This window comes from Oncorhynchus tshawytscha, linkage group LG09 (genome assembly GCF_018296145.1).
Source record: "Oncorhynchus tshawytscha isolate Ot180627B linkage group LG09, Otsh_v2.0, whole genome shotgun sequence".
Classification (NCBI taxonomy): Eukaryota; Metazoa; Chordata; class Actinopteri; order Salmoniformes; family Salmonidae; genus Oncorhynchus; species Oncorhynchus tshawytscha.
Window position 1 is genome coordinate 15,156,781 of NC_056437.1, and position 63,489 is coordinate 15,220,269.

Below are 63,489 nucleotides of genomic sequence, written 5' to 3' on the forward strand. Positions count from 1 at the left end.
AATTATCTGCCCAAATTGTTGCAACCCCTATTAATAGCCTGTTCAACCTTTCTTTCCTATCGTCTGAGATTCTCAAAGATTGGAAAGCTGCCACGGCCATCCCCCTCTTCAAAGGGGGTGACACTCCAGACCCAAACTGCTACAGACTATCTATCCTACTCTGTCTTTCTAAGGTCTTCGAAAGCCAAGTTAACAGATTACCAACCATTTCGAATCCCACCATACCTTCTCCGCTATGCAATCTGGTTTCAGAGCTGGTCATGGGTGTACCTCAGCCACGCTCAAGGTCCTAAACGACATATCCGCAATCGATAAGAGACATTACTGTGCAGCTGTCTTCATCGACCTAGCCAAGGCTTTCGACTCTGTCAATCAGCACATTCCCGTTTTGATGCCTGTGTAAATCTCACTAGGATAAGGTAACGTTTGTCAGCATATTTTCATAAATCCAAATGTTTGCTTATATTTAGCCAATATTGATCAGTTACCTTATCCTACGGATATCTACACAGTTATAAAATTGGCAAGGTCGTGTAAGCCTACACGAAACACAGACCTTATTTTAAGTGAATCTAAAAATATCCTATGGAATAAATGAATGAAGGAACAGCTTTTCAGATTTTGCTAGAAGGTGTCATGGGCATTATGACTCGTACTTTGGTAGTCAATTCTTACCATGCCCATTATTAAAATAGGATTTCCTGCATATAGAAATTACCGTTTTTGTTTTCAACATTCATCAGAGTTTAAATGAACCATTTTTATTCAAACAGTTGAGAGTATGTCTCCTAAGCAGACTCTTCAGTATCATTGACACTTCAGAGCTGTGTGTGTGTGTGTGTTTTACAGATGGCAGAGAAAAGCAGAGCACCAGTGTGGGACTATTACATGGAATTGGCACCAAGGAAAGCAAGGTGTCTTATTTGTGATAAAGATGTAAGCACGGGGTCAGCAACGGCTAAATCAAAAAATACCACCAACCTGTGTAATCACCTTAAGAACACCCATCCAAAAGCCCATAATATATAAAGTTAAAAGAAAAGTGTTCATTGTTCATTCAGTATTGTTGCAATTGTCATTATTACAAAAATGTGTGTGTGTGTGTATATATATATATATATTTATTAAAAATGAAATCGGTATCTGCTTTTTTTGTCCTTCAATAATCGGTATCGGTATCAGCGTTGAAAAATCATAAATTGGTCGACCTCTACTCTGGACGGCTCTGACAAAGAATGCGTGGACAACTACAAATACCTAGGTGTCTGGCTAGACTGTAAACTCTCCTTCCAGACTCACATTAAGCATCTCCAATCCAAAATTACATCTAAAATTGGCTTCCTATATCGCAACAAAGCATCCTTCACTCATGCTGCCAAACATACCCTTGTAAAAATGACCATCCTACCGATCCTCGACTTCGGTGAAGTCATCTATAAAATAGCCTCAAACTCTCTACTCAACAAACTGGATGCAGTCGATCACAGTGCCATCCGTTTTGTCACCAAAGCCCCATACACTACCCACCATTGCAACCTGTACACTCTCGTTGGTTGGCCATACTCTTCACCAAACCCACTGGCTACAGGTTATCTAAAAAGGTAAAGCCCCGCCTTATGCTAGGTAAAACCCTGCCTTATCTCAGCTCACTGGTCACCATAGCAGCACCCACTAATAGCACGCGCTCCAGCAGGTATATCTCATTGGTCACCCCCAAAGCCAATTCCTCCTTTGGTCATCTTTCCTTCCAGTTCTCTGCTGCCAATGAATGGAAAGAACTGCAAAAATCTCTGAAGCTGGAGACTCGTATCTCCCTCACTAGCTTTAAGCACCAGCTGTCAGAGCAGCTCACAGATCACTGCACCTGTACATAGCCCATCTATCTACCTACCTCATCCCCATACTGTATTTATTTATCTTGCTCCTTTGCACCCCAGTATCTCTACTTGCACATTCATCTTCTGCACAACTACCATTCCAGTGTTTAATTGCTATATTGAAGTTACTTCACCACCATGGCCTATTTATTGCCTTAACTCCCTTATCTTAACTCATTTGCACTCACTGTATATAGACTTTTTTTCTTATTTTTTTTCTACTGTATTATTGACTGTTTTGTTTATTCCATGTGTAACTGTGTTGTGTGTCGAATTGCTATGCTTTATCTTGGCCAGGTCGCAGTTGCAAATGAGAACTTGTTCTCAACTAACCTATCTGGTTAAATAAATGTGAAATAAACACAAAAAAACAACAGCAAAGGACCTTGTGAAGATGCTAGAGGAAACCTGTACAAAAGTATCTACATCCACAGTAAAACGAGCCCTATATCGACATAACCTGAAAGGCCGCTCAGCAAGGAAGAAGCCACTGCTCAAAAACCTCCATAAAAAAAGACGACGGTTTGCAACTGCACATGGGGACAAATATTGTACTTTTTGGAGAAATGTGCTCTGATCTGATGGAAAACAAAAATAGAACTGTTTGGCCATAATGACCATTGTCATGTTTGGAGGAAAAAGGGTGAGGCTTGCAAGCCAAAGAACACCACCACAACCATGAAGCATGGGGGTGGCAGCATCATGTTGTGGGGGTGCTTTGCTGCAGGAGGGACTGGTGCACTTCACAAAATAGATGACATCCTGAAGGAAAATTATGTGGATATATTGAAGCAACATCTCAAGACATCAGTCAGGAAGTTAAAGCTTGGTCATAAATGGGTCTTCCAAATGGACAATGACCCCGAGCATACTTCCAAAGTTGTGGCAAAATGACTTAAGGACAACATCATGGTATTAGAGTGGCCATTACAAAGCCCTGACCTCAATCCTATAGAAAATATGTGGGCAGAACTGAAAAAGTATGTGTGAGCAACCAGCTCTGTCAAGAGGAATGGGCCAAAATTCACATCTTATTGTGGGAAGCTTGTGGAAGGCTACCCAAAACATTTGACCCAAGTTTAAATTGTTTGTCACATGTATGACTTATACTCACAAACATTTCATGGGACAAGAAGAGACATGCATCTTATATTACCCACCTTTCTCTGATGGATTATCACTTAATGGAGACATCTTCTCAAAATGCACCTGGAGAAAACTACCTGTTTACCATGCGATTTAATTTGCTGATCTGTATGTAGTTCTGTGATTAGTCAGCCCACCGGAAGTTAGTTTATTCTTGCTGTAATTAGACAATTCCGTTTAAAGAGACAATGATGTATTTCAGATCTGGTAGTGGCCAAAGATTGCAATCTACAAAAATGACCAAACTAGTAATGCTTTTTCTAATAACAGGTTTGTATGACAATCCTGCTAAACATAAACATAACCGAGGTCTCAAAAAGGTGCTTCCTTCTAGGTGACACCTTTTGTGGGTGATGCAGTGTCCTTCATCACAAACTACACATCAATTCATAATTTCTGTAATTTTTGCAAGGAGAAACTTCCCAAGTTCTCCCATGTCACCCTGCTCCTCCGTACACTCTACTGGCTTTCAGTGGAAGCGCACATCTACTACAAGAGCATGGTAGCCTACAGAAAAGCAAGGGGAACTGCCCCTCCCTACCTTCCGGCTATGTTCAAACCCTACACCCTAAAATGAGCCTTCCGTTCAGCCACCTCTGGTCTCTTGGCCACCCTCAGCCCAGTCAAAGCTCCCCTCAAATGTGTTTGGTGAACACTCACTCAACTTTTCCTCCTTACTAGCTCAGACTTTGCTGATAGCTATTTTTAGGAAACTGCTACTTATGACTGAGATATGTAGTTGTCCCACCTAGCTACCTAAAACGTAATATGTAATGCCTGGAGAATATGTAAAAAGAATTAACACTGATGGAAAGTGCTATGACGGATGAGTTGATTTACTGGGGAGTCGCCAGTTTCTACATTTTATTCATGATATCCCATTGATTCTTGATGAATAGAACTTGTAAATGCCTCACCAGCTTAGTTCAACTGTCATACACCATCAAATCCCAAAACAAGCTTTTTCTTCAATTTTTGTAAACATACATGTAAATAAACTGTATAGTCTCAAAACATGGTCAAAACTATAAATGTTGATATCATGGATGGTCAGACCGTGCATCCATAGTTCTATTAATTTAAGTGGTTACATTTCTCCAGCCCCATTCCCCAGCTTTCTACCAAAACAGTGGTCAGGATACCACTTCATCATTTCAAATGCGGATTGCCCTTATGTTATTGCACTCGTACAACAGAAGAAATGTGTATGTAGTTGGGTAATGAATTCATGCCTATAGCTATATCTCCTTGGTTTGTATAGCAAAACATAGCTGCACTAAGGACACGAGTTAATCATTCACTTTAAGCAGATCTTAAGTTCTATTCACTACCAAAATATCTTCAAGACAGATAATTAAACACTTCCACTGTTCAGTAACACTGGACACCAGTTTTTCACCCCAACATTTTAACATGATTTATTATGCTGATTTACAATTTGGAATGTGACTTTTTTCCTTTGAATAGCCGACCACAAATGTATTGCATGAGAAAAAGAAAAAGTATTTCAGACAGTGTAATTTTTGGGTAGAACAAAATAGTACATAAACTCCTCTGATCATGTGCTTTAGCATTACAGTGATTACAGGGAAACTAAAACTACCTTTAAAAAAAAGATAAACCAACACCAAAACCCTATAGTAATATGTGTGTTCATTCAGTCCTTCAGAGTCTTAGTTAAAAAAGCAACCAACTAACCTGATAACAATTAAAACAACAAACAGCAGAGCCATGTATCAGTCTACTCTCACATAATCTATTTTTCAATGGAAATATTTCTCAGGTTAACTTGCGGTTAATTCCTTTACTTTCAGAGCACACATGAAATAGTGTAAAACTTTACACTACAGCTACCAACATGTCATGTGATCACAAATGTTCATCTTTACCATCTGGGTAGTTTACATGCAAGGATGGGTAGCTTATAATACATTTGCATTAGTAAAAATTAGAATTACTTTTCTTTCTGACCTAAACACAGGCATATCATTTTTTTCCAATCGAACGGAGTAGTATTAAAGTCGATCTTTAAGTGTTTTAACATCCCAAATATGCAACTTTAAGCGATTATCTTTGTCAAGTCGAACAAGATTCAGGCTCTTGACAGGGGTTTAAATTAAATACATAATTAAAATCTGTACAGTACAAATTCACATACATTATCCTTCAGAGGTCTCCCTCTCTCCCTCTGATAACCAGTGTCCCAGCCACATTCCTACCAGCAAAAAAACAGGGTCCATCAATTAGGTATCAACTACAATAAGTCTAGTGACTCACTATTTACATGTTTATTTTTTACACCAAAAATTGTGATGAATCTTTTCTTTGATTGGGTTTGTTGTAAATAATTATTTACAACAGATCACTAGGTATGTTCAAGACATTTCCCCTAGATCATCTGTGTGTAGTCTAGCCTCAAGTGACTTAAACTGAGGTTACAATGTAGGACCCACTTTCACCAGCACTTTCTCCTTTAGTCTCTCTCTTTTTTGCACTGTTGGTTACACTGACAGGCGTGGGTATCTGTGAGGGTCGTGGTAGTGTGGCACTGTCAGCACTGCTCTTCCTGGAACTAGGGGTGTAGTTGAAAGGGCTGACCCTGGCCGCCACAGCCCCACTCGGTGAGCTGTGTTTGCTAGAATTGGAGGAGCTAAAAGGGGTGCGTTCAGCAAGAGACAGTTCATGGGCCTCTGGGACAATGCTTTGGTTACTCTGAGCAGGCTTCAGGTCTGGCCCTTTCTTATCAATACTCTCACTGCTCCTAAACAAGTTTAAATTAGTCTCTGAACCTAGCCTAAGAGCATTTACACTTTCATTTGAGGAATGTTTTGGATGGGTTTCACTTGTCAAGAGATCAACAGAGGGCATTTTGAGTATAACACTGTCAATTACAGGAGGGATGTTTGCTGTTGGGGATTTTCCAGACCTCGGGTTGTTTATGGGACAGTCCTCAATCCTCACCCACACATCCTCAGTCTTGGAAACGGCAGGGCTCATTTGGTGCCCCATGGCCATGGTGTCCATGGACTCTATGGAGGAAGAATCACGGCCTTCTGACTGAGACATTTCACTATCCTTCATCTTCCTCCATGTTCCTTTTAAAGGGTTTCCATCTTTGCCGTGTGGGGACCTTTGGGCTGGACTCAGTGGCTGTCGTTCATCCTCACTCTTGCCCTTTTCACTTGACTCAGAGGAGGCAGAGAGGATGGAAGATGAGCTGCCGGTTCTCTTCCAGGTGCCAACCCTTGGGAGAGAGGAGGAGTGTTTGCTGTTCTCCCTCTTCCATGTACCTTTCCTGTTAAGATTAGGGAGCCTAGAGGGGCTTTCTGAATGGGACCTGGAGATGTCATGCTTCCCTCCTCTTTGAGGCTTCTCATCCCCATTTTCGGAGGAATTTGGATTCTGAGGAGACTTTTTCCAGTTGCTTCCTTGACAGGGCAAAGTTAACGACATATCTGGCAAAGACGGACTCGACACAGGCGTTTGAGACTGGCTGATAGAGGGGGACAGAGACTCAAAAGAAGCAGACTCTTCCAATTTCCTCTTCAGTGTTGGACTAGGGGCCTCTTTGATGAATGTTGACTGGCGAACTAGGGCAGGTTTCTCCGACCGGTCTGACTCACTTCCACTAGACTTTGTGGACGACATCCTGGACAAATCCTGCTTCTTAGAAGGGCCAGCAACTCCACACTGGTTCAGACTCTTTGAGGCAGATTCACTCCTAGGGATTCCGCTAGTGCTTCTCGTCAAGCCAGTCTGCTTGGGTGGAGTTTGCTGACCCATCGGTCTCCCAGGGGAAGTGTAGGCCATCCTGCCAGAACCAGAAGACTTAGTTGACAATGTGCTTGGAGAAGCAGTGCGAGGCACTTGGGATAATTTGTTTGAAGGGCCGAGACCATTTCTTCCAGGTGACACAGAGGAGCGACCGGGTGACTGCATGGGTCTGGTGGTCAAGGACTGTTGAGCTGGTCTGGATGGTGTGGAGTCTCTGGATCCAGATCGTGATGAAGCTTTACTTGATCCCGATTGAGAACCAGGCTGATCCTTGGATGGACTAGGATCAGATTTAGCAGGTGGTTTGATGCTTCTGGGTGAGTTACTGGAATTCTGCCCTTGAGTGGGAGGAGTTTTTGAGACAGAGGCTGGACCACGGGGTGGAGGCTTCTTTTGGACTGGGCTTGTGCTTGGAGAACTGCTTCTAACGCCAGGGACCTGGATCATTGTCCTCCCACGAGAAATCATGGGAACACTAGGGGCAGTCGGCCTCTGCTGTAATGAGGCTGGGGTCTCAGCGCTGGCACGTGGTTTTCCTGTTATGAGACTTTTGTAGACTTTCTTGCCCCCTTTAAGAGATTTTGCTGCCTCCTCTTCCTTTTCTTTTTTTTGGGCTTCTAAAGTGCTCTTTTCACCAGGCTTTAATATCCGTGGGCGTCCTTTGTCGGATGCAGATTTATTATCCTCTGAATTTAAGGGCAAGTGAAAAGGGGAGCCAAGGGATATTCCAGATTTGAGGGAGAGGATTGAGTCAGAGTCAGATGAGCCTTGTCTAGAGAGGCTAGCAGCTGCCTGGTGCAAACTGCTGACGATGGAATTGGCACCCTCTTGGATGGCCTTCCAATCAAAAGATTCAGAGTCTGGAGATAAGGCTTGTTCAGAAACTGGACTATGTGTATCAGTGAGATCCAATGTGATATCAGGCTCCTCAGCTAAAATTCTATCCATACTTTTCTCCTCAGTGGCATCTCCTTGGTCATTCCCCCCCTTATTTCTGGCTGTCTGTTTCTTTTTTTTTTTGGCATGGCTGAACTGATGCACTCTTGTAGAAGGTCATCTTCTGAATCAATGCTTAGTGAGCTGAGTGAACTGTTTCTTGAGAAACACACAGGGGTGTCTTCTACATGAAAGGCTTTTGGTGCGTAACCAGAGGCTTGGGGTTTAGAAGTAGCTTCTACCTGAGTTACATCCTCCACTTCTTTTGGCTGGAGGTCTTTGTTGTTGTTCTCTTGGTCAATGTCACTTAACGAGCTGAGAGAGGAGTTTCTAGAGAAACACATTGGTGTGTCCTCAATGGAAAACTTCTGCTTCTCATCTGGCACTGGCCCCACGTTTTCTTTGGATGGTTGTGGAAAGACTGCCTGCTTCTGCTGCAGAGGTGTTGTTGGAGCAGTCAGTGGTACATTTGCCCTGTTTGTTCTTGCGGATGGCTCTCCACGGTTTTTTGTTGACACTTTTCTCTGGTCTTTGTCTTTTCTAAGTTGTGCCTTTTCCTTTGAGAGATCAGGTTCATCATCCTCGAAATCCAAGGAACTCAGGGAGTCATTGCGTGAAAAGCAATAGGGTGTACCCTCTATTGGTGTGTAATTCTGTGGCGAGTCAAAAGCAAATCCTGGCCGTGGCCTCTCATCTGCATTTGGTGGTTTATCTGGGAAATTTCTGGAGGCCATTTTTGGCTCAAGCATTTTGGTTTCTTTGTTTTTATCAGGGTATGAAACAAAGTTGAAAGGTGGCTGGGGTTTTTTAATCATCCTAGCTCTGTACTCACTACTCTGTGGCATTGGTTTAACAGGGGATGTGGGCTTCTTCTTTTCAACCTCTTGTTTGACTAGACTAACAGGAGAAGCTGATGAAGGGTGCTGTAGTTGATCATTCATTTTCTGTACTCTAAAGGGCTTATGGATTTTACCTTTTGGCATGGCTGAACTGATACACTCTGCTAAGATGTCATCCCCTTCATTTTCTACAGCGGCAGCTTGTGTGAAGGATGAAGTAACACCTCCATCTTTTTCATCTGTACTTTCCCCTTCTGGAATAGTATCCCTTATTTGACTGGAGAATACTTCTGCACAAGGAGGAGCACACCGTTCAGTGTTGGCCAGCTCATTTGGGGGTGAATCAATGGTGAGGTCGCTGAGAGATGTGGCTGTTGAAAAATTTATAGGGGTTCCCTCTATGCAGTAAATCCTAGGCATGTCCTCTCCATGGGTGAAGCCAACAGTCTTCTGTTGTCCTCGGGTTTGTGAAGGGAGTAACTTGTACACAGGAAGTTGGCTTGGTTTATGGGCAGTAGGTGGTGGTATTCTAGAAGTAGTGTTGGAAGGCGATTGCTTTTTGGGTTTTCTCGATGACTTTGTTGGCATGGCTGAGTTTATGCAAGCCTCCAGTATTTCTATATCGTCATCATCTGAATCATCCAAAATATCTTTTTCCACCTCACCAGGTGAATGCTTCTCTTGGCTTGGGGATTCTGTAGTGTCATCATGCTCAGCCTCGTTTCCCTGGTTGTCTTCGTGAACAGGAGACATGATCTTGAGCTCATTATCTTTTTGAATGTAAGGTTCATCTAAGCTTAAAGCACTGAGGCTGGATGCACAAGAGAATCCATCTGGGGTACTCTCTGTCGCAAAGTGTAGGAGGGTGTCGTTATCCGGAAGCACCTGGACTCTCTGGACAGCAGAGTGTACAGCAGCATGCCTTGGAGCCAAATCCGCCCTCGGCGGCGGCGGCGGCGGCACCTTTTTGTGTTTCATTGGTGGTGGATGTTGAGGGGGTGGTGGCGTTTTGCTTCGGCTCGGAGGCATGGTCTGACCAGGGCTGTCGGGCAGATCACTTGGGCTGATGATTCCACTGGGCATCCCGCTGCACAATTCACTCTGTATAGAGCTAGCAATGGAGTTGCTCTCAAAGCTGTCCAGAGAGCTTACAGATGTGCATCTGCTGAACATGAGGGGCGTCTCCTGCACATAGTGTTCTGGGGGGCTTTTGGGAGTCTGTGCACCACTTTTAGATGGTGATTTAGCTCCTGATGAAAACTCAACGGCTTTGTGATGTCTGGATCCGTCTCCATGAACTTGACTAGTCCTTGGAGGCTTTATTCGGACATACTGCACAGACTGGCCCTCGGTTGTGCCTTGTTCTTGGGCGTGACTGCCAGTGGACTCTTTCTCAGAAATGGGAAGAGTTGGGTAGTTGCTAGCAGCATTCACATTCCTCTTGCAGCCTTCCATTTCATCCTCATCTGAGGACAAGGATGACAGAGAGCTACCCCTTGAGAAACAGATGGGTGTGTCCTCAACACAGTACGTCTGTAGGGTCTCTTGATTGACGGTAGGAGGTTTGCATGTTGTGTTCTTCTGGCCTGGTCGAGTTGGCCCTGACCTCGTTTGAGCCGAGGATGGATGTAGCTGCATTTGTCTCCCTACATTCTTTTTGGATGTCACGGATGATGTTGAACCATCTTGGCTTAGATGGTCTTTCACTGAGCTCTGAGTGGAAGATGACTTTGAATGACTAAACATGGATTTTTGGGAGGAGGTGTCGGAGTACTTCAGACTGTAATCAATTGGTTGTTCCGTATGAGGCCCCTTGTTGTATTTCATACTGTAGTTGGTCGGCTGGTCATCCTGTTGTTCTTCCTCTGAGTATCGCTCACTGTAATTGGTTGGTTTGTCATCACCGTAATCATCCACAGACTGGCACATGTTCATCTTTTTGTTCATTCCTTGAGTGGGACCAGTATTGCTTTGATCTTGTTGGTGTTGGTTGGTGTTCCTTGATCTGAATCCTTGTTGCATTTCTGTTTGCACAAACCTGGGCTTGTACTTCAATTTCTCCTCCCCCTCACTGTTGCCATCCGTGTACATGGGGTAGCCTGGGCTTTGAGATCGCACAGACCTCTGATCTGTCTGTTTCATCTCCTCCATGTGCTTAGGCCTCGCCCATCTCTCATTTTGGCTTGGACTTTGCCGACCAGAGTTCAGCTGCTCGTCAGAATACTTTAGGCTGTAGTTGATAGGTGTGTCAACTTCTCCGTCATCATCTTCCATGTGGTTGGCATTGTGGATCTTATGAGCAAGGTCTGCAGGATATTTTCTATAGACGCAACACTTCCCCTCATCATCCTCAGAGTATGAGTCCACAGATGGCTTCATCTGTCCTCTTTTGCCATAGCCGTCAGTGCTGTTTACGCTGTTGAGACTGTCGTTGGATGCCTTGTATTCCAACTTGGGCATTGGACATGGTCTGCCCGAGTGATCGGTTTTAGTGTAGGGATATACATTTGAATGACCATGTGCTGCAGTTGTACAGTGAGGGTCTTGATTTGGGGTCTCTGGTGACCGGTCATCCAGGCCAGTCAGTAAGTGAATGCTGTTCACTTCCTCCATCACCATGGCAATCTGAGCAGCTGTTGTGGCGGGCATTTGCATTCTCTTAGAGTCATGATCTGGGTGGAAACCACTGGGTGCACCCCTCTGTCTGTCTCTGTCCTGGCCCCGATCCCTCTCGGCCCTAACACTGTCTATGTTCCCCCTTGGGTTGTCTCTGGGTGACGGGCTCGACAGAACTGGTGTGTTCACGTAAGGGGAGCGCACAGGCACACTGTTGGGGCTAAACCCGTCTGATCTAGAGACACCATCGTAATCACTGTAGACATTCTGCTTGTGCCTGCTTGGTTTACCCCTGTGGGACGCCTTGGGGCTTAAATTGTCAATATTGTCGAACGTCTCCGAGAGGTGCTGAGAGTCCAGTTCCTCGATCAGGGCTTTCTGTTTCCTGACGTGAAGAGAGGGCAGGCTAGAGCCAGGTGACATGATGTTGGCATCCTTGTATTTGGCGGGCCTGTTGGCCATGAGGTTCCTCAGTGCTGCGGCACTGCCCATAGCGATCATCTTGTGCTTGGAGTGGATGAGGTTCTTCAGCATGCTCACAGCACCCATTTCCCACAAGGCCTCCTGGTCCTTTGCATTGCGGGCCGAGAGGTTCCACAGCGTGCCACACGCGTTGCTCACAATAGTCAGGCTGTGAGACTTCAGGTGCTGCAGGAGTGTCTGAAGACAGCTGTTCTCTCTCAGGATTTGTCTACAGAGAGAGAAAAAAGCAACACAGGGTCTTGTAAGCTTTCAAGTGTAAGAACATTAAACATTATTACAGGAGTCCGTATAATAATATCAAATATTTAACAGCACAACACTATAATGAATAGTGATGCGCCGATGCCATTTTTGGCCGATATTTTCCTTGCCAAAAAAACCCCGATACGGATAGCAATATTTAATTTTACAGGCCTTGTAAGCATTCTAGTACAGTTAAATAGTTAGCACACACATGGACATAGCGGTCTAAGGCACTGCATCTCAGTGCAAGAGGCATCACTACAGTCCCTGGTTCGAATACAGGCTGTATCAAATCCGGCCGTGATTGGGAGTCCCATAGGGCGGCGCACAATTAGCCCAGCAGCGTCCGGGCCGTCATTGTAAGTTAGAATTTGTTCTTAATTGACTTGCCTAGTTAAATAAAGGTCACACACAGACCAAAAAGTTATTTTGTTGGAATTTACGTATGTCCCCATTACCAGTAAAACAATCCAAAACCTATTTCTTTGACTAACTTGCTGTGCTGTTCAATTATTTCATTCTCAACCAGGATTACTATGGTAAGAATCCATGAATTCCATTATCTTGGCTTTAATGGATTTCGCCTTTGGAGTTGTCTCGCTGACATTTTCTTATTCTTTCAAATGCCTACTCAACTTGTTGACTGCTAGATCCACACAGCAGACATTGTGGGCTAGGTCAGGAATGCTGTGTTGCCCGTGTAGCGCAACATTTTACGTGTCGTCATTACGTCCTGTACATACATTATATAGGTATGCACAGCAGCTTTGACATCGGTTTTTAACATTGGCGTTAAACTAGACATCGGGCTGATAGTTGGCATTTTTAGCTAATATCGGCCGATTCCGACATATTCACCGATATATCGTGCCTCCCTAATAATGAATGATAAAAAAAAAAAATGAATAGACATACCTGTGATCTTCATTTGTAGCAATGAGACTAGACACATTGCGCAAGATGCCTCCTCCACTTTCAATGATGGCGAGGGTGTTAGTTTGGCTTCGGTACATCAAAGTGCTAACCAGGAAGGCCAAAGCCCCCTCTACAGCACAGATATCAGCTTTGTTTTCAGTGCAGTGAGCTGACAGGTTCCACAGGGCACTGAGGACACTCTTCAGAGTAGACTCCTGTGAAAAGAGGACAAATTTGATCAGCCAGTGAATACATATTTAGGCAAATCTTTATCGAATTCCTATTGTACATTTCATTCACATATTTATGCATGATGTACTCCTTATGTATTTGTATCAAAGTGAGAGTGGTGGATGTCTCACCTTCTGTACCTCCAAGGCACATTCCATCAGAGCCCTGACACTGCCCACCTCACGGAGGGTCTTCTTACTGTTCACATCTGCACGCCAGGACAGGTTCCTCAACACACTGGCAATCACCTGCTGTAGATCCTCACTCTCAGACTTCAGCTGAGCCACCATGGCCCTCATGCATCCCTTCATGGAACATAGAGTGGCCTGAGGATGGAAGATACAGAAAGATGCTTACTATTAATTTGAAGCCATACTTTATGAACAAGCACAGAGATTGATTGTCCTCAAAGACACTATTGCCTTTACTTTCAAGTGCGTTTACACATATTGGCTGGTTTCCCAGATCCAGCCTTCTCCTGGACTACAAAGCGTGCTTAATTGAGATTGAAAGAGCTTTTAAATACAGGAATAGGCTTAATTTGGGTCTGGGAAACCAACCCTAAGGCAGAACATTTGCAAGATATTAGGTCAGAATTGCACACACAACTACATCTAAGGTTAAATCGTCCGGAACCAGAAGCTCACCTTATTGGCCACGTCCCCGAAGGTGAGGTTGGTAAGGGCCATGCCAGCGTATCTCCTCAGAGTGACGCTGTAGTGGTCACTGGTGAGGCCGTATATTTCACAGTCCACTTGGAGGAGCTCCCCTATAGCCTGCAGCCCCCCTGGGAACACACAGCACAGCAGGAGAAATGTCAATCAATCATTGAATGAGTCTGCCCCATGAAAGTTCTACTATATGATGTCCCATGCCAGACATTGCATAAGAGCCTACATCTTTACAGGGATGAACACATGCATTAACCTACCTCTTTTCTGTTTTGGTTTCTTGGGTAATGAAACATTAAACCAATCAAATAAAGATTGTTTCATAATTTCTCTTTTTTTTAAGATAACTGCCTGGAAAGCAGTGGCAAGTGTCACCAAGTGGGCTATACTGGTTAAATAGCCAAAATAAAAAATTGCATTTGGTCAGAACAACAGTTTTGAAGTGGATGCTTACCGAGCTCATTCATAGCGTGCCTGTGCTCTTCATCAAAGGACAGCTTCATTAGAACACACACCGCTGGGCAGATCTGATGCTCCACGGGAGAGGGCACTGGGACAAACACAATCCATTCTAATAAAAACAGATGACCCATCCAAATATCCATACCCTAACTAAAACACAGTTCATCCATCTGAAATAAGTAGGCCTTACTCAAGCCTTACTTCCAATTATCAATTTAAAACATTAAACAAATCAAGTACAAGTGATCTGAGCAGGAGGTACTGGTGGTTTACGCTTCCAAATACACAATAAAAAACAAAACCAACACAATTCATTACAACCGTCGCTTTAGTCCTTACTGGGTTTTTGTCCTACATTACTCATCCAAATAACCATACCCTAACCAAAGCATGCAATACATCTGAGCAGGCCTTACTGGGGTTTTTATCCTGGTCCACTCCCCTCTCATGGTTCTCCTGCCACTCCCAGCAGGTCTCGCAGTAAACCCTGATCTGTTCCAGGAGGTGCAGCACTCTGATCTCTCTGCGCCCTCTCTTATCGTCAGGCTGGGAGTGGATAATGTTATGGAGGGCGGCGCTGGCTCTCGCCCGGGCCTCCTTGCTGCCTCGGGAGTTCCCCAGCAGCACTGAGTCCTTGTATGGAATAGAATTTTAAAAACTGTTTATCACTTGAAAGTAATCATAAAAACACTCCTTTCCAAAGTGGTCCTTAACGGAATAAATAACACCTAGCCTAATGATCAAATCAAAGTTTGTCACGTACTCCGAATACAGCAAGTGTAGACCTTACAGTGAAATGCTTACTCACGGGCCCAAACCAACAGTACGATTAAGTTTTAAAAAAAGAAGGTATTAGGTGAACAATAAATAAATAAAACCGTATAAAGAGTGAAAAATAACAGTAGCGAGGCTATATACAGGCACAGGTTAGTCAAGCTAATTGAGGTAGTATGCACATGTAGATATGGTTAAAGTGACAACGCATATGATAAACAGAGTAGCAGTAGCGTAAAAGAGGGGTTTGGAGGGTGGTGGGACACAATGAGAATGGGGTTGTGCTCGGTCCTCCTTTTCCTGTAGTCCACAATCATCTCCTTTGTCTTGATTATGTTGAGGGATAGAGGTTGTTACTCTGGCACCACCCGGCCAGGTCTCTGTCCTCCTCCCTATAGGTGGTCTCGTTGTTGTCGGTGATCAGGCACAGCTGTGTCATCTGCAAACTTAATGGTGTTGGAGTCGTGCCTGGCCACGCAGTCATGGGTGAACAGGGAGTACAGGAGGGGACTGAGCACGCACCCCTGAGGGGCTCAAGTGTTGAGGATCAGCGTGGCAGATGTGTTGCTACCTAACCTCACCACCTGTGGGCGGCCCATCAGGAAGTCCAGGATCCAGTTGCAGGGGGAGGTGTTTAGTCCCAGGATCCTTAGCGATGAGCTTTGAGGGTACTATGGTGTTGAACGCTGAGCTGTAGTCAATGAAAAGCATTCTCACGTAGGTGTTCCTTTTGTCCATGTGGGAAAGGGCAGTGTGGAGTGCAATAGAGATGGCATCATCTGTGGATCTGTTTGGGAGGTATTAAATGGGAGTGGGTCTAAGGTTTCTGGGATAATGGTGTTAATGTGAGCCATTACCAGCCTTTCAAAGCACTTCATGGCTACGGACGTGAGTGCTACGGGTCTGTAGTCATTTAGGCAGGTTACCTTAGGGCTCTTGGGTACAGGGACTATGGTGGTCTGCTTGAAACATGTTGGTATTACAGACTCAGACAGGGACAAATGTCATTGAAGACACCTGCAGGTTGGTCAGCACATGCCCGGAGCACACGTCCTGGTAATCAGTCTCGCCCCACGGCCTAGTGAATGTTGACCTGATTAAATTGTCTTACTCACATTGGCTACGGAGAGAGTTTTCACACAGTCGATTTAGCTCGTCTGGAAGGTTCAGTTCACTGGGCAGCTCGTGGCTGTGCATCCCTTTGTAGACTGTAATAGTTTGAAGCCCTGCCACATCTGACGAGCGTCGTAGCCTGTGTAATACGATTCGATCTTAGTCCTGTATTGACGCTTTGCCTATTTGATGGTTCGTCGAAGGGCATAGCAGGATTTCTTATAAGCTTCCGGCTTAGAGTCCCGCACCTTGAAAGCAACAGCTCCACCCTTTAGCTCAGTGCGAACGTTGCCTGTACTCCATGGCTTCTGGTTGGGGTATGTACTAGAGGGCGACCGATTAGTCGGCATTGCCAATTAATTGGGGCCGATTTCAAGTTTATAACAATCGGTAATTGGCATATTTGGGCGCAGATTTTTGCCGATTATACTGCATTCCATGAGGAAACTGCATGGCAGGCTGAACAGTGGTTACGCGAGTGCAGCAAGGCGCCAAGGTAAGTTGCTAGCTAGCATTAAAAAAACAATCAATCTTCACATAATCACTAGTTAACCTAGTAATATATCAACCATGTGTAGTTAACTAGCTTGTCCTGCATTGCAAATAATCAATGCCGTGCCTGTTAATGTGTCATCGAATCACAGCCTACTTTGCCAAATGTGGGTTTTAACAAAAGCGCATTCACGAAAAAAATCTCAATCGTTGCACGAATGTACCTAACCATAAACATCAATGCCTTTAACTTCTTGCGTCGAGCCTTCCCGGATCCGGGACCGTGAATACAGCCTCAAGCTCATTACCATAATGCAACGTTAACTATTCATGAAAATCGCAAATGAAATGAAATTAATATGCTAGCTCTCAAGCTTAGCCTTTTGTTAACAACACTGTCATCTTAGATTTTCAAAATATGCTTCTCAACCATAGCAAAACAAGCATTTGTGTAACAGCTAGCGCAGCTAGCGTAGCATTTAGCGTTAGCATCAGCAGGCAACATTTTCACAAAAAACAGAAAATCATTCAAATAAAATAATTTACCTTTGAAGAACTTCAGATGTTTTCAATGAGGAGACTCTCAGATAGCAAATGCTCAGTTTTTCCTGAAAGATTATTTGTTTAGGAGAAATTGCTCCGTTTGGTTTGGCTACCAAAAAACCCCGAAAATTCAGTCTTCAAAACGCCAAACTTTTTTCCAAATTAACTCCATAATATCGACTGAAACATGGTAAACATTGTTTAGAATCAATCCTCAAGGTGTTTTTCACATATCTCTTCATGATATATCGTATCGAAAGCCTCCTCTCTCCTCTCAATCACTGGATGACTGCGTGCAGCTTGTAGATTACGTACCAATTTAGACAAAGGACACCGGGCGGACCCCTGGTAAATGTAGTCTCTTATGGCCAATCTTCCAATGATATGCCTACAAATACGTCACAATGCTGAAGACACCTTGGAGAAACGATAGAAAGGGCATGCTCATTCCCGGCGCATTCACAGCCATATAAGAAGACAATGGAAAACAGAGCTTCAAAAATTCTGCCCATTTCCTGGTTGAAGTTGCATCTTGGTTTCACCTGTAGCATGAGTTCTGTGGCACTCACAGATAATATCTTTGCAGTTTTGGAAACGTTAGAGTGTTTTCTTTCCAAAGCTGCCAATTATATGCATAGTCGAGCATCTTTTCGTGACAAAATATTGCGCTTAAAACAGGCACGTTTTTTTTATCCATAAATTAAAAGAGCGCCCCCTATATCCAAGAAGTTAACCTATTTTTATGTTTGGAAAAATAACGTTACCAAAGTAAACGGCCTATTTCTCAGGACCAGATGCTAGAATATGCATATAATTGACAGATTAGAATAGAAAACACTAAAATTTCCAAAACTGTGAAAATAGTCTGAGTATAACAGAACTGATATTGCAAGCAAAACCCTGAGGAAAATCAAACCAGGAAGTGGCTTCTATTTTGAAAACGCCATGTTCCATAGCCTGCCTTTGCTCCATTTAAAGGGATATCAACCAGATTCCTTTTCCTATCGCTTCCTCAAGGTGTCAGTTTTTAGACATAGTTTCAGGCTTTTATTTTGAAAAATGAGCAAGAAAGACAACATTGCGTCATTGTATGGCCGGGTGCCAGCAGCGTTTTGCTTGACGCAACAGAGTTCGGGCAGCCATTGCCTTTCCCTCTCCTACTGATAAAGACAGGTGCAGTTGATATATTATCGATTATATTTTAAAAACAACCTGAGGATTGATTCTAAAAAACATTTGACATGTCTCTGTGGACATTACGGATACTATTGGAATTTGTCTGCATTGTCGTGACCGCTCTTTCCTGTGGATTTCTGAACATAACGCGCCAAACAAACAGGTATTTTGGATATAAAAATAATCTTTATGGAACAAAAGGAACATTTGTGTAACAGAGTCTCGTGAGTGAAAACATCCGAAGATCAAAGGTGAATGATTAATTTGATTGATTTTCTGATTTTCGTGACCAAGCTACTTGATGCTAGGTGTACATAATATTTTGTCGATTGATCGATAAACTTAAACCCTTGGATTGCTTTCGCTGTAAAGCATATTTTCAAAATCTGACGACAGGTGGATTAACAAAAGGCTAAACTGTGTTTTTCTATATTGCACTTGTGATATGAAAAAATATATTTTGTAATATTATTTGAATGTGGCGCTATGCAATTCAGCGGTTGTTGATGACAATTATCCCGCTACAGGGATGGGTAGCGTCAAGTTAAAATCAATACACCGAAGTATATTTTTTTAAACCTGCATGTTTAGTTAAAAGAAATTCATGTTAGCAGGCAATATTAACTAGGGAAATTGTGTCACTTCTCTTGCGTTCATTGCACGCATAGTCAGGGTATATGCAATAGTTTGGGCACCTGGCTAGTTTAACTAATTCGCCAGAATTTTACATAATTACGACAACATTGAAGATTATGCAAGATTATGCAAACAGCAAAATTTAGACTCAGGGTTGCCGCCCGTTCGATAAAATATGGAACGTTTCCGTATTTCACTGAAAGAATGAACGTTTCGTTTTCGAAATGACAGTTTCCGAATTTGACCATATTAATGGCCAATGGCTCGAATTTCTGTGTTTATTATAAGTCTATGATTTGATAGAGCAGTCTGACTGTGTGGTGGTAGGCGGCAGCAGGCTCGTAAGCATTCATAAAAACGTTACTGCATTTGCCAGCAGCTCTTAGCAATGCTTGCTTCACAGTGCTGTTTATGACTTCAAGCCTATCAACTCCTGAGATTAGGCTGGCAATACTAAAGTGCCTATTAGAACATCCAATAGTCAAAGGTATATGAAATACAAACGGTAAAGAGAGAAATAGTCGACGTGTCAAAATTCCTATAATAACTACAACCGAAAAAATTCTTAACTGGGAATATTGAACCACCAGCTTTCATATGTTCTTATGCTCAGAACAAGGAACATAAACGTTCGCTTTTTTACATGGTACATATTGCACTTTTACTTTCTTCTCCAACACTGGTTTAAATAATGCAAAAACAAATTGAACAGGTTTCATTATTTATTTGAGACTAAATAAATTAAATCTATGTATTAAGTTCAAATAAAGTGTTCATTGTCCATTCAGTATTGGTGTAATTGTCATTACAAAAAAAATATATATATTAAAATAAAATGTATAAAAATTAATTTAAAAACGGACGATTAATCGGTATCTGCTTTTTTTGGTCCTCCAATAATCGTATCGGCGTTGAAAAATCATAATCGATCGACCTCTAGTATGTACGTACAGTCAATGTTGGGACGATGTCCTAGAAGCACTTATAGATGAAGCCAGTGACGGATGTGCTGTACTCCTCAATGCCATTGGAAGGATCCCGGAACACGTTCCAGTCTGTGCTAGCTAAACAGTCCTGTAGTTTAGCATCTGCTTCTTCTGACCACTTTTTTTTAATAGACCGAGTCACTGCTGCTTCCTGCTTTAATTTTTGCTTGTAAGCAGGAATCAGGAGGATAGAATTGTGGTCAGATTTACCAAATGGAGGGCGAGCTTTGTATGTGTCTCTGTGTGGAGTACAGGTGATCTAGAATTTTTTCCCCCCTGGTTGCACATAACATGTTGATAGAAATTAGGTAAAACTGATTTATGTTTCCCTGCATTCAAATCCCCGGCCACTAGGAGCGCAGCCTCCGGGTGAGCAGTTTCCTGTTTGCTTACTTCCTAATACAGCTGACTGAGTGCAGTCTTAGGTGCCAGCATCCGTCTGTGGTGGTAACTAAACAGCCATGAAACAGCCATGAAAAGCACATAGTGAGTTCCACAGTTTATCATAAGATACTCTACTTCAGACGAGCAAAATCGAGAGACTTCCTTATATTTCGTGCACAAGCTGTTTACAAATATGCAGACCCCCTCGTCTTATCGAGGAGTGTGCTGTTCCATCTTGCCGGTGCAGCGTATATCCCGCTAGCTAAATATCCATGTCATCATTCAGCCACGATTCCAGGAAACATAAGCTGTTACAGTTTTTGATGTCCCATTGGTAGGATATTCGTGATTGTACCTCGCCTAAATTTATTGTCCAATGATTGCACATAGGCAAGTAATTTTGACGTAACGGCAGCTTTCCCACTCGCCGTCTATGGATCCTTACGAGGCACCCCGCGCTATGTCCTCTGTACCTGCGTATCTTTCTTGCCAATGACGGGGATGTTGGCCTTGTCGGGTGTTCAAAGTACATCCTGTGCGTCCTGCTTGTTGAAGAAAAAAATCTGTCTAATTCGAGGGGAGTGATCGCTGTCCTGATATCCAGAAGCTCTTTTTTGCAGTAAGATACAGTGGCAGAAACATTATGTAAAAACGAAGTTACAAATAACCCCAAAATTTGTCACTTGAAAGTATTAAAACACTCCTTTCCAAAGTCGTTCTCGACTAAATAAATAACACCTAGCCCAATGACAAAGAATAAGACAAAATTACCAAACAAAAACATTACAAACCTTGTCGTTGCCATGGAGGAGTTGGATGAGTAAGGGAAGACAGCCTGACTGGCGCATGGCGATGCAGCTGTCCTGGGAGCTGGACATGGCCAGCAGAGTGCGAGACATGTCATCTTTATCATGGGTCCCCAGCATGGAAAGAAGGGAGTAAACCATCTCCACCTATAGGGTTAGAGGGCCAACCGTGAGAACAACTACTTTGAAGACACGCCCTGATGATACATAGGTCAATTATTTATATCGAAATGTATCAAATTGTCCTACTTAGGATGCAATCTAATTTGTGAGCTACCTTCAGTTTAAAAAAGCAAATTTCTATTACATTTTTAAACTAGATAACATTTCACATTTTTGGTTTGGGCATACAGACAGAGCTCATGTGGTTTATTATTAAGGGGGGTCGTTTGATGAGAACAGCCATACTACATCAACCTGAGTGGTAGTAGAATCTCTGGATACCTTGGTGCCCAAGTGACTGGTCAGTCTGCGGGGCACAGAGTAACTACCCCCACCCAAACTCATTTCACTGGCAGAGTCCTGATCCAGGCGAGAGCTGGAACCCTAGATGAGAAACATTTATTTTGTTCAACTTTTTAAAAGCTTTTTAAAAATTAAAATGTATTCATATTGCTTGCTAGCAATTTCCTACAGTATAACATCTTCGCCTTTCTCATAAAAGCCATTAGTGTGTCACAGTGTGACAGTTTTCTTCCATAGAACAATCCCAGCAACCTCATTCATTCTGCTAAGAATCAAGGGAAGTCCGACTACATTACATTTTAAAAGTCATTAAAATACGAATCCAACGGTTTAATCGCACGTCTCAGGGATAAAACCTACTATGGAGTAAGACACGAATCATTAGCATTAAATGGAAAGTCAAGGCACTAAGCACGGCAAAAAAGGCAGCTCACGACAGCTCAGCGAAACTCTCCTAACCAACATTTCCAGTCAGTCCAATGGTGGAAGATATTTTCTGGAGCATTGTAGGACCAAAGGAAGGAAATTAATCTGTCAAATTTTAACTACGAATCTCTGGGGGTGCAAGCATTGTGTTAGTTCGAGATGGACTACATTGCAGTCAAACTATGCTATATCACAGTCTACAAATCACATTGCATTCCAATATCCGACTCAATGATTTAATAATGATCCCTTCAAACACGCCAATTGTCTTGGATCAGGTATGGAAGGCGAGTCGTACCTGAGAACACCCAGCGCTAGGCCCACCACTGTCCCCTGAAGCCTGGCCTGCCTCATCCTGGGCAGCCGGGTCATGCTTGCTCTGCATGAGGGAAAGAAAGAGGGAAAGAAGGGTCAGACCTCCAAAAAGGAGCGAAGCATTCATGTAGCAGGCTAAATGAGAGTAACGAGTCAGAGAACGCACAACCAGTCACCTGGAAGAGAAGAGGCAGCATCCGTTCAAAAAGAGGAAAGAGAAAACAGCAGGATGAGAGACTGATAGGAAGGAAAGGGAGTGAGAGAGTGCAAGACAGAATGAGGACGAGTGAGAGAGTGGGCGAGGGAGACAGGAGTGATGGCAATAGAGAGATCGAGAGTGGGCGTGAAAAACTCGAGCAATGGTGACTACGGTTGCAAAGGGTCGGAAGCTTTCCTGTACATTTTATTATACGTTTTTATTACAATACTGGGTGGGGTGAATAGATTTTATATGACACAAACAAAACATGTAAACTAGTAAATAGCCTACAGCAAAGTGTTTAATTTGTTAACCATTTCTGCTAATTAGTTTTTGCTACCATGTGGGTTTTCTATTGCATGAGCCTGCTAACTGAGTGTTAATTCACCTGTTTCCATACATGTTTCATTTTAAAACATGTATCTTACAAAGGATTGTTTAATCTAACTGCTTAACTATTTATCTGTACATGGATATGTATGAGATTTTTTTTCATCTTTACAGGAAAATGCCACGGGCACTATCTGATGTGTGGAGACATTTCACTGCAGCAAATGTAGAAGGAAAAACTGTGTACCTTTGCTAATACTGTACCAAATCATATGCGAAGAATGCAACAAAGATGCAGAATCTTCTGGCAAAGTGGATAAAGTTCCCTCAGCACTCACAACAAGCTACCTCTGACAAAAATCCCTCTACTTCCATTTGTGGTGAAAGTGATGATTCAGACAAAGCTCATGGTCCTCCTGGAATCAGAAGTTTTTTTGACTCAATGGAGGAACGTAGTCAGAACTGCTGATGAATGTCTTGCTCAAGCTCTGTATGCAGCTGCTTCACCTCTGATACTCACAGGCAATGTGTATTGGAAGAGATTTCTGAATGTTTTTCGCCCAGCATACACCCCTCCCAGCAGATATGCTTTATCTACTCATTTGCTGGCTGCATCACTACAGTGTCTCGCCACCTTGGCCTGGATGAGGGCAAGGTTCTAGGCAGTTCCAAGCAAGGGCTTTGAGATGAAGATGCAATATGGCAGTCGTGCCAACATCGCATCGGCCACCTGGTAGAAGGGACTTTGTGGATCTGAGGCTCTTTCCACTGTTGCCTTTAAAGCCCACCAACAATCAGTATCTCACTGATCATCCCTAAAGCAAACACCCCATTTGGCCGCCTTTCCTTCCAGTTCTCTGCTGCCTGTCACTGGAACGAATTGCAAAAATCGTTGAAGTTGGACTTTTATCTCCCTCACCAACTTTAAACATCTGCTCTGAGAAGCTAACCGATCGCTGCAGCTGTACATAGTCCATCGGTAAATAGCCCGCCCAATTTACCTACCTCATCCCCATACTGTTTTTATTTATGTACTTTTCTGCTCTTTTGCACACCAGTATCTCTAACTGCACATGACCATCTGATCATTTATCACTGCTAAATTGTAATTATTCCGCTACCTCCTCATGCCTTTTGCACACAATGTATATTGACTTCTCTTTTTTTCTACTGGTTATTAACTTGTTTATTGTTTACTCCATGTGTAACTCTGTGTTGCTGTCTGTTCACACTGCTATGCTTCATCTTGGCCAGGTCGCAGTTATAAATGAGAACTTGTTCTCAACTAGCCTACCTGGTTAAATAAAGGTTAAAAAAACAAACAAAAAAACTGGTCCTTGTTTGGGAACACACACACACACACACACACACACCAGGCTGACCAATATAAGGGTTGAAAAATTTGTGGCCATCTGGGCAAATGAGGCTTTTTGAGCCTGACAACTAGCCATCCTCAACAAGGTTGGAAAGTGACAGTGAAGATGAGGCCTCAGTGTTTGATGTTCAAGAGGTGGACATTGAGGAGATCAAGGGAGAAGACATGGAGGCCTGAGAGGAAGACAACCAAAGCTTTAGTTTAGACTTTCATTTATATATATATAATTTTGGGGAGATGCGATGATCATTGGGTAACATTCAATATTCTGTTTGTTGTTCATTGAAATCATCCCATGTGAAGAGTCAACTCATTTAATTAAAGTTCTATTCATAACTAAATTGTTTTTTGTTATATTAGGATTTAATCATTTGCTACTATGTCTACTTATGATAAGGTTAAAGGTTTTTGTTTGTCTCCATATGATATGGTAAATATATCCAATGCAAAAAAACATTTACATTTAAATGGAATTAATATTAATTTGCATACATTTCTGTTAATTCCCATGGAAAGTTTCCACCTCTGAATATTCCCCAAAATGTGAAACCCTGATGGATAGAGCATTCAGTCACTAGGCTAGCTAGGGCAGCTGCAGGAGCATCAGACTTCCTCATCCCTGACCTACATAAGCTGTAGCTCAGCCTGCAGGATGACAGTCGAACAGGGGGGAATTAAATGTGTCCAATGATTTATCCACTCATGTAGAGGGGGAAAAGCATGTAAGCCAGCACACATGCAGGGCACGAGACAAGTAGTGTACACACAATTACCAACAGACAAAAACACACGAGCACGTATACTGTATGGGCCACCAAACAAACATCTCACATGATGAAGGCATGAGTGCACTGGCTTGAATACAGTATTCATGCACACTGACGCATGAACACACATACCAAGGCCTTATGGCTTCTCGGCTGTGCATCCAACAGGAGCAGAAGGTAGGTCACTGGTTGACTGACTGCACACATGCTCAGTCATCAGGTCAGCTAATGTGTGTGCTGCAGTCGAACAGGTCCCCCTTCATTCAATTAAAATTGGATGGAAAATAAGACGAGTATATAGATTGTGTGCAGGTCTGTCTCACGCTGTCTCTTCTCTTTGTGCCAGACTGTGTTCAAATGCCTTCTGTACATGCATGTATGAATGCACAGTGCCATGCAAAAGTATTAATCCCCCTTGGCATTTTGCCTAATTTGTTGCATTACAACCTGTAATTTAAATAGATTTTTATTTGGATTTCATATAAAAATGGACAAAATAGTTCAAATTGGTGAAGTGAAATGAAAAAGTACTTGCGTCAAAAAACAGAAAAGTGGTGCGTGCCTATGTATTCACCCACTTTGCTATGGAGCCCCTAAATAAGATCTGGGGCACCCAATTACCTTCATAAGTCACAAAGTCCACCTGTGTGCAATCTAAGTTTCACATGATCTCAGTATACAGTTGAAGTCAGAAGTTCACATACACCTTAGCCAAAAACATGAACTCAAAGTTCAACAATTCCTGGCATTTAATCCTAGTAAAAAGTATCATTCATCCCCTTCCTCTCCCCTGTAACTATTCCCCAGGTCATGGCTGCAAATGAGAAAGTGTTCTCAGTCAACTTACCTGGTAAAAATAACAGATAAATTAGCTGGTGCGCTTCAGTCAATAATCCACCCAGTTTCCCTCCTTCAAAATGAATCCCAAACGTTACCAACAAACTTATCCAAACAAGTCAATCAACGTTTATAATCAAACCTTAGGTACCCTAATACAGAAATAAACTATACAATTTAAGACTGAGAATCGTTATGGTCTTTACCGGAGATAAATAACAAAGAAGCACTTTCCTCCACGCGCTTGGAAAAACTACAGCTAAAATGGGAGCCACCTAGAAAAATTACAACTTCTCTCATTTTTCCAAAAACCAGCATGAAACTCTTTCTAAATGTTGACATCTTGTGGAAGCCCTAGGAACTGCAATCAGGGAGGATTTAGCCCTATAATAAAAGTGCCAGCCATTGAAATTAGTGTTATGCTGAAATGTTTTTTTTTTGTTGGGGGGGGGTTGTCCTCAGGGTTTCACCTGCCATTTCAGTTCTGTTATACTCACAGACATTATTTTAACATTTAGTGTTTTCTATCCAAATCTACCAATTACATGCATGTCCTAGCTTCTGGGCCTGAGTAGCAGGCAGTTTACTTTGGGCAAGCTTTTCATCCAGATGTCAAAATACCGCCCCCTAGGCCAGAGGTTTACGAGAGAATCACTGACATGATGTCAGCTGGTCCTTTTGTGGCAGGGCTGAAATGCAGTGGATGTTTTTGGGGGATTCAGTTCATTTGCATGGCAAAGAGGGACATTGCAATTCATCTGATCATTCTTCCTAACATTCTGGATTATATGCAAATTGCCATCATACAAACTGAGGCAGCAGACTTTGTGAAAATTAATATTTGTGTCATTCTAAAAACTTGGACACGACTGTATGTATGCATGTATATGTTTACTGCTCCAGGGATATAATTAGTTTTGATTATATTATTTACTATTATGTATTGATATATTTCCCCCCCACTCTTTATGCAACACACTGCAGAGAACACCAGAAGAAGAATTATCACAAAATTATCAGTGAACTATTGTAATGTGTGTCAATTAATCCCATACGGGATGGGTTTCCAACTGGCGATTTTACAAAAAAAAAAAGTCATTCGTCATTCATTCAATAGCTCTCTTTTTCATATTTAACACAAAGAGAGGACAGGAGAATGCCTATGGTTGATTTCACCCCCCAGAATCAGGGTCAGAAGTTATAAACCTGGAAGGAACAAGAGTTGCTTCCAGCATTCTAGTGTTCTTAGGAGCCGCTGTAAATGACGCTCTTGTTTAGAGGAGCAGAACACTGCAAAATGATTGGATGAGAGAGGACAGTGTTCAGTTCAGATAAATCACCATATCGGATCAGTAACAAAGCATTATTGTACACTTGTCCATGTGACATCTCTGTAACGCAGGGATGGAGGCTACGCATCAATCCCCATTGATTAGAAATGCGCACCCAGTACAACATCGAGGATTAAATGGATATCATCAAATGGGATGGCTGACTGACATGGCACGACACTCCGATGTAAGCAGCTTTTGGTTCTTTACATGACTCAAAGCCAACAAACTGTTCCCACAGAATGCCTGTTGAAATGGAGATGTCCACACAGGCCAGGCATTAGCCAGAATACAGAGAAAGTATTGCCAGAAATCACTGTAAATACATTTAGGGCTGGTTTCCCAGACACAGATTATGCTTAGTCCCAGACAAATCAAAGGGCATTGTAGTCATTTTAAACAGGAATAATGTGTCCGGGAAACCAGCCCTAAATATATTTACAGTGAGAAATTCGGTACCTCTATGGTTTCCGGCAATACTTTCTCTGTATTCTAGCTAGAACAAGGCCTAGAGGTACATTCTAGTGTATTACACCTGAGGCTGGGGTGAGTATCACATACCTCTGGTTCTGCAGGTGGAGACTGGACATGCTGTTGGATCTTCAGTATGTCCTTCTCTATCTGCTGAATACGAGTCACCCTCACCTGAAACACAGCAGGACATTTACAGGAAGCAATCACTCAGAGGATGATAACCGGATATTACAATTACCAAATCAAATTGTATTAGTCACATGTGCCGTATACAACAGGTGTAGGTAGACCTTACAGTGAATTTCCTACTTACGAGCCCCCAACCAACAACGCATTTTAAAAAATACAGACAAGAGATGAAAGTAACAAGTAGTTAAATAACAGCAGTAAAACAACAATAGCGAGACTATATACAGGGGGCACCGGTACAGAGTCAATATGTAGGGTCGCCAGTTAGTTGAGGAGACTGGACATGCTGTTGGATGTAACACTGACTGAATTAAAGCATTCGTAGATGTTGTAGAATTTTGTAATTCTAATTCAATTTACTAAATGTTCTACCGCAACTGCCTACATATCAAGCCTACTTAGTATCCTTACTGGCCATTCTGTTCTTCCTGTGTGTATGTTTCCTAATCAATGACTCATCCTATACATGTAATTTCTTTACCTGCTCTCCCTTTCATTTCACTGTATGCATTCATCATTTTAACCTTTATTAACTAGGCAAGTCAGTTAAGAAAAAAGTATTATTTACAATGACGGCCTACCGGGGAACACTGGGTTAACTGCCGTATTATACAGGGGCAGAACGACAGATTTTTACCTTGTCGGCTCAGGGATTCGATACAGCAACCTTTCGGTTACTGGCCCAACGCTCTAACCACTAGGCTACCTGCCGCCCCAAATTCCTCTCATCCCTGACCTGTGCCCTCTTCTCCATATCCTGGCAGGTTCCCAGCTGTTTCTCCATGGCAGCTCTGATTTGCCTCGCCTCGTACTCCAGTTGCCTACGGGTCATATCCGTCTGCAGGGAGAACTGCTGCAACCGCAAACAGGATCAACAGACATCAGGCTTGGCAAAATGTTTAATATTTAATAATGCAGAGAGGATATCTGCATACTGTCAGTTATGGTATTTTGGAAGTATCTATACGTCACTATACTCCATCCCAACACACGGCATAATGCTGAACGACAAATAAACACTTACATTCTCAGTCAGTGGTAGGCTGTCGATCCTCTTGGTGAGGTTCTGCAGCTGTGCGTAATACTGGTCCTTCTTCTTCTCCTCTTTCTCCAGCTCCGCCATCAATAAGGACCTGACAAGACAGATACAATCGCACCAAGCAGAGACCAAGTTTTTTTTTTTTTTATATAATTCAAAACTGACCGAAGTCAGACCAAATAAACTCTAATCAAAGACAAAAACACATACAGCATACCAGAATAAAACAGGGTAGGTGTCCTGAATACGACCGCCTAATGCATCCTGTCTGTGACTAATGCCAGGAATACACTTTGCAACCTAACAATGTTAGCATGATGTACTGTGTGATTGAAGCCCTCACACTGCACCATTGCACTCAATGTGATTTGGCCGGGAGAGAGGCAAACCACTCATCAATTAATATTGCAGCAGTAAATCACAATGAATGCACCCCACATGGTACCCTATTTGCTATATAGCCTGAAAGGGCTCTGGTACTGCACTATGCAGGGAATAAGGTGTCCTTTGGGATGGAGACTAAGTATAACGTGCATTACTCAAAGACAAACTAATGTGAAAATACAAAGTAATGCAAGCAGGAGCTCACTTCTCCTTCTCCAGCTCCTCCAGGTAGCCAGCGCTGTCTCTGCCCCCATTGGACAGCCCTCTCTTGGGGAGGGAGCCCAAGGAACCCATGGGGCTGGGGCTGCTGTCCCCTGAACGCCCAGAGCCTGAACCCTGCATGGAAGACGGCTGAGATCTCAGCTTCACCCCTGGGTAAGTGTTAGGATCCAGGCTAATTTCTACCGGAGGAAGGAATATCAGAATTGAGGTTATTTAATAGAACGCATTTCAACCAGCTAATTCTGTCACCCCATGTGGGATGCGTACCTTTCAGTCTTTCTAGGAGATCGATTTGTCCGGATGAATCGGTAGAGTCTTCTTCAATGCTTCCCTGTATGTGTTTCAGCACCTCCTGAAATACAGGAAAAACAAAAATCGGTTTTAATGTATTGTTTGTAAACACACAACCGCAAATAAGAGCACTGAACAATATCTAGGTGCACACACACACTTCCAAAGGAAAGAACAGCAATGTTCTTTTAGTTTAGAAACAAAAACATTTAAGCCACAAAAACAAAGTTAAAGTCCATTCACACCTGTAAAAAGTCTAGCCAAACCTACTGGCCCACTGCAGTGCAAAATAGAATGTTTGCCTCAACCCCCCCACCACTATCCCATTCCAGAGACAAGGAACCGGTGGTTGGTCATGCTTGCCTGATGGACAGGGTAGAACAGTGAAAGGAAAAACATCCAACCACTGGCTTCAAAAACCTCAAATTTAATCAAATCAAATTTAATTTGTCACATGGGCCGAATACAACTGGTTCAGACTTTACCGTGAAATACTTGCTTATGAGCCCTTCACAATGATGCAGTTTAATAAACCATTTTTTTTTTAATGGAATAAAATACACAAGAATGGAGCTATAGGTCTCCGAGTGGCGCAGTGGTCTAAGCAGTGGTCTAAGGCACATCATCAGTGCTAGCTGTGCCACTAGAAATCCCGGTTCGAGTCCAGGCTCTCTCACAGCCGGCCGCGACCGGGAGACCCATGGGGTGGAGCACAATTGGCCCAGCGTCGTCCGGGTTAGGGAAGGGTTTGGCCGGCCGGGATGTACTTGTCCCATCGCGCTCTAGCAACTCCTTGTGGCTGGCCGGGCGTATGTACGGTGACAGGGTTGCCAGGTGTACAATGTTTTCTCTGACACATTGGTGAGGCTGGCTTCCGGGTTAAGCGGGCATTGTGTCAAGAAGCAGTGTAGCTTGGCTGAGTCGTGTTTCGGAGGACGCACGGCTCTCGGCTTTCACCTCTCCCGAGTCCGTACGGGAAGTTGCTGCAATGGGACAAACTAACGACCAAATGGATACCACGAAATTGGGGAGAAAGCTTTTTTTTTTTATTTAAGTTTTTAAATCCAGAACTGTATTGTAGGTTGGACCCTAAGTTTCTCTGTTCCTAATGAGCATGCCACTGGCTTTCTAAGAGCAGGCCCCTTGAGGGCATCAGTGACTTTACCTTGAAGGGAGAGACGCTTTTCTTTAGACTTGATATTGTTCTCAGTGAACTCTACTCTTCAGTCAACCAATGACATTGCTATCCTTGAGCACTTTTTCTCCTCCTATGGACATCTTATCCCATCCTTTCAGTTAAGGTCTCTGCATAGTCGTATATGCATCTTAATCTGTAGCCTTTTCACAGGCAACCAACCCAAAGACATACAGTAGCAATACATTGTTAGCTGTAGGCCTACATCCACAAATGCAAAAAGTTTGGTCACTTTAATGGTGTAATGTCCCATCTCAAAATGGAACTCTGAACCAATTTGAACTAATATACAACACATTATGAAGATCTCAAAGATCTTGATCCCTCTAAGGGTTTGTTTAACTACGTGTCCCATCCATAATCAGTTAACCGCTCAGCTCTACAAAACATAACTGGAAAAAGATCATGAACTTGATTAGCCTATTGAAACTGGCTTGTTGCAGGAGGACTAATACTTACCACAATGAACCTACAACGGTGACAGAGTGAATGGTGGAAAGGCATACTTCCAGAGGAGAATAATAAATTCAGCGTTAAAACTAGGCCTATAATCAGAAGGATACAGCATAGCGAACGAGAGGCTGGATACGATCATGTCCATATAGCTCAGGAATCCCAGAGTACAGTACTACAGCTGTAGCAGCAGTGGTAGTCTCCACAGCAGGCAGAATCCTTCAACCAATCTGGACTTTATATTAACTGAAATTTTTTACTGCGGGTCATTAAATCAAAAGTTAGATAAAAAAGTATTTCCAGTTTGAACAGTTCGTTAGCTTATTTTATTTTTCAAGTGGAATAGAAAGAGTAGTCTCCTGTCCTCCAGTGAGTCCGAGAGGAGAGCAAAGCATCAAAGCGATGTCCGGCGACAACACGGCTCCCGCTCAGAAAACAGAACAGGGTTTTCCTTCCACCCTGCCTGTCCCGTCTCAGTCAGTCAGAGACCAGGGGACATCAAGAGGCTATGTCCATACAGCTGCTTCCCATTAGATTGAAGGGTTACTCACAACGTAACCAACGCATGACCCGGACGGTCACAGTGTCCGCCAACCTCTACCCTGTGACCTCTGACCCTGGCCCATGCATCGATGAGCAGGCTGAAAGGGGGTCAGACGGGAGGGCTGGACAGCAGGAAACAAAAACACACAGCCCTGACTGTGTGATGCGCTCTCGCTCTCCCTCGCTCTGTAAAGCATGTGTGACGTCTAGACACACCACACAACGGCTGCATTATCAGGCTGGGATCATATGATAAAGAGCCCCTCATTCTATTCACAGCAGTTCCTAGCAGAACCACTCCTCTATTCAACCATTGGGGGTGAAGGACATGTTGTTGCTAACGTGAATAGAATACAGCTCATTTATAACGTAGACTACTAGCTGACCGTAAATTCAAGACCAAGAGGAGAATCCATATAGATTGATCTGGCCTATAAAAAGACCTATAAAAACAAATAACCATGGGGCCATTGAGAGTAAATGAAATTGAGGACATGCAATCAAGTCTGAACTTACTTCAATTAGTTGGATAACCAAATAAAAAAAGAAAGTAAACCTTGAAGCTGCCACATCCATACCAAGTCAAGTTGTCAACTCTAGTTAAATTATATTTTTAGTCAACTGCTGTCCAAGTCTCAGAATTCTGGATGTGTTTGCCCAATCCGAAATGGGAAAATGGACACACTCTTCCCTAATAAACAAATCCAACAGAGAGACGGGCTAGAAAACCCGTGCAACCCTGCAATGTTGGAGTGTCCTGCATACCTTTCACACACAGGCTTTAAAATAGTCATCCAATAGTCCTAGTAACTCAAATCAATGCTGCAAAAGTACCCATCTGCAGAACCAAAACCCACCCAGCATGCCGGGGTCTCTCATTCTCATTAGGCTCTGGTTTCATCTGAGCTGGGCTCCCATGAGGCCCTGAACCATGCTATGTCCGGCTTTTGTACTGCACTCTGACTGGAAAAAGGTAGACTGTCCTTGAGAATGCAATATTGTTGTTGTTAAGCATGTGGTGTGTAATAAGGAAAAAACAAGCATTGATGTCAAGGGAAGGCAGGCCTGGAGGGTTTAAATTAGAACACTAATGTGTGAAGTACTAACTAGGCTGTACTTAACAAAAGACCCAGACCACCAACAGATTCCTGTTGGGTAGTTTTAGGATGATAATCCACCAGAAAGACTTCTCAAAATAGAAAAAAGCATGGTAAAAAATATAGGAAAAGGGGGTGTTCTGTTTTGTTCAAAAGCTATTCATTGATTGGAAACCGTTAATTTCCATGTCTGAAACTCCTTGATTAAACTTTTCTGCTAAACAAAGTGGATTCCTAAAAACCCTAGGAGATTCAGGGCCCCAAATATTTTACACTTATGCAAGTAGCCAGGTCTGAACTTTTCACAATAAAAGTACCAAGACATGCGTAAAGTAGAAATCTTAAATCATAACCTGTCTGTTCTGAGAACTAAGTCTGTTTCAACTAACCCAGTGGCACTATTACACTATGTTGTGGAATGAGCCACTAGTATTGATCCCACAAAAGGCCATTTCAATTTCACTAGTAACTTCTTATGAAGAAACTTCCTGCCAGAAACTTGATATCAAATGCAAAATGTCACTTTATAGCATCCCTTTCCACATACAGGATGGAATGACTGAGGATTTAGAGGTTTAGTGCTCATCTAAAGCTGTATGGTTTGTTAGAACTGGGTTACATAAGATGCAAGTACAATTCGATGTGTCTTTGTGCGTGTGTGAGTGCGCGTGCTCGTAAACATAATTATTGAACTGAAATTGAGCTCTTGTTGTGCTGTGTGTAATTGGCTTGGTGTGTAGGAGAGAGGAAGCCTGCTCAGTGCTCATTGATGGAGAGGCTGTTGTTCATGCTCTCCTCTGGTCTCCCTGCAGCTGTGAGCCTGTGACAGCCTGTTTGTGTCCCAAATGGCACCCCATTCCCTATATAGTGCACCCTATGGGCCCTAGTCAAAAGTAGTGCACTATAAAAGGGAAACATTGTACCATTTGGGACGCAGACCCTGAGACCCGAGGAGAGAGGAAATGTCTGGATGTCGGAACTGAGAGAGGCGCATTCATCAGATACAATGAGAGGAAGGGAGAGAGACGCTAAAAAAAGACAGCTTTCCCCAACGTGCAGAGGGAAGGGAGCGTCAGAGCAAGCAGCCTACATCGATCTCAAAGTGCCAGAGGGAGATGGGGTTTCTGATGAATATGAAACTGATTAGCACAAAGGGAAAAGGCAGACTGTCTTTAAATTTCATCCATTAGTCATAAACAATATCATTATTTACCCCCTGAATAATCTCATTATTTATGATTTATCTTTTATGATCTCAACAGGGGTTCTCCCCTGTAAGGAATACTAACAGGCCATTCTTCCACAAGATAGGCCTAATAATTCTCACTTGGTTGCAAATGATAGCCCTTCCCCCTATTTAGACTATATAGAAACATTGCATTACAGTACTTTAGAGTTTATTCTTACTTAGGCTACCATTAACCAACAAAACAGCCCACTTACAATAAGCATTAAGCTAAACTCTATTTAGTAAGCATTGCAGGATGCAGGAACCTAACCTCCAACACTATAGTTCACAGTCCAGGAAGGATTTCTCAACAATACAGGTCAACACAATGGATGGCGTCGTTGCAGCAAAGGCAGAAATTATACTTTAAATTGTTTTATTTTTTTAAATCATTCTCACCCCCTTGCTCTCCTTAAGCTAGTGCCAGATAAATCCCTAAGCCAAAACCAGGCTAGTTCTGTATCTGCAGCAGCACAAAGGGGGTGTGCAACAGCCACCTCCCTCCAGCATGAAATATCAGACTGCAGGTAGCCTAGCCCTTGGCTTACTAAACTGACTGAGTTGGCAGGTTTTCAATTTGAGCCAGAGCGGATGCAGAGGCAAAGCAGAGCTGATGGGGTGCATTGTTAATAGATAGCTTAGCAGCAGTGCTGAATGTGCCAGTCTAAGAGTAGAGCCGTCAGACCCCCAAAAGTGAGAATCAGGCTAACCTCAAACCCAGCTCCAAACATACTGAGATAAAGGATGCATAATCAGTGTTAGGCTACTCACAAAGTAGGACTCTCCTCAGACAAGGGCAGAGCAGAACCCCTCATTTGAAATGCCCAAAAGTGGGAGAGAAACCTCAACCAGCTCCAATGCTACTGGAAAGTGAGTACAGTCTCACAAAGTATGTGTCAGTGTTACTCACATTAAGACGCTCCCCAGAAATGACTAATACTGACTAAGCCTGCACCAGACATATACCTCACCCAGTCCCAACACACTGTGAGTCCTTCCACGGTGACACTCATTCCCAGGAAACACTCTACAAAAGCAACTAGGCCTTTTAATAGATCAGAGTGTATTAACCCCTAGCCCATATCCTCTAGGTATTTTAAAAGATCAGAGAGTATCAACCCCTAGGGGTTGATTTGTGATTGAGGGAAGGATTTGCAGTCTCTTGTCCTTAGTTCGTGGGCTAATGAGTAGTCCACTACATTCACTGCCACTCGTACATTTAAGAAAGTAGTGCTCCCTATTGTGAGGTGGCACCACTCACTACCCAAGGGTGCATTGCGGGGTAGAAGACATTGACAGAGATAGTTGAGAACCCAAATGTTCCTGTGAGAACAGAAAAGCCCTAGGAGTTTAAATCACCTCCTGAAGCCTCAGCCTGCCAGGTCACATCATCCAATTAAAGCAACGACACCTAGCAGGCTGGTACATTCAACGAGTGTGTGTGTGTGTGTGTGTGCGTGAGAAAGAGAGATTCAGCAGCCTAGCCCAGGATCGCAGCTCTTCTCGTGAACAGAGTCCTGGTGTCTGCAAATGTTACTAACTGCCAAATCACTCCTTCCTCAGTCCTTGTTTCCTCAACTCCGATGAAAATGCATTGGGGGAGAGGATCCAAGGGGCCTCCCTCAACCCCCCCATTTTCCAATAGGCTTAGAGAGGAATTGAGGGAACGAGGATGACAGCCAAATAACGTTTTCAGAGACAGACCGACTCTGGGATGCAGATAGGGAGGTTGAAGCTGAGGGGCTAATTTGAGTGGCAATACAGGGGAATGTGTCGGGAGAGCGAGAGGCCTGTGAAGGGGTTTTGAGAGAATGTTGACATGATGAGGAGGATATATTTATTTCTGTCTTGGATACTAGCTAACATTTCTATCCGTGATACATCATGGTGTCTTCCTCGATAGCTAGGCCTATATTGAGAGGGAGCGGATTAGAGAGTCTAAATGACTTCCTAAAATTCAGCAGGGCACACAACCCTAACACCTTACATATTGGTTGTTCAAAGCTGGAAGACAGACTATGTTCTAAGATCTTGCCTAGGGAAATATCCCACTGTTGTGCTTGATGTAGCCTACTGAGTGAAGCAATAACTGGGACAAACACAGTAACGACTGTTGCGTGAGGAAAGCTTAATGTACAAGTACACCCCATGGACAGGACGCCTTACCCCAGATCTCTCTCCTTAATGTGGAATGCCCATTTGTATAGTATTTGGTATGACTCAGCCAGGGATTGAAATCACACCCTTCCAATCTCAGGGTGGACACTAGAGGTCGACCGATTAATTAGGGCCGATTTAAGTTTTCATAACAATCGGTATTTTTGGACACCGATTTGGCCATTTTTTTTTGTGCCTTTATTTAACTAGGCAAGTCAGTTAAGATCACATTCTTATTTTCAATGACGGCCTAGGAACGGTGGGTTAACTGCCTTGTTCAGGGGCAGAATGACAGATTTTTTCCTTATAAGCTCAGGGATTCAATCTTGCAACCTTACAGTTAACTAGTCCAATACTCTAACCACCTGATTACATTGCACTCCACGAGGAGACTGCCTGTTACACAAATGCAGTAAGAAGCCACGGTAAGTTGCTAGCTCGCATTAAACTTCTTATACAAAACAATCAATCATAATCACTAGTTAAATTAGTAATATCAACCACCATGTGTAGTTATCTAGCGTGTCCTGCGTTGCATATAATCGATGAGGTGGGTATTCGGGAAAAAGGACTGTCGTTGCTCAAATGTGTACCTAACCATAAACATCAATGCATTTCTTAAAATCAATACACAGAATTATATATTTTTAAACCTGCATATTTAGCTAAAAGAAATCCAGGTTAGCAGGCAATATTAACCAGGCAAAATTGTGTCACTTCTCTTGCGTTCATTGCACGCAGAGTCAGTATATATGCAACAGTTTTGGCTGCCCAAATTGCCAGAATTTTACGTAATTATGACATAACATTGAAGGTTGTGCAATGTAAGAGGAATATTTAGACTTAGGGATGCCACCCGTTAGATAAAATACGGAACGGTTCCGTATTTCACTGAAAGAATAAAACGTCTTGTTTTCGAGATGATAGGTCATTAATATGGTAGAATCCGGAAACTAAGGCTCGTATTTCTGTGTGTTACTATGTTATAATTAAGTCTCTGATTTGATAGAGCAGTCCGACTGAGCGGTGGTAGGTACCAGCAGGCTCGTAAGCATTCTTTCAAACAGCACTTTGTACATTTTGCCAGCAGCTCTTCGCTGTGCTTCAAGCATTGAGCTGTTTATGACTTCAAGCCTATCAAATCCCAAGATTAGGCTGGTGTAACCCGATGTGAAATGGCTAGCTAGTTAGCGGGGTGCACGCTAATAGTGTTTCAAACATCACTCGCTCTGAGACTTGGAGTGGTTGTTCCCCTTGCTCTGCATGGGTGACGCTGCTTTGAGGGTGGCTGTTGTCGATGTGTTCCTGGTTCGAGCCCAGGTAGGGGTGAAGAGAGGGACGGAAGCTATACTGTTACACTAGCAATACTAAAGTGCCTATAAGAACATCCAATAGTCAAAGGTATGTGAAATACAAATCGTACAGAGAGAGAAATAGTCCTATAATTCCTATAACAACTACAAACTAAAACTTCTTACCTGGGAAAATTGAAGACTCATGTTAAAAGGAACCACCAACTTTCATATGTTCTCATGTTCTGAGCAAGGAACTTAAACATTAGCTTTTTTACATGGCACATATTGCACTTTCACTTTCTTCTCCATCACTTTGTTCTTGCATTATTTAAACCAAATTGAACATGTTTCATTATTTATTTGAGGCTAAATTGATTTTATTGAGTTATTATATTAACTTAAAATAAGTGTTCATTCAGTATTGTTGTAATTGTCATTATTACAAATACTTTTTCCCCCTTCTTTAAAAAAAATATTTTAAAATCGGCATCGGCTTTTTTTGGTCCTCCAATAATTGGTATCCGTATTGGCGTTGAAAAATCATAATCAGTCGACCTCTAGTGGACACTAAGGTCACTGAGTTGGTACAAGCATTTGAGTGAAGAGGAAAAGCTGGCTTGTGTTCAGTAGACATGAATCAGAAATGCTTTGTCTGTACCTCTCAAATAAGAAAAGTCAGTTTACATAGCTAAATGTTTTGCTGCATGTGCCATAATTAACGACCGTCGACCCAGGGTTCTTAGTGTACCATAGAAGAGGTCTGATTACCTTCATATTTGAGGCTTCAGTCTCCAGTTTGTTCAAGTGGTTGGAGTTGTCCTCAAGCTCTTGTCGAAGGTTGGAGTTCTCCATCTTCAGTGCCTCCACTTGCTTCAGCAGCTGATCATAAGACGCTGCAGCCATCTTGGACTACCTCTTGACCTAAGGACAAGAACACATTAACAACGGTTAATAAGGTTGAATCAACTCCTACTAAGCACTGGAAAATTGCCCATAAAAACAGACAGAGCCTCAATCACAATTCATCTGGAAGCCTACATTTGATTGCTAGGCTACATTATGGTCAGTGGTGACAGTGTCCATAACACAATGCCAATTAATATCCAGCTCTTCATAGAAAATGGGCTTTAAAAAGCCTTGATACATTTATAGCACCATATCCTCTACCATTACATTGGAAAATTACAGTTCAGCAAAGGTTCTAAGAATTAAAGCCTTTTTCAAATCAGAGCGGCAGGACTTAAGACGAGGCCAGTTGCGAGGGCCAAAGCAAGTCACATTAAAACAAAAAGCAGCACACAAGATTTTATGAAAAACAGTTGAGAATAAGATCTGGAGAATAAGAGTTGTAAATGCCTTACATGGCTTTGGGTTAAGAGCAATTCACACAGGTTTTAAAAACATTAGGCTTGTTAATTCACGCCTGGGCAGATTTTACAAGCCATGTCAGTGGTTGGACTAGCTTACCTGCATTTAATTTTTTAACAAGGACTTTTATCAGACAAACGGTTGATGGAAGAAGTGGATCATCGTAATTACGATAACCGTTCAATAATAGCGTAGTTATTTGCCTACATTTTAGCAAAAAATATTGAGAAACATTCATTTTGTTTAGATGCAAGAACAAAAAGACAAAAAAAAAGAGGATTAAATGCAAGGACCAATTTTTCCAAGTCTCCAGCTGACATAGACGCCCAGTCCACCACTGTGAAGCTACAGCCAGAGCACAACGGTGCCATACCATCTCTTGCCATACCACCTGTCAAATGGTTCATGGCCAACTACCACTGATTTCCATCCACTGAAATCTCAATGCACATGGCATTGTCTAAACACCACAAAGTCCAATAGATTAGAACCTTATATTTTCAATATTAACCTCATCCTCCAACACTGATAATCCATATCACACATGTTCTCTGACCACATCTGTACAATTTAAGCCTAGGCCAAAATGGGCACGGTTTACACTATACTCCTTGTTAATGAAACTAAAAATCTTTGCTATCTACTGCAACCAACAACGTTTGCAAGGACCATACCACAGAGACTGTGCATTGCATCTACTATGAGTAGGGCAGGCTGTGGTTTACTAATGTGTTAACTTGGGTTTCTCTGAGAGCAGCTGGGAAGAGGATCTAGAAAACCGAAGATGTAGTCGGCCAGCTAAGGGAACACCGTTACTCACGCCCCACAGAGCCCCCTACAGCCCTATGAAGACAACTCTTGCTGAGGAAAAGTTATTTTTAGATCATCCATCATGGAGAGGGTAGGAGGCAAGCAAGCGGGGATGAGTAGTAACTGGATCACTGGTGGAAAATGTATCAAAAATGCTTTGGTTACCAAATGATCAGTGAGTGACATGTCAAATATCAGCAAAGGCCTTGGCATGAACGCTTATTCTTTGGAACTCTTTAGCAATGCTACCACTAGAACTGACTCCGGCAAAAGCATTCAGACCTAACTAACCTTAACAGTGGTGTATATTATCCCCTGGTCGACATTGACTAAACAATCAACTTCACAGTGCAATATTAGTAATTCAGAACCATGATATTGGTTTGTTTGACACAATGTCCTGGTTCCCTAGACTAGAGCAACATTTGTTTGCCAAAGATTCAATGAAGCACCAATCGAATTCAGTGAGTCAATTAGGAAGGGTTGATTGGGCAGCGAGTCTGTCCCAAAATGTCAATACTGCCCTCACTAGGCTGGATCCTATACAGAGGACGGGTAGAAAAGAACAAGACAGCATTCCAGAATCACCCTGTGAGTTCTGTCAATGCACTGGCTAATGAACACATATCAGGGTTCTATATCTATTGATGCAAAGGGGTAACCGAAATTGGTTCGGGGATGTGTATTTAAAAAAAGGTTTGTATGGATACACTGCCACTTGATGCATTTACAATACAGTGGAGAACTGCAGAAGGTGAGCCAAAAGACAAGCCCCTGTTGGCAGATGCAGACTGAAGTAGTTCAATTGGCAGCCATTTTGGAGATTCAATTCTAGCCTACGCCATAAAAGAGAGCTTATCATCACCATCATTTAACAGCCAGCATCTACAACTGCTGACTATGAAGGAGGATGGGATACAGAATGAGGTTGCAATGCTACAATGATCATTGTACTGTGCCATAGTGTACTATCAACAAATGCTATAGTATTAGTGAATATGGCTGTTATAGATATTTGGCAGGAAGGTAGGCTACAGTTACACAAATTGTATTAAAAATTACACAACTCCATAGGCTTATATCAGTTTCATTATTGCATTATCAATTACGTCAACATCCACATCAGTTCAGAATCATATCAGTTAGACCCATCTGCATGAGCTCCCTGTCATCACCACATCATTTCCGTATTAGGCTACTTCTCCTGCCCCTTACTGTACAGTTTTAACCTATATTTCACAAAATGTATTTCCTCCAGATATTAGACTAATGCGCTGTTATTTTAATTAGGCTAGTAGACAACATTGATCACTCTTCCTCGGTCATTCACGAGTGTGCAGTAAACGTAGGCTAGGTCATGGATGAAATCAAAACATTTTTTTAAAATTAAATTCAACGGATACAATGTGTATGCTGTAACTGTACAATACACAAAGCTTGCAAGTTAAAAAAAATAATAATCTAGAATCTTACCATGTCCTCTCCCTCTGCATCATGTAGCTATACACCCACAGAACTCAGCCCACTAAAAATCAGTCAGTAATATCTCTAGATAGAGAAAACAAAGCAACACAACATTGAACAAAGCAAACCGCTACTGGCACCATATATGCTAAACCTGTCAAATTTTGCCTACAAAAGGGTTTGAAGGGGGCGCGAGCGAGAAGAAACACGAAGGGGGGAATGAACAAATGATTGAAAAGAACAGAGCAGGGGCTGAGAAAGAAGGGGACTGCATCCTCTTTCTACCTCATGAATATTGCATCAATGTTCTTAAAATACATCCTCCCCTTAAATTGGCTAATTCTGGGTATCCATTTTGCAGGTTGATGCTTCCTGGTGCATTAAAATGTATAATGAAAATGACAAATTCTCCTCGTGTTTAATTCTCTAAATTAACATCTTCCTCTCTCGAAAATGAGGATTCCATCTTGACACGATAAAACAACCAGGCAGGCACTCACATTTACCTTTCGTCTAACACTGGCAGTGAACGTAGCACTGCACTGGATGGATGAGGCTTTTTGTGAATCTGTGAAAGGGTGTGTGAGAGAGAGAAACACACTATGGATGGAGACCCCCCTCAGCAGATAGCTAAACCAGAAAAAACCCAGCAGTCAGCTGCTGAGCGACAAATGCCCTTCCCTTGACACCACAAAGAAAAAGTAGGCAGACAGTGGTGTGAGCTCACACACACACAACCCAACTAACCCAGCCCTTCACAGCACAATACAACCAGGGATTAACCAATGACGACGTCAACCCAGACAAAGACGACACAGCCACTGTCAGACTGACCCCATAGCAACCCTACAGCGTCCAAAGAAAGACAGCATCGCACAGTCACAATGACACGTCTGCTTTGTTGGAGCATAACCGGTAGCTAGGCTAAGCAGAAGTCTCACCCTCCAAAAGGCTTAGCGGCTACGCCTCGCTATTCACACAAACACACCATTATTCCCCCAGGAGCTCCCTGCCTGCCCCTAATCCCCATTAACAGACAGAATTTTTTTTAAATGTCTCAATTTTTGTCCGTTGTAGAAAGGAGAAGTGGGGGTATTTTCAATAATTGAAAAAGCAAAACCTTACCCCATTTCGATAGCAGTGACAGTGTCCATCCCATCTCCTTCTCAACTGTGTCCGATGCTGAAAGCACATCCAGCCAGCACCCGGTCACATGACCACTCGGTACAGCCAATCGCCTGGCAGCGAGGATCAGGCAGGGACAGCCCTGTTCTGCTGTTTCCGTGGCTGGTTCTGCAGTGACCGGTGCTGGCTGGCTTCCAGCTCTGTGGCACAGCTGCTTCTCCCAGCCGACTCAATTCGGGCACTTAAAGCGGTGAGGAGTCCACCGTGTCCAGAGGGGAATTCACAATTTTCTGGCTTCAGGTTCACACAAATATAATTTTAAGCTTGGATTTACTGTTGAAAATTACATCTGATTTCAGGGTTGTTTGTGAAATTGCTCTCCTTAAATAAGTCATCTATTTGTTTCTGAATTGTTTAAATCAAATGTTTCCCCTTCAGCCTCCTGAATTAGCCTAGTGCGCATACGTGCGCCCAGCTGTTGCACATGCGCACCAGGCCCAAACTCTTTTTCCCTGGCTAAACTAGCTGAACTATGCTAGTTTTCATATTCCTTACCAAACTTCATAAATACTGAACCCTCAGCTTCAAAACTCCTTTACTGGTTGTACAATAAATGTGTAACTTAGAAATTTGCTGGAATGAAACTTAATGTATTAATTTATAGTTTGGTTGAATAGTTTGACTGGTTCGAGATATGTTGTAAGATAAGTGGCAAAGGATATCATTGCTTTTTAACTAGGGCTGACCCCCCAAAAAAATCTTGGTCGAAATCTTTGGACCAAACGACTGGTACACTTTTTTCTTTTTTTTTTTTTAAATGTGCATTTTTCCATATATAGACCTATGTGTTTTAATAAAATCAACTATATGCACTGAGCCTGTCTGATGCTTTAAGTGCACTGTTTGATTAAATAATTAAGACAAATGACTAGAGTGAGTCCGGCCGCAATTGATTTGATTGTGTCAGACTGGGCTCAGATTTAAAAAGTGCCTGTGTGACTAGCACCCGTTGTCTGTCTTTCCTCCCTGCTGCAGCGGCCACCACAGAACATCAAGTGTTTATCGCGCTGTCCGTGTTGCTGAAGCTGTAACATAATTACAGCCATTTCTGACTGAAAAGTTCTGTTATCGAAATACCTAATTTGTTTAGGAAAAAAAACATTCCCTATTCCCTCAACCCTTGCACTCTTTACGTGGCACGTGTATGCATCGCAATCCATGCACGTGACCAATGGGGCCTGACTTAGTCTATCATAATCACATCAAATTGTTTATGACAAACTCAGAACACTAACAGCATATTAGATGCAGAGGACGTGACAAATAAACTTGAAACAGGGGAATGTTTACTGGTTGCTCAGGACGGAAAGGGGAATAAATTGTGTGTAAAAATGTGATTAGTTGTGGAACCTACTGGCGATCAAAGAATGTAAACAATGAATGCAAACACCAAATAAATAAGCATACCAGTGTTATAACATTGTTTTTTGTAAAGCATTTATTACAGCAAAGACTATAACCAGTTGAATGCATTTGTGAATGCAATTGCTGACATGGAACGCTTTATTTATTGTTTAGGCTAATTATTCAAGGGTCGCTTTGTTATGTTAAAACTACAAATGCAACATGCAAAGCTCATGAAACTGAAATAAAACGCAGACATTTTCCACACACAAAGCTTAATTCCCTAAAATGTTGCGCACAAATGTGTTTACATCCCTGTTAGTGAGCAATTTTTTCATTTGCCAAGATAATCAATCCACAGGTGGCAAATCAAGAAGCTGATAAAACAGCACAGTCATTACACAGGTGCACCTTGTGGTGGGGACAATAACAGGCCACTTTAAAATGTGCAGTTGTGTCACAAAACACAATGCACAGATGTTGAGGGAGTGCGTAATTGGCATGCTGACTGCAATAATGTCCACCAGAGCTGTTGCCATAAAATGTCATTAATTTCTCTTCCATAAACTGCCTGCAACTTAATTTTTAGAGAATTTGGCAGTACGTCCAACCGGCCTCAACCACAGAACACGTGTAACCACGCCAGCCCAGGACTTAAACATCCGGCTTCACCTGCGGGATCGTCTACCATATCATCAACCATGTGTAGTTATCTAGCATGTCCTGCGTTGCATAAAATCGATGCGGTGCGTATTCGTGAAAAAGGACTGTCGTGGCTCCAATGTGTACCTAACCATAAACATCAATGCACAAGTATATATTTTTAACATCTTGGTGACAGGGGGCAGTATTTAAGTCCGGATGAAATGCATGCCCAAATTCAACTGCCTGCTACTCATCCTCAGAAGATAAGATATGCATATTATTAGTATATTTGGATAGAAAACACTGAAGTTTCTAAAACTGTTTGAATCATGTCTGAGCATAATAGAACTTATTTTGCAGGCGAAACCGAGGACAAAGCATTCAGATTTTTTTTTAGGTCCCTTTTCAATTGGTTGTCATTGGGAATCCAGATTTTTAAGGGACCTTCTTGCAGTTCCTATCGCTTCCACTGGATGTCAAGTCTTTAGAAATTGGTTGAGGTTATTCCTTTGTGTAATGAAGAAGTAAGGCCATCTTGAACGAGGGTCACTTGAAGTGTACTGTTAGATAGAGGCGCGTGACCAGAAAGCTAGTTTCAGTTTGTTTTCCTCCTGTATTGAACACAGATCATCCTGTCTTCAATTTTATCGATTATTTACGTTAAAAAATACCTAAAGTTGTATTACAAAAGTAATTTGAAATGTTTTGGCAAAATTTACAGGTACCTCGAGATATTTTGTAGTCACGTTGCGCAAGTTGGAACCGGTGTTTTCTGGATCAAACGCGCCAAATAAATGCGTATATATATATATATATATATATATATTTATATATATATATGAGACGGAATTAAATCGAACAAAAGGACCATTTGTGATGTTTATGGGACATATTGGAGTGCCAACAAAAGAAGCTCGTCAAAGGTAAGGCATGATTTATATTTTTATTCCTGAATTTTGTGTCGCGCCTGCAGGGTTTAAATATGCTTTCTTTGTTTACGGAGGTGCTATACTCAGATAATATCATTGTTTGCTTTCACCGGAAAGCCTTTTTGAAATCTGACATGTTGGCTGGATTCACAACAAGTGTAGCTTAAATTTGCTATCTTGCATGTGTGAAATTTAGTTACTATTGCCTGCTAACATGACTCGTTGCGAACTGTGAAGACTATTTCTTCCTAACAAAGACATCCAACTTCGACAAACGGGGGATGACAAAACAAAAGCGCATTTGCGGAAAAGGCACAATCGTTGCACGACTGTACCTAACCATAAACATCAATGCATTTCTTGAAATCAATACACAGAAGTATATATTTTTTAAACCTGCCTATTTAGCTAAAAGAAATCCAGGTTAGAAGGCAATAAACAGGTGAAATTGTGTCACTTCTCTTGCGTTCATTGCACGCAGAGTCAGTGTATATGCAACAGTTTGGGCTGCCCAATTTGCCAGAATTTTACATAATTATGACATAACATTGAAGATTGTGCAATGTAACAGGAATATTTAGACTTAGGGATGCCACCCATTAGATAAAATACGGAACGGTTCCGAATTTCACTGAAAGAATAAACGTCTTGTTTTCGAGATGATAGTTTCCGGATTCTACCATTTGACCTAAGGCTCGTATTTCTGTGTGTTATTATGTTATAATTAAGTCTCTGATTTGATAGCAGGCTCGTAAGCATTCATTCAAATAGCACTTTCGTGCATTTTGCCAGCAGCTCTTCGCTGTGCTTCAAGCATTGAGCCGTTTATGACTTCAAGCCTATCAAATCCCGGGATTAGGCTGGTGTAACCGATGTGAAATGGCTAGCTAGTTAGCGGGGTGCGCGCTAATAGCTTTTCAAAAGTCACTCGCTCTGAGACTTGGAGTGGTTGTTCCCCTTGCTCTGCATGGGTAACGCTGCTTTGAGGGTGGCTGTTGTCGATGTGTTCCTGATTCGAGCCCAGGTAGGGGCGAGGAGAGGGACGGAAGCTATACTGTTACACTGGCAATACTAAAGGGCCTATAAGAACATCCAATAGTCAAAGGTATATGAAATACAAATCGTACAGAGAGAGAAATAGTCCTATAATTCCTATAACAACTACAAACTAAAACTTCTTACCTGGGAATATTGAAGACTCATGTTAAAAAGGAACCACCAGCTTTCATATGTTCTCATGTTCTGAGCAATGAACTTAAACATTAGCTCTTTTGTACATGGCACATACTGCACTTTTACTTTCTTCTCCAACACTTTGTTCCTGCATTATTTAAACCAAATTGAACATGTATCATTATTTATTTGAGGCTAAATTGATTTTATTGATGTATTATATTAAGTTAAAATAAGTGTTCATTCAGTACTGTTGTTATTGTCATTATTACAAATATATAGATATATTAATATTTATTTATATTTTTTATTTTTATTTTTCCCGGCCGATTAATCGGTATCCGTTTTTTCTGGTCCTCCAATAATAGGTATCGGCATTGAAATATCATAATCAGTCGACCTCTACAATAGATACCCATCATGTGAGTGGAGGAGCACAGAGAGAATACTGGTTGTCCTGGCCTTCACAGCGGGACCTGGGTTCAGGAGTCTTTTCCTGTCAGGAGGAGCTCATATTCCAACCAAGCAGAAAATAGTACTAAAGTGTTTAAGCTATAGACTGATGCTGTTATAGGATTAGGGCTATAGCCAGATGTACAGGGCTCTACAGTGCAACCATTCTTCTCGCATATGCGCCTAAATATTTAGCTGCGTGACCTGACATGTTTATTTTCCAACACCCGTGTGCCTAGAAAAATTAAGGACTCTAGCTTTAATACAATATATTTTTCCATTGTGTTGCTACATTTGTCATTGTATGGCTACATTTTTCAACTTACAAGATCTTCAATTTCTGGAATGGAATAGCCTTCATTTCTCAGAAGAAGAATAGACTATCGAGTTTCAGAAGAAAGAACTTTGTTTCTGACCATTTTGAGCCTGTAATCGAACCCACAAATGCTGATGCTCCAGATACTCAACTAGTCCAAAGGCGGCCAGTTTAAATGCTTCTTCAAATTAGCGTAACAGTTTTCAGCTGTGCTAACATAATTGCAAAATGGTTTATAATGATAAATTAGCATTTTAAAATGATCAACTTGGATTAGCTAACAACATGTCATTGGAACACAGGAGTGGTGGTTGCTGATAATGGGCCTCTGTACACCTATGTAGATATTCCATTTTTTAGAAAAAAAATCAATAACAAATCAGCCGTTTATAGCTACAAGCCATTTACAACATTAACAATGTCTACACTGTATTTCTGATCAATTTGATGTTAAGACCAAGAATTAGCTTTTCTTTTAAAAAAAAGGACATTTCTAAGTGACCAAACTTTTGAACAATACTGTAATTGTCTCCTCCATCTTGGATTCACAGCGCCACAGTACCATTGTTGACTATATTTTCCTACTCAATTAAAAACCTGACAAATAAGACATCTGAATGAACTTCTTGTTAGTGTTAAATCATACTCATCTCTCTCCCTCTCAATGGTTGCCCTGTATCACCACGCAACAGAGAATGACGGGAAAATGAAAACGTATTTCTAAATGCAGGTTTTTTCATACAAATGAAGACAAAAGAGAGAAAGAGCAAGAGGAAGCCAGACGTTGGCAGTCAAGGACCCTTGGACCGCATCCCAAATGGCACCCTAGTTCCTATATAGTGCATTACTTTTGACCAGAGACAATGCCCCTAATAAGGAATAAAGTGCCATTTGGGACACCGTCTTGTTGGCTGGCCTGGTCCCCTCTCTCATTGTTGGTGTTGTCCTTACTATAGTTCTCACACATTCATTCGCCTATGTGTGGCAAACATTTTTCATCAACTTAGTTCAATTCAAGGCAACAAGCTAACGATATATCATAGAGACCAAACACTGACAGTCCTCCAACCCAGTCAACGCATTAGTGGGGTAACCAACTGGAATAACAGTAATTTCAATAATGGGGCCACTTGACAAGATAATAGGCCTATGGCTTAACACTGCTAACATTGTTAGGGTTTCCACAATGGTCAATGTAATACATCAAACACATGTCATGGTAATATACAGGAGTTTTCTATCAACATGGAAAGAGCAATGCAATAAAAACACTATCCCAGAATAACTTGTGGGTGTTTGTGGTCACCAAAAAAGGTGAGACAGGAAAACATGGGAACGTGGGGCAGCAGGTAGCCTAGTGGTTAGATCATTGGACTAGTAACGAAAGGTTGCTAGATCGAATCCCCGAGCTGACAAGGTAAAAATCTGTCGTTCTGCCCGTGAACAAGGCAGATTAACCCACTGTTCCTAGGCCATCATTGTAAATAAGAATGTTATTTTTTTTATTTCACCAGGTAGGTCAGTTGAGAACAAGTTCTCATTTACAACTGTGACCTGGCCAAGATAAAGCAAAGCAGTGCGACAAACACAGTTAAACATGGGATAAACAAACGTAGTCAATACCACAATAGAAAAATCTTTATACAGTGTGTGCAAATGAAGTAAGAAGGTAAGGCAATAAATAGGCCAACCGTGGCAAAGTATTACAATTTAGCAATTAACACTGGAGTGATAGGTGTGCAGATGAGGATGTGCAAGTAGAAATAATTGTGTGCAAAAGAGTAGAAAAACAAACAAATATGGGATGAGGTAGGTAGTTGGGCTATTTACAGATGGGCTGTGTACAGCTGCAGCGATAGGTAAGCTGCTGACAGCTGATGCTTAAAGTTAGTGAGGGAGATATAAGTCTCCAACTTCAGTGATTTTTGTAATTCGTTCCAGTCATTGGCTCAGCAGAGAACAGGAAGGAAAGGCAGCCAAATGAGGTGTTGGATTTGGGGATGACCAGTGGAATATACCTGCTGGAGCGCATGCTACGGGTGGGTGTTGCTATGGTGACCAGTGAGCGGAGATAAGGTGGCGCTTTAAAAAAACTAAAGATGACCTGGAGCCAGTGGGTTTGGCGTCAAATATGTAGCGAGGACCAGCCAACGAGAGCGTACAGGTCGCAGTGGTGGGTAGTATATGGGGCTTTGGTGACAAAACCAATGGCATGGTGATAGACAGCATCCAATTTGCTGAGTAGAGTGTTGGAGGCTATTTTGTAAATGACATCACCAAAGTCAAGGATCGGTAGGAGTCAGTTTTACGAGGGTATGTTTGGTAGCATGAGTGAAGGAGGCTTTGTTTTGCGAAATAGGAAGATGATTCTAGATTTAATTTTGGATTGGAGATGCTTAATATGAGTCTGGAAGGAGAGTTCAGTCTAGCCAGACCTAGGTATTATAGTTGTTCACATATTCTAAGTCAGAACCGTCCAGAGTAGTGATGCTAGACTGGCAGGCGGGTGTGGGAAGCGATGGGTTGAAGAGCATGCATTTCATTTTACTAGCATTTAAGAGCAGATAGAGTCCACGGAAGGAGTGTTGTTTGGCATTGAAGCTCGTCTGGAGGTTTGTTAAAACAGTGTCCAAAGGGCCAGTATTCAGAATGGTGTCATCTGCGTAGAGGTGGGATCAAAGAATCACCCGCAGCAAGAGTGACATCATTGATATATACAGAGAAAAGAGTTGGCCCGAGAATTGAACCCTGTGGCACCCCCATAGAGACTGCCAGAGGTCTGGACAACAGGCCCTCCGATTTGACACAATTAACTCTGAGAAGTAGTTAGTGAATCAGGCGAGGCAGTCATTAGAGAAACCAAGGCTGTTGAGTCTGCCGATAAGAATACGGTGATAGAGTTAAAAGCCTTGGCCTGGTCAATAAAGACGGCTGCACAGTACTGTCTTTTATCGATGGCGGTTATGATATCGTTTAGGACCTTGAGCGTAGCTGAGGTGCACCCGTGCCCAGCTCCGAAAACCAGATTGCATAGTGGAGAAGGTATGGTAGGATTCGAAATGGTCGGTGATCTGTTTGTTCACTTGGTTTTCAAAGACTTTAGAAAGGCAGGGCAGGATGGATATAGGTCCAACAGTTAACTGACTTGCCTGGTTAAATAGAAATGTAATAAAATACTGCCACATTTTTTTAGGTAACCACAAAGGTTACCAGATGGTTCAAAGAAGTGCAACATTGGAGGGACCGGTAGAATATAATGCTGTCTCACATTAATGAAACAAAAATACTTTCACAACTTTCTAGCGCCTGATCAATAACAGTGTACGTGGCTAATCTGTCACACAAAGGGTTTGTTTAAGCAACGCAATACAACCTAATGGATACAAAGTAGCAAGCCAAACTTGATGGAACGTAAAGTAGCTGTGGCGATTGTAATATTTGAGTTAGCAAGTTCTTCGCACATTACTAAACCTAGTAACAAGCTCGTGATAAATGAAAACGTTCAATTACCTCACTGCACCGGACGCCGCACGGTTATTTTAAAACAACTTTGACGTCCATAATTTTTTGTGTGTAAGAAACTAACAACGTTTCTTCAAAGTGCTGGCAGCTTGCTCCCCCCCCCCTCAAAAAAGTGTCGTCCTCTTCTTTATTACATTTCCGATAGCTAGCAGTAGCCTGGGATGATTGTAGGCTACCTATCAGAAACTAGCACGCAAGCTAAATTAAGTTCATGCCAGCTCATTTCCATAGCCATGCTCAAAATAGTTGACATGAGTTCGTGTCCTACTCAGTTGAAAAGGTCTCCCGGAGGTACTTGCATTGCCAGATAAATGTGTAGTTTTCTTCCAGTCAAAACAGGCTGCTTTGTAGCTAACGTGTAGCAGATTGCTCGCTAAAAAGCTAACGTTAGCTAGCTCGCGAGCTAACATTTAGCCAAGGTAAATTATCTTACCTGTAACGTTATCAACATTCGCTCCAATTTGCACCAAGTAGTTTATAGTGTATTCCAGGGTGAAAAATCACTATCAAAACCTCGAATCTAACTTTAGACGTGGGTCCATTCCTATACTTTGAAATGTTACAGTCTTCAAGACTCGAACTAAACTTTTTTCTATTGTGTCTCCCTCCGCTTTTTTTCTTTGTACTCTTGCTTCCTTCGTTACGCCATGTTGTCTCTACTGTCAGCTTGCGCGCATGCTTGATGATGATGCGCAAAGGATATCCGCCCTCAGGCCGTGAGAAATAAATTGTTCCGCTATCCGGGATCCTTGGGATGTCCCTACCCTTTTATTTTTTTATTAAACTAGGTAAGTCAGTTAAGAACAAATTCTTATTTACAATGACGGCCCACACTGGGCCAATTGTGTGCCGCCCTATGGGACTCCCTATCCCGGCCGAAATCGAACCAGGGTCTGTAGTGACGCCTCTAGCACTGAGATGCAGTGCTTTAAACCACTGCGCCACTCGGGAGACCCATTCTATCCCTAACCCATCGTTTAGCAAACTCGGTCCTCGTGACGTTTTTTTTCTCCCCTTAGCACTACGTAGCTGATTCAAATGATCAAAGGTTGATGATTACTTTATTATTTAAATCGGATGTGTAGTGCTAGGGCAAAAACCAAAACATGCACCCCTTAATGTGCGAGGGCCGAATTTAGGAAACACTGCCTTAACCCCCACCCAAAGTAGAGGGCGGTGCCTCTGGAATTTAAACACTTATGAGTGAGCAGATTGTACTCCTATTAGAGAGATTGTGAGAGAGATAGTTCCTCAATTCAGGGTTCTCTAATGTTGATTAGAGATTAACAATGTTTGCAATTCTGTGCCATGTCACTCAGCTGTGATTAAACAATTAACTGTCCATTTACCATAAACAATGTAAATGTGGTCTGGAAGTAATAAAACATTCATACAATGGCATCAATACTAAAATAAGGCACATTCATTTAGCAATAACAAAACATGATATACAGCTCTCATCTATAATAATTCAATAACTGAAACGAAAATACAAGTAGCTAGCAACATCAAACTAGCCAGCTAACAATGTAAGATAGCTAGCATAAAAAACGAGATACATAATGCTGTAATAATTACAAAAAATATTCTTAAACTATTGACAACTTCATCAGGAAAACAAATACCATACTTACAGTTCTGGTATTTACACAAAGTGGTTAATACATTGGTTAGAAAGGAATAATGTCACAAAACTGAGATTTGTGTTCACAGCAGTAGGTGGCAAGCTGCACTTGGTAATGAACCTAACACTCTGCAAGCTTGTGATAGCTGTGACATCATCCCTGAGTTCTTAAAGGGACAGGCTTTCATCAAGAAATGTCTGCTAAAACATTCTAAACAGAGGGAAAGTCTGTTATAGGTAGCAGGTACTTCTGCATCCTCATCAAGGATGGCTGTGAGCTGCACCAGCCAGGCTACTGCTTGTAGATAAGTCCAACCCTTGACTTGAATAGCAGCCATCCTAATTGATCCACAATAAGTTCCTTTCCACCCATCCTCCACTTCTGTCTTTCCTGTAGACTTGGCAGGTAGTGACGGACAAGCTGGGACTGAAAGTGATGGGCAAATACTTGGCTATGCCTCCAGCGGCGTTTTCCTAGGATTTTACTGGAGTCATACAAAGCCTGGGGAAGAGATGTGTTGCAGTGTCCAATGAGTAGGAAGCTTGGTGTGACGGGATCTGCGTCCACGACATCAGAGGAGATGTACCCGAGGGGTTTTGTGTTCAAGAGTCCCTCCACTTTCGTAAGCACAGTGTGGAGCATAGTTTCAGTGACGGTCTGTTAGTTAAATATGATCTTGAGAGCAGTCTTCACTGCTCTGTCAGGCGCGTTTGGCGGATTGAACCGGAATGTTATCCTCTGTTCCTTCAGGTGGGGGGGCCATGGCTTTGAAGGCCTATCGCAGTTATCGTTCTCCAACTATTGTCCAAAAGGAGCTTGAAAGGCTTCCCTCGACGCACAAAGATGCATCTTAGAGACATCAGGAAGGCATCGGCATCCAGACTCTCCAGGAGGTCCAAGTGGATGCAGCAGCTGGTCTTGCATTTGTAGACTACTCCCCATCTCTTTTTGTTGCGATGTCTGATTTTTATGTTGAATGATCTGAAACAATCCACTACGGTAGAGTAGAAGGGTGGTTTGTACAGTCACAGAAGAGCAGGAAGAAAGTCTGCCATCTTAGGAACTTCAGGTTTGGCTCAACATGTTTGGCAACAGGTGTGTTGAAAATTCCAGATGGCCTCCCTTCCACGCAGAATCCAGTATCTACGATGCAGTTCTGACAGAACCCTCACTGGACCGGGATGAAGGAGAGTCTCGTCAAAATCTTGAATGAGCAGCTTGGTCAGCGGATGATGTGGAAGGTGCATAGCAAGGTGCACAGCATCCATCTCCAGGTGCTCTGCTCTGCACAGTCTACTGCCAACTATGAGGAGTCCTGAATCGTACTCAGGAAACAAGGGACCCAGATGACTGTTAGAAGGTATAGACCTGAGGGCACTGACCTCTTCAGGAAACAATTCCATCTGAGCTTGCTTCAGGATGAGATTCTCTGCGGCTATGTATTCTGCTGCTTCACTGGGGGAAATAGAGAGTGGATCGGCCACCCCATATAGGGATCTAGTTGTTGCCTTCATGAGATCTTTCCATGTATTGAACTTGCTGATATATAGGAGTTGAGGACTGTAACTGACAGACACATGTTTGCAGAAATTTCTGATGCTGGCCCGGGGTATGGAACTGCAGGTACTGGTCCAGGGCAGGTGCTGGAGCAGGGCGTGGAACCATGGACGCTGGAGCAGGCTGTGGAACTACGTGAGCTGGGTGATGAGTGCCTCAGGTAAGCAGGGAGAAGAGGATTTGAGTCTTCATAGGCTCTGCCTCTTTCTCCTAGGTTGTGGTGTTGTGGCTGTGTCGGTAGGACAGACACACAGCTGTCACATGATTCATCAGACAGTGCTGGTGAGAGGCACCTCTGCTCTGGCTGAGTCATCTGGGTTCTGCCTGCATCAACACCTTCATCATTTACTTTAAGACAGCATGTGACAAGCTTTGCTAGCTCTAGATCATTAGCTACCTTCTGTAGATGCCGCTGCCTGTTCAGTTGTGCAGGTATTGCTTCTTGGGCCTGGTGAGCTTCCTCCTGTCGACGGTGAGCTTCTTCCTGTTGTTGCTGAGCCTCTCTGGCGTCAATTAGGCGTTGACACTCTATGTTGACGTTGTGATCTTGCTCTAGCTGATGTTGTAGGTCATTGAACTCTGTGAGCTTCATTCTTTCCTCCAACATCACCGCTTGGAAGTCTGATAGATCTGGGAAGCGGCTCATCGATGAGCGGGCACTATATCTGTAGCTGGTACCTCTCCTCTGATCGGATGTCTGCTCGACTTCTCCTTCGTCCTAATGAGGGGGGTGCTTGAGTTGTGGCTAGGCATTGTTCCTGGTGAGGGAGATATTCAACAGCAAAATCACCCAGGTGAGCTGGGGGGGATGTCTCTCTCTGTGAATGGGGCCATGTGGATGGGTCAGGTGTGTCTGTATGTGTTGGATCCATATCTTCGGGTTGTTTACCCAATCCGACTGTGAAGGATCATGAAGTGGAGGGCGGTGCCTCTGGAATTTAAACACTCATTGAGTAGGTGAAGTTATGGAGATTGCACTCCTATTAGAGAGATGGTGAGAGAGACAGTTCCTCAGTTCAGGGTTCTTTAATGTTGATTGGAAATTAATAATGTTTGCAAATCTGTGCCATGTCACTAAGCTTTGATTATCCAATTAACTGTCAATTTATCCTTGCAAGATGTGGTCTGGAAATAATTAACATGAATACAATGGCGTTAATACTAAGATAAGGCGCATCTTTTTCCCAACGCAGTTAAGCCAAAACCTCGCCCCGTTTTTCAGAGGGGTGTTCTATTACGGTCCCATTGGCTAGCTAGCGTTGTCTCACTCACAGGCGATCAGCTTGGAGACAGTGACCCTCCAAGGTAAGGATAGAGAGTGCAATTTAACAATTAGCTGCCTACCGTAAAGCAGGCCTATTATTATCATGTTTGATAACATTTGCCCATATATTTATTTTCAGAGTTTTAATGAGTTGTAAAAATTTCTCAGAACTCTGTTGAATTCCCTCAATTGAAGGTCAGCTAAGTTAACCTAGACTACTTAACGTTACTAGCTCAGTATTTGAAGTTGTTATATTATCATTACTAGTATATTATCAGGTAACAGCATATGCTTATTATTCATAATTTCTCAAATATGTATTAGCTAATCATTCAGTCGAATATGCCATGCTACAGCCATTGAATCTGTCTTTGAGCGTTAAGGGACATTAATGGCTAGCTCGGTCCACGGCATTATGTCATTATATTTTTAAATCTTGAAATTCATGGGAAAATTTTATTAATCAGTGACTGAAATTTTGCGCTGCGTGGCATTCACTTCCGGACTTGGAGAGCATTCAAAGCGTTGTAGAACGCCTCTCTGAATAATTTGGCTTAACTGCGTTGAGAAAAAGAAAGACACAGATAAGGCACATATTAATTTAGCAATAACAAAACAAGATATACAGAGCTCATCTATTACAATAATCCAATAACTGAAATGAAAATACAAGTAGCTAGCAACATCAAACTAGCCAGCTAACAATGACAGGCGGAAATGTAGCTAACAATGTTAGATAGCTAGCATAAGAAACAAGATACATAATACTGTAATGACATAAATATTCTTTAAACTTTTGACAACTTCGTCAGTAAAACATGGGGAAAACAAGTACCTTACTTAGTATTTACGCACAGTGATTCATAAATTGGTTAGAAAGGAATAGTGTCCAAAAACTGAGATTTGTGTTTCAGATGGTAGGTGGCGGTAGGTAGTTGGTAATGAACTGAAGATTTAAAAAAAATATTTTTTGTACTTTTTATTTTATTTTAATTTTTGTATTATTCATAATACAAAAATCAACTTACATTGCTACATCAAACATGTCTAACAAAACAAAACAAGAAAATACTCAAACATACAAAAAATATCAATAAAACAATTTTAGAAATTAAAAACTTTTTTTGGGGCAATTGAATTCACTCTGAGAAAATAAAATTATAATGATTCAGGAAGATGTTATCCTTGTTATTTACTAGGGATAATGTCTTAACAAGATAATTAAATTCAATCAAAAATATGTGTAATTTTGGTATAGAATTTTTGAATTTTTGTTTGTGTATAAAGTATTTGGCAACAAGAATTTTAAAAATCACAATCATTTCAATGGTCTTGTTATCATTGCAATAGTAACATATTATGTCTTTCATGTCAAAAACATGAGTAGTGTTCATAATGATAAATATGTATTTTGCAAGATTTTCCCAACATTCTGACACAAATCTACATTCAAAGAACAAGTGAGACCGATTCTCACCTTCTTTTTCACAGAAAACGCAGATATCATCAATGTCCACAAATGTGGAAATCATAGAATTACATGGATATATCTTATGTAAAATTTTAAAGTGCACTTCCTTAACTTTGTTTGGTATACAATATTTGTAAAGGCCTTAACCATGCATTTTTCCAGACAATGTCAGGAATAAGCATGTTCCAGAAAAATTTCCCTCTCGGTGTAAGTTGATTTTGTGAATGAAGAATTTGTCTTATATATTTATTGCAACAAGATTTCTCAAGTAAGCCCACGCCTTTCAATCTGAGTTCTGGATACATTTTGTAATCATTACCAAAGCTAAGAGTTTTCATTAGTGTAGTTAGACCACTGGGAACAGCTTTGATCACAGAAATAAACTCTCTGAAAGGTATTGGAAACTCTTCCAATGTTATAAATTGTTCATATGTGAGAATATTACCCTTGTTGTTGAAAACATCAAGAACAAAGTCAATATTCCTTTCATGCCAGCTGGGGTAGAACAATTATTTATTCCTTACAGTTATTTCTGAATTATTCCACAAAAGAGCTTTATGTGGGGAAAATTATGTAGGGAACATATTTTCCAGGCCATTAAAGCTTGTTGGTGAAACCTAGCCAATTTATCAGGTAATCTTTCAGGAATATACTTACATTTCAGTAAAAATTGAAGACCTCCCAACTTATTAAATACATTATTTGGAATGAAATACCATATTGAATCAGTATTGATCAAACATCTTTTCAACCAGTTGATCTTGAAAATTTTATTTATGTCAACAAAATACAACACTTCTAGACCGCCTTTGGCTCTTTTATTAGAAAGGACTGACTTTTTTAGTTTGTGAGACTTAATTTTCCAGATGAAGTCAAGAAAGTACTTATTGATCTCTTTACAAGTATCAGGATTTACACATAAAGATAATGAGGGGCACACAAAACGAGACAGTGTTATGGTTTTCTTCCGTTGAAGGAGAGTCGGACCAAAATGCAGCGTGGTTAATTCGATACATGTTTAATGACGAATAAACACGACAATACAAAAACAACAAACGGAACGTGAAAACCTATACAGCCTAACTGGTGACAACTAACACAAAGACAGGAACAATCACCCACGAAACACTCAAAGAATATGGCTGCCTAAATATGGTTCCCAATCAGAGACAACGAGAATCACCTGCCTCTGATTGAGAACCGCCTCAGGCAACCATAGACTTTGCTAGAACACCCCACTAAGCCACAATCCCAAAACCTACGAAAAACCCCCATACATAAACACAACACAAAATAAACCCATGTCACACCCTGGCCTGACCAAATAAATATAGAAAACACAAAATACTAAGACCAGGGCGTGACAGAACCCCCCCCCCAAGGTGCGGACTCCCGGCCGCACACCTAAACCCATAGGGGAGGGTCCGGGTGGGCGTCTGTCCACGGTGGCGGCTCCGGCTCGGGACGTGGACCCCACTCCAACCAAGTCTTAGTCCCCCTGTAACGCGTCCTTTGATTGGCGACCCTCGCCGCCGACCTTGGCCTAATAACCCTCACCAAGGACCCCACTGGACTGAGGGGCAGCTCGGGACTGAGGTAGAAGCTCGGGACTGAGGGGAAGCTCGGGACTGAGGGGAAGCTCGGGACTGAGGGGTAGCTCGGGACTGAGGGCTAGCTCGGGACTGAGGGCTAGCTCGGCACTGAGGGGAAGCTCGGCACTGAGGGGAAGCTCGGCACTGAGGGGAAGCTCGGCACTGAGGGGAAGCTCAGCACTGAGGGGAAGCTCAGCACTGAGGGGAAGCTCAGCACTGAGAGGAAGCCCAGTACTGAGAGGAAGCCCAGTACTGAGAGGAAGCCCAGTACTGAGAGGAAGCTCAGGCAGGTAGTTGGCTCTGGCAGATCCTGGCTAGCTGGTGGTTCTGGCAGATCCTGGCTGACTGGCGGTTCCGGCAGATCCTGGTTGACTGGCGGATCCTGGCTGAATGGCGGATCCTGGCTGAATGGTGGATCCTGGCTGAATGGTGGATCTGGAAGATCCTGGCTGACTGGCGGATCCTGGCTGACTGGCGGATCTGGAAGATCCTGGCTGACTGGCGGCTCTAGCTGCTCTGGCTGCTCCATGCAGACTGGCAGCTCTGGCTGCTCCATGCAGACTGACATCTCTGGCTGCTCCATGCAGACTGAAAGCTCTGGCTGCTCCATGCAGACTGGCAGCTCTGGCTGCTCCATGCAGACTGGCAGCTCTGGCTGCTCCATGCAGACTGACATCTCTGGCTGCTCCATACAGACTGAATGCTCTGGCTGCTCCATGCAGACTGGCAGCTCTGGCTTCTCCATGCAGATTAGCAGCTCTGGCTGCGCTGAACAGGCGGGAGACTCCGGCAGCGCTGGAGAGGAGGAAGGCTCTGGCAGCGCTAAACAGGCGGGAGACTCCGGCAGCGCTGGAGAGGAGGAAGGCTCTGGTAGCGCTAAACAGGCGGGAGACTCCGACAGCGCTGGAGAGGAGAAAGGCTCTGGCAGTGCTGAACAGGCGAGGCGCACTGAAGGCCTGGTGCGTGGTGCTGGCACTGGTGGTACTGGGCCGAGGACACGCACAGGAAGCCTGGTGCGAGGAGCTGCCACCGGAGGACTGGTGTGTGAAGGTGGCACAGGATGGACCGGACCGTGAAGGTGTACTGGAGAGCCTGAGAGCAGGACTGGCACAGGACGTGCAAGGCTAGGTAGGTACACAGGAGGCCTAGTGCGTGAGGCTGGCACACTCTTCACCAGCCGACTAACACGCACCTCAGGACGAGTATGGAGCGCTGACCCAGGTGCCATCAAATCCCGACACGCTCCGTCGGGCGAATATCGTATCTAAAGCACCAACCTAGCAACTCCCTCATAACTCTCTCCTCCACTTTCCCCATTAACTCCTTCACAGTCTCTGCTTCACTCACCTCCAACACAGGCTCTGGTTCTGGTCTCCTCCTTGGCTCCTCACGATAAACAGGGGGAGTTGGCTCAGGTCTGAACCCTGACTCTGCCACACTCTCCCTGAGCCCCCCCCCCCCAATAAATGTTTGGGGCTGACTCTCGGGCTTCCATCCGCGTCGCCGTGCTGCCTCTTCATACCAGCGCCTTTCCGCTTTCGCCGCCTCCAGTTCTTCTTTGGGGCGGCGATATTCTCCAGGCTGTGTCCAGGGTCCTTTTCCGTCCAATATCTCCTCCCACGTCCAGAAGTCCTGTGATCGCTGCTCCTCACGATAAACAGGGGGAGTTGGCTCAGGATTGTACCCTGACTCTGCCGCACTCTCCCTGAGCCCCCCCAAGAGATTTTTGGGGCTGACTCTCGGGCTTCCTTCTGCGCCGCCGTGCTTGTCTCTTCGATTCCATTCTCCTATAGCCCTCTTCGCACTGGTCCAGCAAATCCCAGGCGGGCTCCGGCACTCTCTCTGGGTCGACCGCCCACCTGTCTATTTCCTCCCAAGTCGTATATTCCAACCTTGGTTGCTCCTGCTGCCGCTGCCTGTCACCACGCTGCTTGGTCCTGGTGTGGTGGGTGATTCTGTTACGGTTTTCTTCCGTTGAAGGAGAGTCGGACCAAAATGCAGCGTGGTTAATTCGATACATGTTTAATGACGAATAAACACGACAATACAAAAACAACAAACGGAACGTGAAAACCTATACAGCCTATCTGGTGACAACTAACACAAAGACAGGAACAATCACCCACGAAACACTCAAAGAATATGGCTGCCTAAATATGGTTCCCAATCAGAGACAACGAGAATCACCTGCCTCTGATTGAGAACCGCCTCAGGCAACCATAGACTTTGCTAGAACACCCCACTAAGCCACAATCCCAAAACCTATGAAAAACCCCCATACATAAACACAACACAAAATAAACCCATGTCACACCCTGGCCTGACCAAATAAATATAGAAAACACAAAATACTAAGACCAGGGCGTGACAGACAGTCCCTCTGCCTTGGACAGAAGTACTCTCCCAAGTATAGAAAGATCTCTTTGTAGCCAATTATTAAATACACTGCTCAAAAAAATAAAGGGAACACTTAAACAACACAATGTAACTCCAAGTCAATCACACTTCTGTGAAATCAAACTGTCCACTAAGGAAGCAACACTGATTGACAATAAATTTCACATGCTGTTGTGCAAATGGAATAGACAACAGGTGGAAATGATAGGCAATTAGCAAGACACCCCCAATAAAGGAGTGGTTCTGCAGGTGGTGACCAAAGACCACTTCTCAGTTCCTATGCTTCCTGGCTGATGTTTTGGTCACTTTTGAATACTGGCGGTGCTTTCACTCTAGTGGTAGCATGAGACTACAACCCACACAAGTGGCTCAGGTAGTGCAGCTCATCCAGGATGGCACATCAATGCGAGCTGTGGCAAGAAGGTTTGCTGTGTCTGTCAGTGTAGTGTCCAGAGCATGGAGGCGCTACCAGGAGACAGGCCAGTACATCAGGAGACGTGGAGGAGGCCGTAGGAGGCCAACAACCCAGCAGCACGACCGCTACCTCCACCTTTGTGCAAGGAGGAGCAGGAGGAGCACTGCCAGAGCCCTGCAAAATGACCTCCAGCAGGCCACAAATGTGCATGTGTCTGCTCAAACAGTCAGAAACAGACTCCATGAGGGGGGTGGGAGGGCCCGACGTCCACAGGTGGGGTTTGTGCTTACAGCCCAACACCGTGCAGGACGTTTGGCATTTGCCAGAGAACACCAAGATTGGCAAATTCGCCACTGGCGCCCTGTGCTCTTCACAGATGAAAGCAGGTTCACACTGAGCACATGACAGACGTGACAGAGTCTGGAGACGCCGTGGAGAACGTTCTCCTGCCTGCAACATCCTCCAGCATGACCGGTTTGGCGGTGGGTCAGTCAGGATGTGGGGTGGCATTTCTTTGGGGGGCCGCACAGCCCTCCATGTGCTCGCCAGAGGTAGCCTGAATGCCATTAGGTATCGAGATGAGATCCTCAGACCCCTTGTGAGACCATATGCTGGTGCTGTTGGCCCTGGGTTCCTCCTAATGCAAGAGAATGCTAGACCTCATGTGGCTGGAGTGTGTCAGCAGTTCCTGCAAGAGGAAGGCATTGATGCTATGGACTGGCCCGCCTGTTCCCCAGACCTGAATCCAATTGAGCACATCTGGGACATCATGTCTCGCTCCATCCACCACGTAGCACCACAGACTGTCCAGGAGTTGGCGGATACTTTAGTCCAGGTCTGGGAGGAGATCCCTCAGGAGACCATCCGCCACGTCATCAGGAGCATGCCCAGGCGTTGTAGGGAGGTCATACAGGCACGTGGAGGCCACACACACTACTGAGCCTCATTTTGACTTGTTTTAAGGACATTACATCAAAGTTGGATCAGCCTGTAGTTTGGTTTTCCACTTTAATTTTGAGTGTGACTCCAAATCCAGAGCTCCATGGGTTGATAAATTTGATTTCCATTGATCATTTTTGTGTGATTTTGTTGTCAGCACATTCAACTATGTAAAGAAAAAAGTATTTAATAAGAATATTTCATTCATTCAGATCTAGGATGTGTTATTTTAGTGTTCCCTTTATTTTTTTGAGCAGTGTATATTTTTGGTTTTCTTAATTTTAGGAGAGAAATTCAAATGTTGTCTGACTGAGTGTTTTTTTGACAGAAGTATTCCTAAATATTTAACACAGTCCTTTACAGGAATATTTTCTATTTCATCAGTGTCAAATAAACATAAGATTTCACATTTAGAAACATTCCGTTTTAAACCTGATGCAATAGAAAATGCTGTTATAGAATTAAGGGCATGGGCGATCTTCATCACATGACACTCATAGGACTTCATGTTACACAATACATGTATGTTTTGTTCGATAAAGTTCATATACAAAAATCTCAGTATACATTGACGCGTTATGTTCAGTAGTTCCAAAAACATCTGGTGATTTTGCAGAGAGCCACATCAATTTACAGAAATACTCACTATAACTGTTGATGAAAATACAAATGTTATACATGGAACTTTAGATACACTTCTCCTTAATGCAACCGCAGTGTCAGATTTCAAAAAAGCTTTACGGAAAAAGCAAACCATGCAATAATCTGAGTACGGCGCTCAGAGACCAAAAAAGCCAAAAATATAGCCGCCATATTGTGCAGTCAACAGAAGTCAGAAATAGCATTATAAGTATTCACTTACCTTTGATGATCTTCATCAGAATGCACTCCCAGGAATCCCAGTTCCACAATAAATGTTTGTTTTGCTCGATAATGTCCATCATTTATGTCCAAATAGCTACTTTTGTTTGCACGTTTTGTAAACAAATCCAAACTCACGAAGCGCGTTCACTAGAGCAGACAAAATGTTAAAAAGTTCCGTTACAGTCCGTAGAAACATGTCAAACGATGTATAGAATCAATCTTAAAGATGTTTTTAACATAAATCTTCAATAATGTTCCAACCGGAGAATTCCTTTGTCTGTAGAATTGCGATGGAACAGAGCTCGCGCTCACGTGAACGAGCGTCACGAGCTCAAGGCATTCTGGCAGACCTCTGACTCATTCCCCTCTCATTCAGCCCCACTTCTCAGTAGAAGCATCAAACAAGGTTCTAAAGACTGTTGACATCTAGTGGAAGCCTTA

General features: G+C 42.8%; 1 protein-coding gene across 1 annotated transcript; it reads right to left on the reverse strand.

The window, feature by feature from the left end:
* Positions 1–4,414: 4,414 nt before the first annotated feature.
* On the reverse strand, positions 4,415–51,593 carry apc (APC regulator of WNT signaling pathway). The gene is given in 17 exon segments (XM_024430946.2): positions 4,415–7,814; positions 7,817–11,879; positions 12,830–13,044; positions 13,192–13,386; positions 13,708–13,847; positions 14,186–14,281; positions 14,610–14,826; positions 21,089–21,250; positions 21,548–21,649; positions 22,293–22,373; positions 27,710–27,793; positions 28,548–28,664; positions 28,836–28,944; positions 29,440–29,635; positions 29,724–29,808; positions 38,484–38,636; positions 51,358–51,593. Coding segments are annotated over 16 exon segments (8,364 nt in total). The 5' UTR covers positions 38,619–38,636; positions 51,358–51,593; the 3' UTR covers positions 4,415–5,447.
* Between the last annotated feature and the right edge of the window lie 11,896 nt (positions 51,594–63,489).